The sequence below is a fragment of the Magnolia sinica genome, chromosome 13 (genome assembly GCF_029962835.1).
Source record: "Magnolia sinica isolate HGM2019 chromosome 13, MsV1, whole genome shotgun sequence".
In the NCBI taxonomy this organism is placed as follows: domain Eukaryota; kingdom Viridiplantae; phylum Streptophyta; class Magnoliopsida; order Magnoliales; family Magnoliaceae; genus Magnolia; species Magnolia sinica.
In genome coordinates, this window is record NC_080585.1 from 6,194,848 (window position 1) to 6,266,936 (window position 72,089).

A 72,089-nucleotide genomic window follows, 5' to 3' on the forward strand; every position below is an offset into this window, starting at 1 on the left:
AATACGCTTAGACCCAGAGTCCAGGCCTGACTTTGGCATCGGAGGGTCCCCTGCTTAAGCCAGGGTCTCCTTTGTCCTCTTTTTATGCAGGTACACGAAGGTCTAAGAGAGCGAACCAGATATTCGCATCAACAATAATAATGAATTGACATGCATGAGTAAAATATCTTACAAATAATAGAATAGTAGGCTATTTGTCCAAACATTAACTATGAGAGCCTCATCATTTGTCTACAGATGCGGCAAATGTCATGTGGTTCGAATCATCAATTCTCTATTTTCATTGTTTGACGTGGAGACATCTTACAACGTCACACGTGGCAAATATGTGAGATATTGGCCAGTCATGCGCTAGACTGGGTCTCAAAATTTAAGCAGTTCCACTTATTAAATGGGCCACACATGTGCACTGAATCTAGATCGTCGGTCGTTTTGTTCAACGGTCCATTTTTTTCGTGCAATCTGATTTTTACGTACGGATCCCACGTAATGAATGGCCCAGATCATGAAAGCATGTGCCGCTGCACTGATGAATAATACCATGCCTCAAATCCCTTCAAGCTCGCATGGCAGCTCCTGTAATTCCCACCAAAACCAATGGCAGTTGCCTATTCGCTCCGTAAATGTCTTTTGCCTTTTATCATTGGGCGGAAAAACGGAGGGAAAGAAATTCGTTTTGCCTGTGTCGCGACTAAGAATCTCCCGCATGTGTCGCCCCATTGGGGTACCTGATGAGATGGTCCATTGATTTGGACTGTCCATTTTATCCGTCATCACAGAACCTATCTTCAAATATCCACTTTCTATCGACGATCTTGACCCTTGATCTTTTATCTTAATTAGCGCCATTGAAAGTTTCATTTATCGTTTTAAATTCATCCGATGATAGTGATAGTAAAACCAGATATTTATAACATAGATATTATACTAAATAAACCATAATTTTAACGGATCTGATCACTAGATAATTTCATAGTGTGGGCCCAATGGTGCGACACACGCCGGCTAGTCCGAGTCACGACGTAGGCAAAACGAGCGCGAGAGGACAGAGAGACGAAGGTCTAAAAGGCAGATGAAACAGATAACAGAGAGAGAGAGAGAGAGAGAGAGAGAGAGAGCGCTTTTCGATCGTTGCTATATATAGAATTCTGGGAGAGGGGGAGAGATGTGGGACATCTGGTGCTTTCATTCCTAGCTTGTTCGGGATTTCCAGCCTCCTCGTTTCTCCCTCTCTCTTCAAGGAGACGATTCGAGGTAAGAAAATCCTCAAATCCGTCTCTCAATCTCTTCAATTTCCTTTGAAAATTGGCTCTATCAAATTCTGATTCTCTGTTTTCGCTGATCGTTTTCATGGAATTCTGATCGTATTAATCGAATTAGGGTTCTTCCATCAGGAGATTTAGTTTTTTCCGTTTTTTGGCCTTTGCATTTGTAGGCTGGTCCCGGGATTTGAAATCTACGGTTTGAAGCTGAAATTTCTTTCGGGTTTAGGGAATTGGGTTCGATCAAGGAGAAGAGGGAAGAAACGAGGGAGATCTTTCAATCGTTTATTGCGGTGAGGGAAAATGGGGGTGATGTCAAGGAAGGTCTTGCCCATGTGTGGGAGCATGTGCTTCTTTTGCCCTGCATTGCGAGCCAGGTCAAGGCAGCCAGTGAAGCGGTACAAGAAGATTCTTAGGGATATCTTCCCTCGATCGCAGGTGAGATCCTCTGTTTGTTCTTCTCTGGTTCATTTTGGTGTGTTTGGTTTCTGATTAGAATTTTTGTCTGGTGTTCCCAGTTTGAAATTGAGATTGTTGGCTGTGACTTTTGCATTAATAATTGTTAATGCCTCGTCGCTGATGAAATTTAGCAAAAGGGAGTCCAAATGTGGTTTGCCATTGCTGAGAACAGAAGTATATAACCAAGCATCTGCGTCCTATGTGAAATGTTATGATTTAGCTCGTTATGTGACAGAGCATATAAAACTTACAGAGCTAGTTTCTTGTGAAGAATTGCCATTGAAAGTGGGATCTCATAAAGACATTGGTTTCCTAGTTCCTATAGTCAAGCTTTCATTTGGTGAATAATTTGCTATTCTGATTGCAAGTAACGCCTTGACAACATGAATATTTTCTGTTTGTCCATTAATATGTCAACAAATTGTACATGTCATGAGAAATTTACCATCTCCGAAGGCACATGAATTGCAGCGGTGAGTGGGAATTCACTTTGTTAAATTTTCAGTAAAAGCATGCAGTGAAAACTATTTTAATCATTCAACCATGTTTTCATCGTCTATCTAAATGAATGACCTAATGTGCTGTTGCACATGATGATTAGAGCACGGTGATTGACGAAGGGGGAATCACCCCAAAGAGGCAAAAGGGTAGAAGGAAATGGTAACTTGCTTCAGGATATGCTGCATGGAGATTGGTGAGATTAGGAATATGTCACCTTGTCAAACCAAGCTCTAAGGGATTCATCAGCTTAGGTCAAACCTTAGTTGTAGGTTGTGCCCTTGGGTGAGGTAGCTTTTTGTTTTTAGTGGTGGATGGCCTTTTTATGCTTAGGTGTGAGTTGTTGAAGGTTGCAGAGATCTTGATGATTGGCTAGCTATCTCCCTTGCTATGGTAATTCAGTCTAAAAAAGGCTTAATTCTCCAAAAAAAAAAGAAGCATAAAAAAGAGGAAAACTTAACAAAGGCTCACCTGAAGCTACTCAGCACTAGAGGTTGCTTGCTCTTGAGCAGCCAGTGGCCTTTGACTTGGTACTACTTATCCAGCTATTGGTTGACCTTTAGCTAGTCAACAAATTATGTTTTGGCTACCTTCCTACAATTAACACTCTTGATATTCTAACAACGGATCTTTGCCACATATGCTGCATTCAAATCCACTGATGCTTATGCTTTTCGACTTAAGTTCAAACCCTCCAAATAATTGAATATTGATAGAAGCACATGGATGTGAGTTTCTCACTCATTCGTGCAATAGCATGAGGCTTGCAGCAATGGAAGTGTCATCAAGGCCACCCTATCACTGCAATGAGAAAATACCACAAGTGTAGTGTAAAGTTGCACTACGGCAACAAAGTGGGAAAGCATCAATTGCTACGTCTTACTCAGTTGATCCTTCCAAAGGATTGCTGCTGGAGAGGCCACCGTTGAATGTATATTGGGCCGATAGTTCTCATAATCTAATAAAATCTTCAAGAGTTCTCACATGCCAATGGAACTTATATTTCCTTTGATTGTCCAATATTGGACTTTCATACTTAGTCCATAACTAGTGATTATGTTTCTCGTGAGAAGTCTCCGGTTAACTTTTATGATCCATTTGGAGAGTGAAGCGTGTGTTGCAGTAGGGAAAGTCAAGAATTACTAGTCATTGGTTACTATCTTTAAAGGATGTTAGTTCCTTTGAACAGTCTTTGTGTATGTATTATGGTTGTTAGTCTGATGCAATTCAAGTGAGCCCCTCTGATCTAGAGGGCTGAGATTAAGAGGAAGGGCCAAAATGGGATCATCTCTATTTTGGTGGGATTTTTGGTTCTTTTAATTCCGATACCACTTGATGTAGGAGTGGGCATGCTGAATCCATAGCGCAGCCTCCCATTGTGAGGAATCCAAATTCAATGAGCTTCTCTAGCACGAACTGTCAGAAATCCTCCAAGATCTGGTGATATGCAAGTGTCCTAAGTGTCAATCAAACCCAATCTCAACAAGAGCAAGAGAAGGAGAATCTCCTCTCTCTATTGGGAACAGAATCAATTTTCGTTTCAAAATTCCAGAATTTTCTTACAATCTCTCAAACATAGCATTTATAGAACAACCATAACTAACTTTTAACTAATCTTGGTGATTAGTGCATAAATCACAACTAATCTCAACTTATCAAAACTAACCCTAACAACCTTATCACTTCCTCACCAAAAACTAACATTGAAAAGAAAATGACCAAAATGACCCCGTTAAAGCTTAAAATTACAAAGAACCTGAAATCCCGTTAAAATACTGTGAGGCCATTTCTCTCAATCTTGGCTTTGAGATAAGTGGGGCACACGTTGGATTGCAACATACTCCTTGCTGAAGAGAATGCACCTTTAAACTGTTGTTGTCATCTCCTTTCATAAAGTCACCATTGTATGGGATAAGACCTTTGATGCTGAATACATTTGTATGTTGGATTTGAGTTTTGAAATAAAGGTGATTGATGCAGGACATGAGTTAATGCTAGCATGCAAGGAGGAGATTATGAAAGAGTCCATAAAGTAATTTAATTAACAAAAGATGCTAATCCACCAAGTAATTAAGAGTAAACAATAGGAAATAAAATCTGATTTAACCTAAATCACTTACCCGCATATTAGGAAATCACATAAATCAATTAAAACTAGACCCGATGGAAGGATATAACTTCCAATTTAGCATAGGCATGTTCTACACTCAAGGGACATATTTTAGGCTTTATGATTAGGGTTAGGAAGGGAAAAATATGAAAATTGGAAAATTAGGATTCGTGGAAATTCGAGATTTTGGAATTAGGGTTTTTAGAAATTTAAAAAAGTAGGAATTTGGGAATCTATGGTTTAGGATAGGGTTATGAATGAGAATTCAAGGGGTTTTGATGGGGGAAGTAAGGGGAAATCAAATGATTGAGCAGTTGTCCATACGGTTAGCCTAGGGGTTCGCATGTGTGGGTCATTGGCTAGGGTTTTTGGGTCTTCAATGGTTGATTTCGGTCGGTGTTAAAGTTGGGTGAAGAAAAGTTGAAGAAAAAGATGATTTGGATAGTCTTGGATAGGACGAGAAGAAGAGAGATGAAGTTTTTTTTTTTTTTTGGTGGGAAAATACCTCTTTTGGGTAGAAAGGAAGAGAGAAGGAAGATGATAGATGGAAGACTCTCCCTTGAATGGGAATAGAATCACACCACACGCAAGCTCTAAATCACATGGAGTATTCTTCAAATCACATGAAGAAGAGAAAACATGAAGTTTTTTTTTTTTCAAAATAATGACATTATGGCTTCACACACCCATCTTTCTCTTTTATAGTTTTAAAAAAGGCATTTTACAAAAAGACGCTCTCAGATAAGATTCTCAACATAAAGACGTTTAATAAATTAAAAATTGTTCCTAATTCCCTAATCTCAACACAAATATAAGGTATACCAAAAATAATGAAGCATGTAAACAATCTAAACAACTAAACTATTTCGTGGCCCATGGGGGTCCATGATCAAGATGTCCGATGATGATGATCCAACGAGCCGATCATCGTGTCCACCAAATCCAATAGTCTGATGTGTCCATCAAGCTCCTATATGCAATCCACGTGCATCTTTCCAATGTAGGGTCTTTAAAAATGCATGAACATGCATGTGGGGTCTTCAACGTTGCTAGGAATGTGAATTGGGCCAAGTGGGCTTCTTGTAATGGCCGTCTAACCATAAGCAGTGTTCGAAGTATCGGTATCGCTACAAGTTTTGCTGGCCAGGGATACAGAAACAATATTGATATCGCCGATAATATCGTTGATAATTGGAAATGCAGGGAAACATGAGCAAAACGGTTGAATTTTCAATGAAACTTCAGGAGGTGTTAAAATGGACATATTTGCATATTTAGAAATAAAAAAATTGCAAAAAGAATGCATACATAATATCGAGTCCAACCATCCCATCCGACCTATTTAAAAGCATGTTTTGTTGTAAGAAATTAGTCCAACCGTCCCATCCAACTTATTTAACCATCCAACGTTCCATCCAAACATCCATCGATATTGCAAAATATCAACAACGCATGATATTTCACCATGAAATCATCAACAATTGGAAATGAAATGAAAGATTGTGGTCGCAATATCGCCCATGTTGCGATATCGATAATATCGAGATCTTATCAATGTTATTAATGACAAATTGAACACTACATACAATCATGTGCTCATGATAAAAATTGAAATAAAAATTTACTATTGAAATATCGTCGATACACTTATGATACAAGCATTACCTAGAATTTACATAGTCGAAAATATTGGCGATACATTGACGATATTGATGCATTGTCAATACATGCGACACCTAGAATTTACATAGTTGAAAATATTGGCGATTACAATAGCGATATTGATATGTTGGCAATACTTAGCGATACATTGCTAATACCTGGAATATTTGATACTACCAATGTTATCGGTATCGCTACCAGTGATAGTTGTATCTTTGGGTCTCTGTTGTTTCTGGGTGTCTAGACATATGGTGATGGGCCCCATAACAAAGGCCTCTGCCATTCTCCGGGATATAATACAACATTCTGCCATTGAATCTCCAAAAATCCGTCGCCCATTGGGTCATGAACGGTGAGGTATAGTTGCCACTCGATGACTGCCCCTCCTGGTTGAAAAGAACTTGCCCTTGAGTCTTGGTGGATGGGCAACTTCCAAATGCCTCTAGTGTTATTTAAGCTTCCAACATAATTAGCAATATCATAGTCAACACCAACCCTAGGGAGGCCATATGAAGATTCATCACCAATTACCTTTCGCACTTTTGTATGACATTGATGTTTTTGTGAACAACATCGAGTGGATTGAATATGTGGAGATGACATTCACCTTCCTCTTGTATAGGTTGGGGTGTCGTTTTAACACTCATCAGCATAAATGAATGTCTTACACTGTTATAACACATCGCATCCACATTCTCCCAGCTAATAGAAAATGAAAGAGGGCATATCTTAGTGGGGTTTACTAGCATACGTTAGCCTATGTCACAACTGGTCCACTCTCGATGGTAACCCATCCTTCCTTCATGGGGCCTTGTGGTTGAATCTTACTTGTTGTGGACAAGTGTGCTACGATTACAACTTGAACGTGACCCTTGTCAAAGCATAGGGTTCCCATAGATAAAGGCTCGCGACCAAATCATTTGCAAGGACTATAGCTTCATCGTCTTTAGTTTCTCCTTTGGCATGTCCATCGTCATGCTCTTATTCCTTGTTGAAGATGCCCATCAAAATGGGAAGCTTTTCTAGCTTGGATTGCTCTGGCAATAGAAGGCTCTTGTGACACACCAAAATCTCATAGTTGTTACCATAAACTACCTCATCTTCTACATCATCGTCATAACAATAATAAATTGGATCTCCGAGGACTCTTCGCGACTTGATCAACTCTGCATCAAAGATCGGGTCTCGTATGATGTTTTAAGACTTGATCAAATTCGCTTCATCATAACAATCATACACTGGTTCTAAATTTTGACAATCAAGATCTCCAAATTTAGCTCCACTCACCATCACTTGCTTCCTTTTATCTTGATTTATAGGTTTCTTGTGACAAGCAATGTTCATATGCCCCTACTCAGACCACACTAGAAGCACTTGAGAGAGCAAATTTTGTTGTCGCCTCGTGGTGCTAGAGTTGCTTGCATATCACCTTGTCAACGCCAATCGATCTCGAATATTCTCGAATCATACATGTGTCACCTTCATCAAAAATCGAACCATCCGGGCTACCTTGAGCAACCCTAGAACCCGCTCAACCAAGTTGAGGTTCCACCATAGAGGCTTGGTGAAATGCTTTGATGACCAACCATTAGGGTTGCACATAGTTGAAACAAAAGAAGACATCTATGATAAAATGGTGCATCTTTAGCCACATGGCGATCTTGGGCTGCCCTTGCTCTTTCGCATAGGGTGGATTTGTTTCCACGACGTCAATGCTTGGCCCTTGAATTGGGTTGTCAATAACTTCAGAAGATGTTTTCTCTGGAATTTTCATAGGATTCTATATTGTTCTATCGTATCAAGCCATTCTTCAAAGTCTCCGACATCGATTGTGTTTGAATTTTGGGATGTCATGTCATCCTCTTTGATCTTGATTCCAACCATGCTTTTGTTCTTAAAGCGTGGTGTTAATTACTTTAGTTGTCGTCATCGAGAATCAGAGATTCAATCCGTTGTCTATTGCCTCAGGTTCGGGTCTTCCCTGGCCCGGAACCCAGGAAATCGAAGAACGTATAACCGATAGGTTGGTGAGGAGGGGGTGTGTTGGGAGAGGTTCTTGACAGATTATTGGTTGGAAATTGATTGAATTGGGTTGTAGGGGTTTTGTCGCGGTTGTTGTTATAAGTGTCTCGAATCTTGATATGGTTATTTATTTATTTATTTTGTTAGCTTGTTTGTACACCCACCTTGATATGGTTATGATTAGGTAGAGAATGGCCAAAATAAGGTTGAAATGGATGATGATACCTTGGACCGAGCAAGATATCATTTCAAAGTTTAACAGATTCTTTCGACAAGCAAGACACAAATCCAACAAATTTTCGACACTCGTGGACAAATTTGCATTAGCAATCGATCAAAAACCCGAAGAAAGAATTGGGATCTGATACCACTTGATGCAGGAGGGGTTCTTTAATTTGAATAATAGTTCTTTGTTATAGTTCTACCAAACTTTATGCTGACTTCCACACCAAATCTTCCATATTAGCTAACTTTTGGAACCTATTGTGCCAACACCCACATTACTACAAGTAGATGATAAGAAAAATGCACATTATGATACCCTTGTACCAATGCAAACATTAGCCTTGGCACTTTGGAAGAAGCGGAATGCAAACAAGAATTGGTAGTTGGTTTTTGTCTTGATGTTTCTTATTTAGTTGGAAGATTGGGACTTATGATATGTAAAGCTGCTTTATGTAGAAGGTGTCTATCAGCTGATTTGGTAGGCTGGTCTTCAACTCTAGGTCATGTACAATGTTTATGGAGCTGCATGAGGAATGAATGGATTATTTTGTTGAGTAAACACGATCAAGTGGTGGTCATGATGCAATTTTTTGTGCTCTGAAATTTTTGCTCCTTATTGGTCTTTTTCTGGTTATGTGACTTGTCTCATATTTTGGCAGGATGAAGAACCAAATGATCGTAAGATTGGAAAACTATGTGAATATGCTTCAAGAAATCCTATGCGCGTCCCAAAGGTATCTCTATCTTGTTCTTCTTTCAGTTAAACTATGTGAGTGATCATTTGTTTTGGTTGAGTTTACAAGCCGGTTGAGAGATAATTTTAATTGTGCTTTTGAGTTTTTTTTTAAAAGGTTATTTTGAGTCCTAGTCATGCCCCATTCAAGAACATGCTGTGTTTTTTTTTTTTTCTAATGAATACAATTCCATAACACACATGGTGCATCACTTTTGCTGGGAGAAGCATTTCATGTTAGCAAAAATGCATGTAATTTCACATGATATTAGGGAGTGTTTCAAGAGCATGAATCCAAAATGTGGATATGGAAAACCCCTAGAAATCCGACAATACTGAAAATAGTGGAATTGTTCAAAGGTCAATGGTGAACATACATTATTTTGTCTTGCATGGTTGGTTTCCCTGGGATGTTGAGTGGTCAATGGTCAATGGTGAGAGGCATCTCTCATAATCGTGGAAATGCTCGTGGATTAGCTTTTGAGGAAGAAAATAAATTAACTTATTTTCTGTGGATAAGTGTAAATGTGTAATGGTATCGGTCAATTTTCGTGTTCAAGCTCATAACTCATTGGTGAACAAGGCATGTTTCAACATTGAGGTCTTGGGTAATTTGCATATAAAAAGAAAAGACAATCAATATCCAATAGCTACTTTTTTCAATACAAACAACGAAAAACACCAAACCCATGGAAAGCAATTTTGTTTCCAACCATTTCTAGCATCCCAAACAGCCCCTTAGGATACATGCTTGCATAAGATGATACGAGAGGTTAATGGTCTCTTCCTTTTCTGCTAGCTATTTACTATATGAAGGAACTCATTATGTGCCTGTATTTATTAGTAAGTGTCCCGCTTTCTTGCAAGTTCCTGCTGTTTTGAGTGCAAAAACTGAGATATGCTTCTTTTTCATTCTAAAGAATTTTCTTGTCAATAATTTTGTAGGATGATGGAAACTACCTTATGATGCAAGATGAGAGATCAATTTACACATTAATTTAAGCAATCAACTTGTAAAATCAAACATATCCACATAGTAGATTTGGAAATTCAGATTTATAACACGAAGGTCCTAGGTTATTACGTACGTGGTGCACGAAAATATAAAATAATTCAAGAGTGGCCCACTTGGAAGTAGGGACTTCCAATCTAGCGTGGGTAGTGCAACAACCATGTGGATACACAATGATGCATGCAAAATTCTGGTTTGGGGAAAGATTCACAAAAAAATTCAGATTTTCATTGGGGTTTTGTATTAATGGTTGGAGATTTAGGAATGGGGTTTTTTAGGGATTCAAAGGATCTAGGGTTTAGGGAGTTTTAAAGGGAAATCAAAGAGGGCAAACCCCAAACGGGGGCCTACACATGGCTGCCCATACGGATGCACGTGCGAGTCCACTCATGGCTAGGTAAAGGGGAAGAAAGAGAGGGAGGATCAAGGTGTTCTGTATCCATTACGATACGCTCGTAAAGGCCGATATGTATGGGTAATGGCCATGACCATTACGCGATACGAGAGTAAAATGGGGCAGTTGGTTTTTTGGGATCGTATAGGTCGTTATGGTGGCCATAAAGGCTATTACGGGGCAAACGAGCATTACCCTCTCAATGGTCGAAAAATGGGCAGTTTTTTTTTTTTTTTTTTTTCATTTTACAATAGATTTCGACCACTCTTACTATAGTTTTTAATATTAACATCGTAAATTGAAGTGATTTAATTGAATAGAAGCTCTAATGGCCTTTTTTTTTCCTCAAAAAATTGAAAAAGTATTATTTATGCCTTTTTTCTTATTTCTAGTTTTAATGATTGATTGTGATGTGTAAACATTAGATACATACAACCATGTTCGTAAATTCACTAGACAGCCTGATACAACACTCTCACCAAAGAGTGGACCATTACACTACCATAAACATGTTCAAAAAAAATAAATTGAATACATATTTGGAATATTTACATTATTCTTGATTTTCTAAATATTTTTTCAGAAATTTTCAGGCAAAAGAAAATTTTCAACCATTATGGTGGTTGTAACAATCATTACACCCCCGTGTCGGCCGTTACAGCCGGTACCCATATTGGTAATGGTGGTGACTGTTACGGCCATCGTTACCGATACTGAATACCTTGGGGTGGATCGAGTAGGGTTTTGATGGGTTTAGAAGGTTGTAATGGAAGGGAAAAGAGAAAGAGAAGAGAAGAAGATGAATATCTTTTGAAGAAGAGAAAGATGACGGATGTATCTTGGAGAATCCACCACCAAACAAGTTTTTACTGTTCCACAATTCAATTGGAAGGAAGGGCTTCTCACAAACCTTAATACACAAGGAGGAAAATTCCTTCACACAAGAGAGCTTCTCTCATTTTTCTTCTTCTCAATAACTTCACTAGAGTTGGACGTCCACCCTCCTATGCTTTTATAATTAAAAATTTGATAATTACAACTATGCCACTCACTTAAGTGAAATGGCCTATCATCCAAAATAAGACAACTAAAACACTTATTATCAATCTCATCCGTCAAATAAATCTTAAAAATAACAAAAAACATAAATGAAGAAGACCAGAGTCCAAAGGGCCCAGATCTGGTGGCCCGATGGCCTGATCGACAAGATCCAATGGTCGGATCAACACAAAATAAAAATTCTTTGGCTAAAATGGTCTCCTAAGTAACTCACATGCATCATCCCAAAGTGGGTCTTCCCGATGCACGTCCAATACATGTTGGGCCTTCAAAATGGCCCGTTGTGCCCCATCCGGAACTCGTCTCCCATCCACAAAGAAAGTTGCATTGATGTGGGTGGTCGTCTCTGTGTCTTGTACACCTGAGTAAGTCCTCTAATGTCCCATCAAATTTGGTTTTGTATGTTGATTGCAAAGGTTATTGTGCACCAAAATGAAAGGAAATTTGTAATCACCTCGTTCAAGCTATTGTTGTGTAAAACATTTGACATTGCATTTTTAGTTTGTATCTTCTCTGTGGACATGCATACATTCATACATACATACATACATAGGTTTTGCTAATGTCCCCACACCTTTTAAGTATCACACTCACACGGGATACATACACGCTTAAACTTTTTAAGTGGCACACGGGGTGACCTATCATCAATCTGAACCATTCATTTATTTATTCATACGACTAGGAGCAAGCTATGGTGCAAGAATCACACTCATCGGATGATCCTAACCCTTTGAATAGGGCCAATTTGTTACAACTATTTGTTGTTTATGATCTATAAATCACATGCTTAGAATCATCAAATCAAAGTATTACTTTAGAATCATAAGAAATACAAAATGAGATCTATCTGGTAGATGTTTTGAGATGATGATTGGACCTATTTTGTTTCTCTGGTCAATCTTGACTGTCCATTTTTCATGCCATTGATTGGAAGCTTAGGATCCCTGATTAACATGATTTTGCATCATGGCTTGCTTCTAGTTGTATGAATGAATGAACTGTTTGGATTGACAATAGGTCACCCTGTGTGCCATTTAAAAGGTTTGGGGACGTTGCTAACGTCCCCATGAAGGTGGGGACATTAGCAGTGCACACACACACACACACACACATCTATGTCTCTATATGGATTAATTATGCACTTGGATTAAACTTTGAAAGACCTATGTCACAGGGCTTATGTTCTTGCAGGAAGAGCTCTTTATATTTGGAGCATGGGCTTAGGTTTAGTCATTCAAGACCTATGCCACATTTTTTTCTTTGAACAACCAACTGAAGACTGTTGTGCCGTGTCTATCTACACGTTGTATCTTTATGAGAGTTTTGTAGAGAATATCAATTATTCATTTTATGCAATGAGGTCTATCCAATGAGTTTTTTTAATTTTGATTTTGATTTTTTATGAATGGCAAAATTTTATTGAAGGTAAAAAAACAAAACAAAATTTAGTGAAGCCAACATGGCAACAAAAAATTGATACTTAGATCCTTGAACACCTATCCTCAACCACAATTAGATTTGTATTAAAAAACACCTTTATTCACAAGTCTATTGGCCCGGTCATTTGCTTTTCTTGATGTGTCTGGATGACATTGAGCCAGCTAAGCATATATCCAATCGTCTCATCCAACAAGCTCACACACTTCCAACTCCCATGACTATATACTTGAAGATAACCAACCACAGGCTACTCTTGAATCTCCTTCCACAACAAGGGGGCAATCTGAATGAGCTGTAGGTGTTCCATATTTGTTACGATATGCCCGTAAAGGCCAATACGTATAGGTAACAGCCATGACTGTTACGTGATACGGGGTAGTTGGCTTTTTGGGACCGTATCGGCCGTTACGGGGCATAGCAACCGTTACCCCCTTTTTTCCTTATTTAAATCCATTTTTCTTCTCCTTTTTTTTTTCCTCACTTTTCTCATTCCAAAAACTCTCCTAGATCATTTTATAACAGATTTCGACCACTCTTACTATAATTTTTAAGATTAAAACCATAGATTGAAGAGATTTGAGAGAAAGAAGCTCCAATGGCCTTCTTTTTAAAAGATGGAAAAAGTAGTATTTATACCTCTTTTTTTTTTTTCCTAGTTCTAATGCTTAATTGTGATGTATAAACATTAGATACATATTAATCATATTCACAAATTCAATAGATAGCCTGATACAACACTGTCACCAAAGAGTGGACCGTTACACTACCATAAACATGTTCAAAACAAAAATTGAATATATATTTGAAATATTTACATTATTCTAGATTTTCTAGATATTTTTTTTTCAGGATTTTTTGAGCAAAAGAAAATTTTCAATCATATTGTCTATCACAACCGATACCCGTATTGGTAATGGTGGTGACTGTTACGGCCATCGTTACTGATATGGAATACCTTGCAGCAAGTTTAAGACCACAAGAGAACACTGCAACTTCTGCATAATTAACGTGTGAAATCCTACAGGACAGGACTGGAAAAAAGACAGCAGCGAATCGCCCCTGTTGTTCTTGATCACAACCCTAATTCTAGCTGGTCCAGGATTGCCAAGGAATAACCTTCAAAGTTGAGACATTCTCCAGTCGAGGATTCCAAACAACAACAACCCATCCCAACATCTCAACTCCTTGCTGATTGTGACCTGAATAGCGCCTTGTTATTACTGCTCCATTCATATGCACTAGCTAGCATTGCAGTGTAAAGGGAATAAAGGATTTAGGCTTACCTTTGAAAATACACGCATGATGTTCCAACAGCCACTTGCTCCATATGACTGATTTTGCCATCAACTTCCACAAAGTCCTTGCCTACCCCGATGCTGATATACTCCAACTAGACAGCAGCTTCTCGATTGAGCTCGGTTGCACGCACATCACCCCGAATTTCTTTAGAACCACGATCCAAACTCTTCTTGCCACTGGGCAGTGAATGGAAAATCTCATTCATTTTCTCATTTGTTTCTTAATTTTATTGAATCGCGGATCCCCACTCTATCATTATGGAGTTGGTGTGCACCATTACATGAAGCAGCACACTTGTGTGATGTATAGGAGCATTTGAAGCACCTGCCGGATGAAGTTAACTTTTTTGAAGCATATAGGTAATTTGGATTCTTAATGCGAGGGCATAAATCTATCTCATTATTGTTCAGCATGCTAAAAATGCATGTTGAGCTCCATAGGTTTGAGTTTCGTAGTGGGTTTTTCCCGATCAAATCCATGGAATTCTCAGCATCTTCAATCATGGCTTCACTATAAAAAAGGAGGCTCGAGAAGAATCAGCAAAGCTGGCATTGAACAGCCAACAATGTTGGTACTTTGCTAGTGGACTTTTTTGCCAATATACCATTGAATCTCTCTTTCAGTCCCTTTCTGCTTCTATATATTGATTAGAGCTGTCTTGTTTTGTCAAATGGTAGTTTGTACTCATGGTCAATAAATTGTATTCTTTGAGCTTATCCAGAAATTCACAGACAAGCACTTATGTTGAGTTTTCTTCAGACTGTTTCATTCCATCCTATCTAACGGAAGTTCCTGTCCTGATTAATAGATTACAAACTATCTCGAGCAAAGATGTTACAAAGAGTTGAGAATCGAGCGCTTCGGTTCTGCAAAAGTGGTCATGTGTATTTATAGGAAATTATTGATTTCGTGTAAGGAGCAAATGTAAGTTCTTTCTTCCTGAGGATGTCATTTGTGCCTTTCATTTTGATTTGTTTTCAAGATAGTTTGGAGTTCTGTGCATCTGAGTTCTCTAGTGGCTGAAGGGCATGAGTTAACATTATTGTCTGTTACATTTGCACAATTCTTGAATTTGTTACAGGCCACTATTTGCAAGTAGCTTACTGAGCATCATTTACACTCTGCTGGATCAAACACGGCATGACGAAATCCGCATTATTGGTTGCCAGACTCTTTTTGTCTTTGTAAATAGTCAGGTAGGCACTGTGTCTTATTCTTTGGGGCTTCATGTTTCTTACTCTGGAAGTCAGATCTAATCTCGAAAAATTAGGCACTGGGATCACTTGTGTGTGGTCTGATTGGTCATAGATCGTACACGCATGCTAGTAACTTTCTCTGAGAGAGTTTAGATTCATGTCATTTTTCTTATTGTAACAGATGGATGGTACTTACATGTTCAACTTAGAAGGCTTGATTCCCAAGCTCTGTCAGCTAGCCCAAGAAATGGGAGAGGATGAAAGGGCATGCCAACTGCGTTCAGCAGGGCTACAGGCCCTTTCATCAATGGTATCTTCTCTCTCATGGCCATCTGATTGTATATTCAATATCATTTCCATAGAATGTGTCTTATACTAGCTATATATTTTGTAAAAAATCATTTATTTCTTGTAAATAGATTCTATTCCTTTCCTGAACTAAGTTAGAAAATGTTCTCTTGATGGTTATGGGAAAGAAGTTTGGCAGTGTATGATGCTCTCTTATCGTTCATGTCACCTGAGATAATGAAATTCCTATAAAATGCAATTTCCTTTTAGCCTTTCATTTCACTATTCATTAAATTGCATTCAGGAGTTCACACCACCCAAATGAGAGCACTGAGGTTACTTTAATGTGATTTAGAGGGCCCAAGGGTCATCTTTTCTTTCTTTTTCCTTCTTCCCACATGAACACCAAGCTAGAAAGAGCCCAAAAAGTTCAGTAGAAAAATTCACTTGCAGTCCACAACATATTCCACAACATATTCCACAACATATCTAACTGAGATGGGTTAATTCTTGTGCCAGAACTTTCATTGGTCCTATTCGGAATGTGCTTCAACAATTATTTTTAAAGCTTTTCCTAGTGTATCCCATTATTGTCTTCAATAAAAAGTTATTATTTCAGTTGGGTTATTTTGTTGTTTCTTGGTTTTACAATTTTCATTCTCTATAGTCAGACATTTCTCTAAGCTAAAAATATCTTCATTATCGTTGTCGTCATTGTCATCATCATCATCATATCATTGTCCCTACTATTTGGGTTAGGCTCTTCGAATCTTTTACTCTGGTGGATATGTTGACTTGTAATATATTATCATTGCCGTCATCATCATCATCTTAGCCTTTCTATGAACACATTGGGGTTGGCTTTTAAATGGTAGATTGGCAGAAGTTTTAGGATCGGTTGCCACGTGGCATGAACCTTCCTATTTTACTCGGGTACAAGTATCACACGCACAAACACAATTACAAGTTTAGAACAATATTAAAGTCATGTGTTTCTTACTTTCACACAAAATACATATGATTCATGCATTGACTGATTTACAAACTACCAAGTACCTTGAAACTCTTGAAAAGAAAGTAATATGGTCAATGAATAAATCAAAACTTCACATTAAAGATTGAAAATACTAGCTGTGACAGGCCATGCCACAGTCTAGATCCTTATATGCTTAAAAACACGATGTAATCATGAAATGAGTGTTAAATAAGTATTGTCTAATTTACTTATCTCATATTTTCAGTTTATTTTATTTTATTTTTATTTTTATAACTTGAAAAGGTTCACACGTATTCAGCTGATACAGTCATTGGTACCACCAATATGCACTGATACATATTGTTCTTTGGCTGACTGATATGGCTACAGAGTACAGATACCTATATCTTGAACCTTGTCATTAAGTGAACAAGCCTTCTCATCCTTTTTCTAGGTCCTTTCGACGGTCATCAAAGCTGTCCTCATACTCGGCCTGTCTCCAGTTTTTTAGCACATGACTGAACCATCTCAATATGCTTCCATCATTTATCTCCCATTGGGGCTACTCTTAGTTAGTTAGATTACTTAGGAGGACCTCTTTCTTGATTCTATCCTTCCTAGTCTTCCCACACATCCATGGCAACATCCTTGTGTCTACAGCACTCTCACTCATTTCATGTTGCCTCCCAATTGCACAGCACTTATCCTCGTATGGTATTGTCAGTTGAATAATGGCCTACCTTTAGTTTCATTGGCATGCGGCGATCACACAACAATGTAGAGGCACATCTCCACTTCATCCACCATCTCTAGTTATATTGGAAACATCATTATAAATTTCTGAAAGTTCAAATGCTTACTGATGAATATTCCAACAAATTCATTTCATCGATGAATCCTGAATGCTTTTTATGGTGCTAGTGCCCTGATGATGTAGCACCACTTACATAGGTTTGATGACGTAACACCACTTACATTAGGGCTTTCCTGATATATGTTGCCCTCCCCCCCCCCCCCCCAATGCTTACATTATTACAAAAACCAAAGCTCATTAACTTTATTTAACGCATCACCTTTAAGGACGAGAGAAAATAATAATATGAAAAAATAGAAACCATAATCTCCATTGGAAGTGGGCCACACATGAGATCATTACCGTCCATCATGGTCCTCCAACAAAAGCCAACCCTTAGTTGGTAGGAGAAAGGATAAGATGGTGTTGGTGGTCATTTTGGCTTAAGTTCAGTTTCTCTCTTTTCCATGAAACATGCTGGTCATTTTGGCTTAAGTTCTGCTTCACATGGTTTTGTTTGAGTTAATCTTGAATTTGATTATTTTTGTCTCTTATTCCCTTTTCTGGCTTGGAGATTACGATGCCACTCATCCACTCCATTGATATTGTTTATGCTTCATTTCATGCAGGTCTGGTTCATGGGTGAATACTCCCATGTCTCGACAGAATTTGATAGTGTAAGCCAATTCCTTGATGTTTTGATAACTATTACAAAATGCAATGCAAGAGAACTTAATTTTTCATGTGTTCCCATTTATTTTTAAGATCCCAATGTATTTTCAACTGTTATTGCTCAAACACGCCCCCAAGTCTTCAAGCCTATTTAGAGGGGGGGAGGGAGAGGTTGATTTTTCTTAGGACTGTACTCAACAATTTGTTTCTAGTGATGGTACTGTCAGCTTCTTTCTTAGATATGTCATGCCCCCCTTTTGTCGTATAATCGTTCTCAGAGTTTCACATCTAGCCTTCTTCTCAACCTTTTTTGTTTTTGATAATTGAATCTTTTAGTGAAGACATTAGACATTTAGCCTTCTTCATTGTAATTGCTCAATGTACACCATATGATCTGGAGAAACAAACCCTACAACACTATATTGACTCTGGAAGCTTTACTTTGGGATCTGTTATCTCCTTTTGTTATGGGATTTCTCAAATCAGAAATCCATTCATATTCCTCCTCCAAGATAGTTTTGCTCTATTAAACTGCACTTCATTTTATTACTCCGTAGAGATTTCATGTTCTGTTCGTGACAGATTGTCTCAGTGGTCTTGGAAAATTATGGGAGTCCTCAAAAAAATTCAGAGAATCCTGACCAGGAAGGCCCCCAAAACCATTGGGTACAAGAAGTGCTTAAAGTTGAAGGCCAAATCTCTCTTTCTCCTGGTGTCATCTCCAGGGTTCCTTCTTGGAAGAGCATTGTGAATGACAGAGGCGAAGTAAACCTGACAGCGTAAGACTGCATGCTCTGAGATTCTGTAAATGGGATTTAAATTTTAATTTCCTTTCCTTTTCTTGCAGTCAATCATGCCTTCTCTCAAAATTCTGTTATGTTTCAACAGGGAAGATGCCCAGAGTCCCTACTTTTGGTCTAGGGTTTGTGTGCATAACATGGCTAAGCTAGCCAAGGAGGCTACGACTGTACGACGTGTCTTGGAATCTGTGTTCCGCTACTTCGATAATGAAAATCTCTGGTCGCCTCAACATGGGCTTGCCCTTGCTGTCTTGTTGGATATGCAGATGTTAATGGAAAAAACTGGTAGAACTTTTCTCTACTTTTAGATTATTTTTCTCTTTTCATATTTTATTACAACTCCTTGGCAACGAAAAGATCTCTCAGGAGTGATTGACGCTAACATGATTCTGGCTTTTTATACATTTTATTGATTCTTATTACCATGCAGGTCAAAATACACACTTGTTGCTCTCTATGTTAGTAAAGCATCTTGAGCACAAGAATGTCATTAAACGACCCGACATGCAGCTTGACATTGTTCAAGTTACCACCTCCCTTGCTCAGCAGTCAAAGATTCAGACTTCTGTAGCAATAATTGGTGCAATATTTGAACTAATAAAGCATTTGCGAAAATGCATACATTGCTCACTCGATGATGGGAACCTGGGGGATGACATAATAAAATGGAATGCAAAGTATCAAGCAGCAGTAGATGAGTGCGTTGTGCAGTTATCAAATAAGGTGGCATGGCATTTTCTCTCTAAAATTCTTTGTAGTAAATAATAATTAAGATGACACTTCTCTTTCTAGCAAGGTTTCCAAAGCAGATATCGTTGCTCTTAGAAACCATGTTAGAAACTGATGGTATTAAATATGCTTTCATCGTTGCTATTAGAAAGCATGTTGGAAACTGATTCTGGTATTAAATATGTTTTCGGTTCTTAGTAATAGGTTGTTTCAAGTTACAGAAATAACTACTTTCTGTTTAAACCAGGATCTACAAAGATTTGCTTGGCACATTTTGTCTTTGGACAATGAGTACGGGACTAAGAAAATGCTGGTGTCTTGGTAAACAGGTTGGGGATGCTGGGCCGATTCTTGACATTATGGCTGTTGTGTTGGAGAATATCTCAACCTCTACCATTGTGGCAAAAACAACAATTTCTGCTGTTTATCGTACTGCACAAATAATAGCAGCAATCCCAAATTTATCATATCATAACAAGGCAAGTTGATAGGGTATATATTTTGCTATTTAGTATTTATTCAAACTGTCAATTGGTTTTTGGTTCTATTTTGCCATGGTTGTATCTAATAACTATTTTGACTCACAGGCATTACCTGAAGCATTGTTTCATCAATTACTCCTTGCGATGGCCTACCCAGACCATGAAGCACGGGTGGGGGCACACCGCATCTTTTCTGTTGTTCTTGTGCCATCTTCTGTTTGTCCTCGTCCTTGCCCAGCTAATCCAGACTCATCCAAGGCATATGAGCTTCAGAGGACACTGTCAAGAACTGTATCTGTCTTCTCATCTTCAGCTGCTCTTTTTGCAAAGCTAAGAAGGGGAAAAAGTTCCTTACGACAGAATGTTACTCAAGAAAGTATGGAAAAACTTGTTCTCACTGATGGACCACAAACTGGCAACAGTGATATGAAGCTTCATAAATTGCAGTCATCAACCAGTCGGCTTTATAGCGTGAAAGCTTCTATTTTACCATCAACCACAGATGAGCAATCCACAAGCAATTCAACTAAGGAACTGGTATGTATTAATGAGCTCTTCTTCACCCAAGTGTCAACTTTGTCTTGTTTTAGATCCTAAATTTGGCTTTGGCTTGACTCTTCTCCCATGCACTAAACTTCAGGACCCAATTTCCATTAGGTTGAGCAGTCGTCAGGTTACACTTCTGCTTTCATCCCTATGGGCTCAGGCAATCTCCCCTGAAAATACTCCAGAAAACTATGAAGCGATTGCCCACACCTACAGTCTGGTTTTGTTGTTTTCTCGAGCAAAGGTAAGACACTATTTATTTTGAATATATATGATGAATCATGGATGTGGGTTTTTTTTTTTTTTTGAATAATAACGATGATTGTGATTTTTCCCCCTTCAGCGATTAAGTTTGTTATATGGATTGATGCTATATGACAACTTTTCTTTTACCTGACTATATAGCAAGTTTTGAGCACAACATATTGTTTTTTTCCCCTTAATAATCATCATGTTGAATTCTTTTACAGTTACTCTCAAGATTTTAACTTGCTCATTTTGATTCTTTTGAGCTTCTTTTGCAAAGTGTTAAGGACTATAGCAATTAATTTTATTTTATTTTTGAAGCGATAATCAATTTTATTAAGAAAGGCCGAAGCCAAAGTGATGGGGACATCATGCACACACGCACGCCTCCCACCCTACACACGTACTCGAGGAGGAGGAAGGCCCCACTACCGATCTGGATCGACGGAAACATCTTATGGAGGACCTCTTAACTAGGAGGCTATGCTATGGATCATTGGAGTGGACCCGATCATCATGTGGATCCCACCATTGGATCTCATGATCGGGGCCCACTACCCTAGATGATCTAGGATTTTGAGTTTTGGTTATTATTGCTATTTGAAACATCATGATCGGTTTTGATTGTGTTGATTAGTTGTTATTTTTGTTACTTCGTCTTTTAGTCTTAATGTGCGCACATGGCGTGGCTTTTGGGGTTTAGGGTTTTCTTATAAATAGGCAACCCCATGTAGGTTTTTTTTTAAAATTGAAGTTTATGAATAAAATTCCGTGTTTTCTCTTCTTCTCTATCCCTCTGAGTTCAAGAAGCTAATTGGGTGCGAAACCCTCCCTTTCTCGAAGGGCTAACTTCCGTGGTGCGAAGCCACAACCATCCCAAATCGTCCCACCTCCTACTCTCCACTTCCATCATCTTCCACAGCCCTCCCATCTTCAGATTTACCTTTGTTTTGTGCCCAAGTTCTCTTCCATAGCAGATTTTCAGATTCTGGCCCATTAAAGAGGCTGAAACTTCGGCGGAGCACCACGCACACACCGGGCAGCGGATTGACACGAAAATTGGTGTGAGAGTGGGCCTCACTTGGCCGACCAAACCCTAGGAGTCGTTTTCCGATTCTGTGGGCCCCACACACGTGCAGACAGGGACTCACGCACGTGTGCTTGGGCCAAGTTGCTGTCCACACGCGTGGACCGTCTCGGGTTCTGGATTTCTTCTCTTTTTCTCCTCTCTCGCCTTAAATCCCCAAACCCTAACTCTAGATAATCCCAAATTCCAAGTATTTCCAACTTTTGCAAATCGTAGATTTTCCTCCAAATTGAAACATGGTGAATCTCTTGAATTGGGGAACAATCCTTTGTAAGATTGGATGAGTTTTACACTCCTTTGGGTATTGTTTGGTTTATAATTTTATTTGATCCAGCCCTAACTTGTGTAGGCTTGGACCTCCGTAGATTCCTCTTGTTGAATGTTTGATCGTATGTGGGACGAGGATTTTTTGTGATTGTTTAGAAATCGGTATGATCTAAAGCTTGAAATCTTGCATATCATATTTAATTTCATGTCCTGCATCACAAAGAATACAAAGAAAGGAAAAAAAAAAACTAAAAACCCATTACAACTCTAACCAACTATCCGGAAATTGATAAAAAAGTAAAATATTTGTTGCTTGTGCCAATTCCTTTTCACTTGTTTCAAAACTTTTGAGAGTCAGCCCCTTCAATTTTTGAAACACCTATCGTTTCTTTCCAACCAAATGCACCATAACCCTGTTTTTTTAATTATTATTTTTATTTATTTTTAATAAGATAAGCGGCTTTGTTAAAGGGCAGAAAACCTACCGAAAGGAGCAAAAACCCTACAGAGATTAAAAAAAGAGGGAACACGAGAAAAAAGAAGCAAAACAAACAAACAAACAAACAAACAAAGGTTGCATCCCTGGCCCACCTCAGAAAGGCACCCAACTCACGACACCCAATCCTTGAACAGAACGAGATCCTTAGAAAAGATAGTTGTGGAGGAGAGGCTCCGATTGCTAAAAACATGATTCTTTCTCTCCGCCTAGACTACCCAAAGCACTGCTAACAAGATACATAGCCATTTTCTCTTGCCTAACATTCCATCAGGCTCCACATGCCAAGAGCAGAATAACTTATCGAGGGAGGAAAAATTGGTCCAGGTCACACTCACAAGGCAGAGAACACTCCACCACATGTCAACAATAAAATTGCAATGGACAAAGAGATGATCAACTATTTCTTCCTCGTTTAGGCATAAGAGACAGACATTGGTTAACACCACACCTCTCCTTATGAGATTGTCAACAATAAGGATCCTATTCCTTCTAGCTAGCTAGCCAAAAGCGACCACTTTGGGAGGGGTACCATAGGACGAAATCGCTCCCGTGTGGTAGCTAGAAGTGGAAATACTCGGAGAGGACATGTGATTGTAGAACAACTTGACAGAGAGGGTTCTCGAACTGGATAGCTTCCAAGACATTGAATCTTGAGCCGCAAGATTAGGACTGATACCTTGCAAGAGAGAAAACTATGAAGTAAATTCAAGAATCTCCTCATCATTGAAATTTCTCCTGAAAGGAGGAATCCAAACTCCCCCTTGACCATTATGATAAAAGCAATCCTTAACATCAATATTCTGGTTAGGGCATAAAACAAACAAGGAGGGAAACACATTAACAAGCATAGTGTGGCCACACCATTGGTCCAGCCAAAATCTGATTCTATTGCCATCTCCAAGTGAGAAACAAACATTCAAACGAATGCATGGGGTCAATCTGTCTATATTTTTCCAAAGAGAGGATGATCTGTACATAGACAAATCCTTAGTCCACCACCCTAGGGGTGAGGTCCCATACTTAGCTGCTATGATTTGTCTCCAAAGGCTATTAGATTCAACCTTGAATCTCCAGATCCATTTAGCAAGGAGGGACCTGTTGACAATCTCAAGGTTTTTAATGTTCGCTCCCCCTTCGCAATTGGGAGTACACACTTCCACTTGAGCAAAGGAAACTTGAAGGAGTCGCTACTTGCCAGAGAAATTTCCTGCGGATGCTGTCAATTTTTGAAATAACAGATTTGGGGCAGTGAAACAATGACAAGAAATAAATGGGCATGCTCGAAAGAGAGGCCTTAATCAAGTTGATTCTCCCCCCAAGGGACAAAACATTAAGCATGCAGGAGGAGAGCTTTCTCTCCATCCTTTCCACAATTTTATCCCATAGGAAGAGAGGGGGTTTACCTATACACAAAGGCAAACCGAGATAAAGTGTAGGGAGCTTTCCTTCCTTATAACCAAAAGAGTTAGCACCACTTGAAACCAGCAGATTGTCATACTTAGGAAGGTTATCATCACCTCATTTGCATCACAAAATAGGAGTGTATCATCAACAAATTGCAGATGATTAATACAAATAGGAAAATTCCTAATCGAGAACCTCATATATAATCCCATAGCCTGTCCCCTAGAAAACATTCCACTAAGGGCTTCTGTCACCAAAACAAACATAAAAGGGGGAGAGGGGGTCCCTTGGTGAAGACCTCTAGAAGATTTGAAGTATACATAGGGGAATCCATTAATTATGATCGAGATTTAGGAGAAGAGACAGATTCTCATCTAGGATCTCCGTGTAAAACCAAACCCCAATCTCTACAACATATAATACAAGAAAGACCAATCTACATGATTGCAGGCCTTCTGGAGATCAAACTTGCATAAGATACCTGATTTCTTGTCCCTAGCACATGAATCAATGCATTCATTAGCTATAAGAACCGAATCAAGAATTTGCCTACCCTCTACAAATGCAAATTGGAAAGGGGAGACAACACTGATATCACCTATCTCAAACGTTGAGCCAAAATTTTGGAAAGGATCTTGTAGGGGCTTCTTAAGAGGCTAACCGGGCGGAAGTCTATGATTATTTAGGCACCTTTCATCTTGGAGATCAAGGTCAAGAAAGTACTTCCAAGCTCTTTAGAAAGTCTGTTGCGCTCAAACAACTCTTGGACAAAAGCAAACAGATCTTTCATAATCGTATCCCAGAAGGCTTTAAAGAACACTATAGGGAATCCATCAGGGTGCAGGGCCTTATCACTCCCAAGATCCTAAATTGCTGCTTTCATTTCTTCGAACTTCGTTGGTTTTTCGAGCTGCATTGCTTCATCTTCCGATATGCTTTTTAATTCTAGATTATTGATCCTTTGCCGGTTCACATCCTCTACAACTAAGAATTGAGAGCAAAAGTCAACAATTGAATCACAAATATCAGATTTATCTGTTACCAACCAACCATCAATCTGAAGGGAGACAATAGAGTTAATTCAGGATCGACCAGAAGCATAATTGTGGAAGAATTTTGTATTGCTGTCTCCCTCCTTTAGCCCTAGCGCCTGGGATCGCTGCCTCCATTTAATCTCATATTCCTTGAGTCTTGCACAATAGTCGTGGAGAGCTTGAACCTAAGAGCGTGTTCTTCTTTAGATAGGAGCTCAATCCCTTCCTTCACGTCCAAGTGTTGAATAGCTGAGAGTAGAGAGGGAATTTCTGCTTCTCTGGCCCCAAAGATCTCCTTATGCTAGGACTTGAGCTTCGCTTTCAACATTTGAAGCTTCTTAAAAAGAATAAAGCCTGGGCAACCTTAAGGAGGAAAGAACACCACCATTTGTGAACCATATCCTCGAAACCTTCGACTTCAAGCCACGCTAGTTTGAACCTGAAAGGTTTCGGTCCCCAATTCAATTCACCATTTTCCAGTAGAATAGGACAGTGGTCTGAGACGGGTATGGGAAGCCCTCTTTGCCTAGCAAAAGAGAAGTGGCTTAACCGATTATGGGAAGGGAGGAACTTGTCGAGGAGGGAGAAGAGAGGAGGGGTTCTACCACCAGTCCAAGTGAAATTGACTCCCCCATCGGCAGGTCCATCATCCAATGATTGCCTACCCAATTAGAGAAGCTCCTCATAGAGGGGGTGATTTTAGAGCCATTGGATTTCTCATAAGAGAAACAAATAACATTAAAGTCCCCTCTTACTAGCCAGGGCAGGTTCCACCTATTTCTAACAACATTGAGTTGTAGCCAAAATGAGGGGCGTTGGGCTGCTCTGGGGGGTCCGTGGATACCGGAGAAAACCTAGCGAAAGCCGGAGTGCTTTTCAATAAAGGCAACATTGACTGAAAAAAGACCCTTTCGGCTATCTTCAGCTGTGCGAGTAGAGGTATCCCACATGAGAAGGATTCCTCCCACCACACCAATTGAGTCGAGGGCCAGCCAATCCCTCCTACCACACCAAATAGAGTTAACTAAACCCTTGTTCGTAGAGGGAATGCTGAAGACATCCGAACATTTAGAGTTTACCAAAGGAAGTGGCGGTCGGCCTAGCCTTCACTTTGCTTCGATGACTTGTACATGGGCCCAGGTGGGCCGCGCTAAAGACCTGAAGACCCCACATGCATGATCGTGCATCTTACACTACGAAGATACATGTGAGCTGCTTCTTTGAGAGTTTTGACCATTGGATCGCGAGGACACGGTGATCGACCATTGGATCGTGTGGATCCTTCGATTGGGCGGTTGTATCATTGCGATCCTTGATCACTTTGGTCATTAGTATTAGAATTAGCTGATTTTATGGGGTTCTTTTTTTTTTTTTTTTTTAAAGTTTAGGATGAGTTATTTTCAATTTATTGCATCATGGGACATGTGAGGTATGTTTTTATGAAGTGAGGGTATTTTTGTTAAAACACGCGTTGAGACTGGGGCAGTTGGATGGGCCGAGGGCCAAATTTGACTTTGGAAGTAGGTCGGTTCTTGAGGACACAATCTGCTCTCTCCTCTGAATCTTCTTGCCAAGGAGATAGGCCGGAATCTCTATACTTGTCATTAGCAGTGTTTTTCGCCAAATAGCTTTCACGCTTCTCCGTCTTCTCCTTTACCTTCTTTTTCATCATTCCTAAACTTACACCATAACCCTGCTAGTAAGCACAAATGCCGTACTTGCTTCCCAATCTTTGCCCCTTCCATGCTAAAAGAAGAACTAATTAATCGAGCTTGGAACAACACATGAAACTCTAAACAAATCGAGAAAAAAAACAACCCAAATCTTTGAAGCAAAAGGACAGTGAATAAAGGGATTGTCAACCGATTCCTCATCTTGAAAACATAGTAAACACACATTTGGAATAATCGTATGACACTTGTGCAAATTGTCCACCATGAGAAACTTGTTTCTTCCCACTAACCAAGCAAAAGCCACCAAACGTGGGCTGTATGATAGTTGAGTTGCTCACTATGACCCCCAACAAGCATCTCATAGAAGGATTTTACTGAGAATTTTCCAGACTTTTCTTTTCCCACACCAAAGAATCTGAATTTGTAGAAGACGGACAACAATTAGAGAGTATATCTAACAACTTGAACAAATCATTCACCTCTTCGTCTTTTAAATTTCTTGTACAAGGTGGTGCCCAAATAATATCCTTACCTTGAATGGAAAAGCAACAATCAATTGAGATGTTTGGCTCTAATGCTAGACGAGGGAACCCACATTTAACTTTTGATCCCTGAACTACAAATCCTTCCGAAATCAAATTTCTTTCCATCATCTAAAGAAAAAACCCACTCCCTCCCAAACTCTACTTCTCAACAAATTCACTTGATCAGGGGCTGAACAGAGTAGTAGTCGAATCTGATTCCAAGTTGGCAGTGGACCTGATCAATGGTGAGATTCAGGGGGACTGCTGCTGGGGATACTAGCTGTCTCGTATTCAATTGATTAAACAAAGTGGGCAGTTTTCAGTCCGACACATTCTTAGGGAAGGCAACGCCCCTGTGGACGGCCTCGCAAAGATTGGGAGCAACCGTCAGTCCCTCTCCATGTTTTGCCAAGCAGCTGAACTTCCTGCTCACATTAGGGGCCTAGCCCTGCTAGACAGAGTGGGGCTGGGATCCATACGACAACATATCGTGGGCCAGTAGGGCTGGCTAGGAGTTTGCTTCGCTGTCTCTGTGTTGAGCATCAGCTGGTTTCTTGTTCTTTTGTCTTCTTCTGTTTTGCTTTTCCTTCCTCATGATAGGCAGCCTCTCTGTCCTTTTTTATGAGGGGAGGCCCGAAGTCATATATGGTGTATAGTCAGGTTCATATATGGAATACTTTGAATTTTGAAAAATAAAAATAAAAAATTATATAGATGAAGCCCTATACAAGGAAGAAGATTTAGTTTGTCTACCCCCATCCTCAACCCCATAATTTCTCCCCACAACTCTCTCCAAAGACTACCCTCCTCAACCCCAAAGCTCTAAACCTACTTTCCCAACAACACAAGTTCCTTGACTCCAAACTTCTAAAACCTGCACCCCCTTTGAGACATTAGCCTACACACTTCTTCCTACTTTAATAAATGAAATTTGTGATTATCTTCTAAACCCTGCCATAGAAAGTCTCGCCTAATCTTTTCCTACTTAACCACAACTGATTTAGGGCATTTAAAACTAGGCATAAAATAAATGGGGAGATTAGACGACTAATTTGATTAGCTTTAACCTAGAGATACCTGCCCTTCCAAAAAGCCAATTTTCTTTCAAATCTTTCTATCACTTTTATCCCATAGATGGTTGGTCAATTTGCTTATACATAAGGGGAGATCGAGATATGAAGACGGAAAAGAACTCGCCCTACATGCAAATTGAGTTGCAAAATTTTCGACCTCAATCTTAGAAAGACCCACCCCAATAATTCACGTTTTCCGATGTTGACCTTTAGCTTTGAAACCACCTTGAAACATGTTATAATCAATCGAAGATTATCCACATTTGAAACATTCACCTTACAGAAAGCAGTGTCATCTGCATCCTAAAGATGAGAAATTTGAAAATTAGAATTGTCCACCCGAAATCCATCCACTAAACCTACCTAAACCCCTTGTTCCATCATCCTTCCCAAGGCCTCCGTTACTACCACAAACAAATAAAGAGATAATGGGTCACCTTGTCGCAAACCTCTCATCCTCCAAAATCATTACACGCCTTATGGCTGTGATTGATGCTTTTGGTTTTTTTTTTTTTTTTTTGTTCGGTTTCATGATGAGATAATGAGATCAATGAAAGGTGGAGAAGTTATTTTTAGAACTTGTTAAATGACAACCACTGTGAGAGCATAGGGATAGAAGGAACTATAAACTCAAATGATGTTGGAGACCATAGATACTCTAGAGGATTAGGATATGTAGAGAGAACAAAGTTTTGAGAAAGATGAAAACATGAAAGGCCCTCAGACCGTATGATATACCAATAGGGGTTTGGAAGTGTATGGGAGATACTAGGTTATTTTGGTTCATAAAGTTCAACAAGACTATAAGATCGATGAAGATGCTAGATGAATGGAGGAAACGTAAACTGGTACCTTGTATAAGAATAAAGGAGATGTACAGAGTTCCATTGACTATTTGTGGGATTGAACTTATGAGCCATACTATGAAACTCTGGGAGAGAGTGATTGAGTACAGGCTATGGGCATGAGACGAATATATCAAACAACCGATTTGATCTCATGCCTAGGAGTTCTAACACTGAAGCTATTTTCCTACTTAGACAACTGATGGAGATATATAGGGAGAGGAGGAACGATCTCCACATGGTCTTTATTGACTTAGAGAAAGCATATAATTTGGTCCCTAGAGGGTTAATCTTGTGGGTGTTGGGAACGAAAGGAGTTTCAAGAGGATATGTTTGAGGGAGCGATAACAAATGTGAGGATCACTAGTGAAGAGACAAGTGAATTCCTAATTACTATAGGCTTGCACTGGGGGTTGGCACTAAGCCTATACCTTTTTGCATTGGTTATGGATGAGTTAACAAGGTATTTGATGGAAGAGATCCCTTGGTGTATGTTGTTTCCAAATGACATAGTTTTGATTGACAAGACGAGGAGCGCATAAACACAAAACTAGATTTATGAAGGGATGCTTTAGAATCTAAAGATTAAAAATTAGTCAAACTAGAACAAAGTATGCAGAATGCAATTTTTAGTATTTATTTTATTTTTTGTTGAGAGAAAACAAAAACTTTATTCAACAAGGCCAAAAAGCTAGCCATATACAAAGTCAATTAACTATAAACAAAAGAAAAGAGCAAACTATGTACAAAACCCAAACATCTCAAGCCATTAGAATATGGAGTTAGAGAGCATCCCAAGCCTAACTACCAAGAGAACACTCTTTAATGCGCGGGCATTTTCACGTCGGGCTCGAGTGGGGTGGCCTGTGGGATGCAAGGGCACACTCGGGGTGGGTGGCCTGCAGAACCCATGAATTTGGGGCTCGTGTGAGGCAGAACCCATGGATTTAGGACTCACGAGGGGGCGGAACCTATGGATTTGGGGCCCACGAGGAGAGTTCGGCCAAGGACCTAACCCATGGATTTGGGGCTTGGGTTATGAAATAAAGGGATTAGTTCGCCATGCTCTATCAGTTCTAGCTTTGAGAGCGAGTGGTTAATTGTCCTGCATCACTCTTTCATAGCAAGCCAAGCTTTTACCACTTCTTCTTTTTTTTTTTCTTTTTTTTTTCTTTTTTTTTTTTTGCACACGCACACACACCCCCACACACTCACGCCATAGTGGGATTTCACCACCTATGGGTACTTGAACCCTTGACCAGGTGTTGAAACTCCTGAGAGTCTACCACCGGAGTAAGAGTAAGGACCTAGCCGTTTACCACTCAATAACCAAATTCTTCGCCTTAGAGAAAACTCCCACTAAGCTTCCCGACACGTTATTGAAACAACAATTATTCCTTTCTTGCCAAGTCGCCCATAGCCCCACTAGCAGAGATAGCCTCCAAATCTGCCTCCTAGTTTTACCAACTCCTCACTGCCATGCCCACAATAGATCAGGAATGGATTTTGGCATCACCCATGAAACACCAATTAACAAGAAGAATCTTTCCCAAATCCCCCTCACAAATGGACAAATGCATGAATGGGTAGTCGACCGACTCATTGTCCGTCCAACAAAGGGAGCATAGGTTGACTAGAGTTAAACCTAGCTTGCGAAGATTATCAATAGTGAGGATCTTCCTAAAACTTCACGAGCTTCCCAACCAAATATCTTCCTTAAACTTCACGAGCTTCCCATCCCCCAATGAAAAACCCACTCCATCCTTTCTTCCGATTCCACAATCGCCTTCCATAGATCCGTGGCCTTGTACAACGAGGATTTTCTAGGCCACCAACTTGACTCCTGGGCCCCATAATTTTTTCATGATGACTTCTTTCCAAAGTTGTCATTTTCCTTTCCAAATCTCCAAACACACCTTGAAATTTCGAGATGATCTTCCCAAGCATGGATTTGAGCCTAGACGATAAGATTGTAGCTAGGATTTTGTATGGGGCCCCTATCAAGCTCATCGATCTAAAATCCTTCAAACTGTCGGCTCCCTCTTTCTTTGGAATCAATGCTATAAAAAGAAGCGCCAAATTCCGCCGTTAGCTTGCCTTTCTAGAAAAACTTCTGAACAAATGCCACCACATCCGATCTAAGCAAATTCCAAAAAAATGAAAGAAAGCTAGAGGGAAACCGTCTGGGCCCTATGCTTTATCTCTACCCAATTCATCCACAACTCCCTTGATTTCTTCCTTCGAGACTTGATGCTTAAGAAATGACTCATCTTTCGCCGATAAGGATTGGAAGGATAGACTCATCTTTCCTTCCCCTTGATTTCTTCCTTCGAGACTTGATGCTTAAGAAATGACTCATCTTTTGCCAATAAGGATTGGAAGGATAGGTTATCCAGCTTAGGCCTCAAAACCCCATCCCTAGTCAACAACTTGGAAGGATAGATTATCCGGCTTAGGCCTTAGGAACCTGTCCCCAGTCAACTTCTTATAAAAGTTAATGATGGCCTCTCCCACCTCAACTTTTTCCTCCACTCTAACACCATTTACCACCACATTGTGAATCTTGTTGACCCTTGCCTTTGCGCTAGCTATTCCGTGGAGAAAATTTTGTATTGTTGTCTCCCTCTTTTAACTAGGTAGCCCTTGATTGTTGTCTCCACTTTATCTCGTCTTCCCTCAAGTGGCTCTTATATTCAATCGCGAGCAACTCCCTCCTACCTAGCTCCTCATCTGAAAGAGGTTGCCCCTCCTTTAGTAACAATAGGAGTGAAAACGAGGAATTAGTCAAGATTGCTGACCAAGAAGTTTCCCAAAATGACCATTTTCAATACTTATGGGTTAATAATTCATGAGAGTCGAGAGATTGAGAAGGATGTTGCCCACATAATTCAAGTTGGGTGGAAGAAATGGAGATGTGTCTTTGGAGTTTTATGTAATCGTCGTGTACCACTCAAACTGAAAAGGAAATTTTATAGGATAGCTATAAGACCAGCCTTTCTTTATGGGACAGAATGTTGGGCAATTAAGAAACAAGATCTTCTTAGGATGCGTGTAGCTGAAATGAAGATGTTGAGATGGATGAGTGCCAAGACAAGGATATAATAAGAACTAGCTGAAATGAGGGAACTTGGGAGTTGCGCCAATAGGTAACAAGATGAGGGAAAGTAGACTTGGATGGTTTGGTCATGTGCAATGTAGACCAAGAACTGTGCCAGTTAGGAATTAGTTGGTACTAGATGAAGGCTCTAAAAGGGCAAGGGGAAGGCCCAAAAGGATGTGGGTGGAAGTAGTAAGAAAAGACTTGATGACCTATGGTCTAACTGAAAGTATGCCGTTGATAGAGTGGAATGGCAGAACATGATTCATGTAGTTGACCCCAATTAATTAGGATAAGGCTTAGATGATGATATTTAGCAGCATAATCAATTGCATCTAAAAATCAGTTCATCAACATGAACAAAAGAGGTAATTCATGTGTAATATTGGAATTCATGACTAAGCTGAAACTCTTATTACCCATATGAAATATTATTACTTCATGATGCCCTGGGATAACATCCAGACATTTTCACTTTTGTTTCTCAGTCACGTTCTTTATTGGCATCATCAGAAAGGTTTCTCAACTTGGATCACTATAAATATTGCACAAGATCTAGAAGAAAGAAGTTCAACCTTTAAATCAGCTGCTATATTATATGTATCAAAGGCCTCTTTTTGGGTAGGAAAGGCACAACTCTTTCGAGCCTATTGAGTCTTCAATGACAGACTGATGGTCCAACCTTTACCACTTGGTTGTTTTCGTTGAGGAAACTGCATTTTAGATACTTGTCTATGCCTGAATCACTTATCTTTTCTGCACCAGCTCAACTTCATCAAGAAAATACCATGTTTGCCTTCTGTTGTAATTTGAAATTATGGGCTATAGGAACTGAGCAGACTCTGTGTTTGCATTTTTTTGTTTAATATGTATCACTTATGCCAGATGAATAGTGCATGATCTCTGACCCTGATTGTCCGCGTGCATTATCTTCTCATTTTCTCTCTTATATGGTTTTGCCGATCCTGTTCTCTCTACTACTCTTTGGTTCCCTCTATTGTAACCACTAGTCAAAAAATTAATCTCTTGTAACTGTGGGTTATACAACTTGAGCTATCCTGCATTGTTAAGATTTTACATGATAATAGTATTCGATGAAATGGGAATTAACTCCAGTGTTACCACTCTAATCTGTTAATTTAAGTTCTATCATGTGGCTATATCTTGACAAGTTTCTCCTATCCTTGTTTAGCATCTCTAGCTGATTTTTCACGGCATTTTTCAGGCATCAAGTCATGAGGCCATAATTCGGAGTTTTCAGTTTGCATTTTCTTTAAGGAACATTGCTCTTAATGAAGGAGGTACGCTCCTGCATTTTTGCATTTATTATTGATCCATTAGCTTGTTAAGGACTTAAATTTTATTCATATTTTACTGCCATGGAACTATTTTGAGCAGAGATTTGAGTGTTGCAATGATGGGGATGTTGAGATTTATGTGTGGGGAGACTAGGAAGGGTAGAACTAAGAATGAGGACACCTGAAGCAACCTCGGGGTAGTCCCAATAAGAGAAAGATGGTGGAGAGCAGATTGAGATTGTTCACTCATGTGCAACAAAGACCAGAGACAGCTCGGACATGGAGGGCAACATTGAGTAGGGATGAAGGGCCTACAAGGAGGATGAGAGGAAGACATAAAAGGACTTGGATTGAGGTGGTGAGAAGGGATATGAAGGCTAGTTCACTTACCAAGGATAGAACCTTACGATTTATCTGCAAAACAGGATTTATAAATTCAACCCCAAACAGCTGGGACAAGGCTATGATGATGATGGCCATGGAAACTATTTATTCATTTTGTGGTAGCTAATAACATATCATCATCAATTACCTCTAAGGTTACTTGTTAGAGATAGAACTTTGAAGCACATATAATCTTTGACAAGCCAAAAGTGTCTATGGTAAGAATTAACAATTCAGCAGTTCAATTAATAATTACAGCTCCATAGGTCTGTGAAGTCTGGAGACTTTGAACAAGTAAATTGTAGTTCTATGGACCATAATACCCTAATCTGTACTACCTTTAATTGATATTTCTTATTTTTTCAACATCTTCTTGAATGCTTCCATGTGGCATTTATTGGAGAACACTGATACACAATGACTGACACCACCTCCCTGATTTCTGCAGGTCAGTTGCGGCCATCACATCGTCGATCCCTCTTTACATTGGCCACATCTATGATTGTGTTCTCATCGAAAGCATACAATGTTCTTCCTCTTATCCCTTGTGTGAAGGAATCACTTGCAGACAAGATGGTATGTAGTTCGATACTGGCGACATCTTGTTATTAGCCCATTAGGAGCATTTTCACTTCTTCTATTGTTGCTTCTTAGGTGTCTTTGTGTCCTTGCATCCTATGCTTATGCATGCATGATTGGTACCATCAATACTTTCGGGTTTCTACTGATTAACCATATGCAACATGATGACTGAACACTCAAAACTTGTTCTTGACCTTTATAATCGGCTTGTATCAGGTTGATCCATTTCTTCATTTGGTTGAAGATGGAAGACTACAGGCTGCCGCATTTGACGATTGGATGAAACTTCATGGATCAAAGGAAGATGATGCTGCTGCTTTGAAGTCCCTTTCAACTATCACAATAACAGAGAACCAATCAAATGAAGCCATGGCATCTATGATAGTGAACAGCTTGGGAAACTTATCAGATGTAATGTTTAGATGAATTACTTAAGCATGTTACATAAACCAACCATTTTTATGTTGGTAATTTTTATCATACTTGTGCATCTTTCTGCAGTCAGAGTCATCCAAGATAAGGCAGCAGCTGCTAGATGAATTTTTGCCTGATGATGTGTGTCCACTGGGAGTTCAACTGTTAGGTGATACACAGGGACAAATATCTGACGAGGTGATTATCTAGTACTACTTCCACAATTGTATATTGGAAATTCATGCACGTTATATATGTTATTGTTTTATGTGCAGACTGCACCAACTTTCTCAGTAGAAGATGATGTTTTCCAGGAAGCAAGTCAAGCAGACCCCCCATCCCAAATATCCTTGAATGCTCCTAATCTTCTGAGCGTCAATCAACTTCTGGAATCAGTATGCTAGCCGTTTCACTAATATCTTCTGTACTTATTTATTCAAATGTCACTAAAGCGAGACCAGAGGTTAGGAAAAAATAATTCATTATTCATAGCAAAGTGGCTTCTACTGATTCTGCATTAGAGTACATTTACTCTCTTGGTTTATGGTACATACTAGCAATGAGATCCTTGGGGCTATTACTTTATGGGCTATGCATAAAATCCATCAATCTCACTTCTCCAAATATCATTTTTTGTACAATTAATCTTCTTAAGGGGCATCATCAGAAAATTCATGTCCCATATTAATGCTGCTGACATTATAACTTACACTGATGCATACTCTTTTGATGGTGACCACCTGCTTGGTTCTCTGGCCCCATAGACTTGATCCCTTTTCTTACAGTGTTCTCTACAGCAACTAATGCCATTTTTATTGAAAGGAATAACCAAATCCAATCCTTCCTCTCTTGGCCACCCAAACTCCAACACATGATTTTGGTGGCAGTGGCATCACAGGAACACACACACACACACACACCCACCCCAGTCTAAAATGTGAAGAGAGCTGGTAAACAGAACTAAGCTGTGAGAAGGTTAAGATGACAACAGAACTAAGCTTGCACCTAGCATTTGTTGGCACTGTTTCAGAACATTAAAATTTAGTGGACACTTTTCTGGCCCTCTTCCATGTAGGGCACCCCTCTGCCAATGAGACATGCCCAAAAACATACCCCCTTGATCTATTTTCATTTGTTCATGTAGCATTGTTTTGATAATATTGTTGTTGGCTTTTGACATCCTGTAAGCATGTATCAGGAAGAAGGGCCCTTACAGGCATGTGCCAGGAGTGAATAGGCGACCCTTCAATTCATATACTCCTTCATTGAATTGACAGGTCAATTTGAGGCAACCCCTAATGACATGTGCCTATCACCTACTTATTAGATTGACAGTTGCTGGTGCTTGCGGGACCGGGGGGTTGCCTTGCCAGGGTTCAAGCCCCCAGTCAAGCCCAGCTGTACCAAATTGAACATTGCCTCTATATCGATCATTGATACACAATACTTAGGCCCAGATAAGAACAGTGGCAGGTGGTTGGCCAGTGTGCCCAGTCATTAACAGCATCCAAGCTCTTCTCTGTAGTCTGTACCTGCATGAGCTATTAGCCTTAACCCATCTGCAAGGGTGTTTCATCATGCTTCATCATCATCGTCGCCTTATCCCAACTAGTTAGGATCAGTTATATATCCTGTTCCATCATTCCACTCTATCATGGATCACATCCTCATTTAAACCATAGGCTGTCAAGTTTTTCTTACTACCTCCACTCACATCCTTTTTGGCCTATCCTTTGCCTTGTAGAGCTGCCGACTTGAACCAACTCACTCCTAACTGGTGCAGTTCTTGTTCTCCGTTGCTCATACCCAAACCATCTAAGACTACTTTCCCTCCTCATATTACCTAATATGGTGCTACTCCTAAGTTCCCTCAAACAGATTATTTTCTAAATCTATCCTTCCACATCTTGCCACTCATCCATCTCAACATCCTCATTTCAGCTATGCCCATCCTTTGAACATGTTGTTCCTTAACTTCCCAACATTCTGTTCTGTAAAGCATGGCTGGTCATAAAGCTTTCCTATAAAATTTACCCTTCATTTTGACTAGTCTGCAATGATCATATGAAACTTTAAAGAGCACATCTCCACTTCTTCCACCCAGCTTGAATTCTATGAGCAACATCCTTCTCAATCTCTCCACTCTCATTCCGTATCGACCCAAGATGTCGAAAATGGTCCTTTAGAGGCACTTCTTGGTCGGCAATCTTATCTAATTCCTCATTGTCAATCCTATTATTGCTAAATTGCATTTCATATACTTTGTTTTAGTCTGACTAACTTTAAAACCTTCAGATTTAAAGGCTCGTCTCATCAATCATCATGCTTACATGAGTGAAATCTATGCAGGTTTTGGAGACAGCACGGCAAGTTGGGAGACTTTCAGTTTCGACCTATGATGTACCATACAAAGAAATGGCCAGCCATTGCGAGGCTCTTCTTGTTGGGAAACAGGAGAAAATGTCTGTTTTCATGATCACCCAACAGAAACAGGGGAATTTGCTGAGTGGTCCTCAACAAGAACAGAATGGAGTGGAGATGCCATCACATTTGCATGTGGATCAGGGTGTCCAACTGGTACAGAACCTTCTCCATTTACATACATGCTCTCATGCAAGGATAAACACAAAAATACAGATGAGATCCAGACCTCATATACCATGCACATGGCATGTGTATCATGATCCAAACCATTCATTCATCAGGGGAAACCATGAATACCTTGAAGACCAAACTCACGGAGATTGGACAATCCTAAACATTTAAAAATTGGTACACAAAAATCACTACAAAATCCAGTATGCTATTTTTGTATTTCTTTTTCATGATTAGATTGTCTGATCAGTGTGATTTTTTGGTATTTTTTTCTCAAACACGTGCTGCATATACAGTGCAAACCTGGGAGGTGGAGGGGTCTCCTCCTGTATTGAACAGACATTCATCGTAGTTATTTCTCGACTTGTGCTAACAATCTAAAGATGAAACTGCAGATCAGTAACCCATCCCTGGATAGTTTTGATCTGAACCTGCACAAGCCAGCCAACATCAATGCTTCGATGTTGTGTGCAACTGAATACCAGCATCCAACCCAGTTCAGGCTACCAGCGTCAAGTCCGTTTGATAACTTCTTGAAGGCAGCAGGATGTTGACATGGGAAAGCATTGACAACCTGTCCTTTCAAGGCCAAAATCTTGTAAATTTCATATACCAATGTTCATGATCTCCCACGACCTTTGTTTTTGTCATTTACCATTGCCGAATGCAAGAAGGAAAGAAAAGAAAAGGAGAGAAAAAACATGCTTGTGTTTGTGGCTGAGGCTGAGGACGTGTGGAATTTCAGGTCTTAATTCTTTCATTCTTTGATTTTGTATTTGTTCATCTTGGAAAGTTCCCATAGTAAGAAAGGCCATATATAAGTGCTTCCAAGATAGTGGCCCTTTCTTCATTGGATGAACAAGAAATCACAGATGGTCCAAAAGTGGCCAAAGTTGACCTAATGCATTGGATTTACAACTTTTATTATTTACCATTTTTTCCCACCATCTTAGTGGAAGTGTTTGTAAACTTTCAGCTGTGTCATACATGTAATATTGAAAATTTGGGGAGATGAGACCCTTCAATAAAATTTCAGTTATATTGGTTTTGTACATGATGCTAGTATACTGGAGAGGAACCGAATACAGTCCCATACACCTCTGTTGGGTCTCAGATAATCAAGAGCAGATAGGAATGTCCATTCTGAGGGAACAGCTTGTCCAGATCTCATCCAATATGTGCTGCATTTGCATGTCCTTCAGGAGTTCACCAGGGGATCCTGCGCTGTTAGAAAGACGAGGAATGCTAATAACAAACTTGAGTGTTGTCATGGGCATGGGCTTGGCCATTTTTGGCTCTTCTTGTACATAGACTTATAGAATGGACTAGTCCTCCAAGAGCACCAATGTTTTAAATAGTGTGTAGCGTATAATGTAGTGTTTGTCCCACTATAGCATCTAGCGTAAGCTACATGACATTTAATATCTTTTAATTAAAATAATAGCAAAATTATGATAAATTTTACAATATGCATAATTTCTATGAGTTCTTGACTGTGGATTTAGATCATCAACCACATTTCCATGCAAAATCTCCGTTTCTTTGCTTCAAACAACTCTAAGTGTGATCTCTCTTTATATATATATATATCGAAGCATCACAAATTCGTAATATCGACCATAATTTGGATGGTCTGGATTGATCTAAGTGCGCTATCCACAATATGGACCACGATTTGGATCGTCCGGATTGATATAATGTCATGCCATGTATGATGGGATGAGTCACCACCATTTTAAAATAGGTGTTGAACTAGCATTAGAAGAATTTTTTATTTTTAAAAAAAGGAGATTTCAGGTAGCATACGCTACTTGTGCTACACACTACGCTATGCTACATGTAGCGTATGCTACATGCTCTGTAGCTTATGCTACCAGGGAGTTATGCTACCTACACACGCTACTAGCGTTTTAGCTATGTTACGAGCGCTACCGAAAACACTGCTATAGAGACGTCTAAGAATCTCTAGAATGTTCTTGGATCTCCTAATATTTGTAGCTACATGAGAGTGGAAGAGTCTAGAAATATTGTAGGGTGTTCTTGATCATTGGATGAATCCCACATGATATAACCATAGCCATTGATGTATGCATCTAGAGACTTTCTAGGTCTACATATGGGAGAGCCTCCTTTTACCTTGAGAATCAGTCTTTGAAGTTATAATCTTCTCTCCTTTGTACAATATGAAACCTCTTAAGAGCTTACTTATTAACTCTCGTGTTCTCTTGCATCCCAGCTGGTGTTTTGAATAGCGAATAGCATTCGCTCCTCTGAAGCCTAAGGCACAAGGTATGTAGCATGTACTGCAAGCAACATGATATTTCTAAATTTTTAATTAAGGTTGTGCTTAGTTGCACCAAATATTATAAAATTTCATGATATTTTGCACCACATTAGATTGATTAATAATGAAATTTCATGATATATGGTGCCACCAAACACAACTTAAAGAGATTTAAAAAAAAAAGAGCAAGTATTAACTATAAAGATAAATAAAGGCAACAAAATTGATAATGTTGCTTTTATTATTTTATTAAAATTGCTGAAAAGATTTACTAATTTTTATTGAAAAATAAAAAATATAATAAATTACTAAAAACATTAATTGATGTTTATTTTAGTAAAAAAACAACTTATAGTGTAAGTTACATGACATGTTGCACATAGGCTGCATGCAACTTAAGATGTTTTCATGAGTTACATGGTGTTAAGGATAAACTACGCTATGTAATGTAAGTTACATGCTATGTAGCTTAAGCTAATTAAAACTCTGATCGTAGCTAATCCTTGGTGTTTAGCACTTAGTAGAGCAAGTAGAAGGCGGACTCACCAGCGTTGGGGTGTTGCACTGGCATGTGAGCTAAGAAGTTTGCTAGTCCGTGACAAAGTCACTTCCTAAAATGCAGAAACGTGGCCCACATGTGCAAGATCCAGACGGCTCATCATGTGGATCCCACTGGGCATACTCCTTTTCGCAAATTTTAGGATGATCTGATCCTTCCACGTGGAAATATGGCACAGTTGCTCCAGATCCAAGCCACGTTAGGTGAATCCTTTTCAAAGAGACTCGGATTATCTGACCTGATGATCATCCCTGTGTAAATTGGTTCTAAACATGTGTGGCCCACCTGATGATAAGATCAGCTTGACTTTAAGACAATGCTTCTACCTGGTAGGATCTGCCTAACGAGTAGCTTGGATCTTCTACATGTGTACCATGTGTCGGCGTGTGAGAGGCGAGGCGGTTGCCAAAAGTGCATTCTCTCAGCAAACATTTTTATTTTATTTTTAAAATTCCATATCTTTTGTATTCACAACTTCTCCATTACATGTCTATAAGTAAGAAAAAAGGGGGGAAAACAAACAAAGAAAGATGATAGTACACGGGTAGTTGAAAACCCAACTAAGATTCTTCAATCTCCAACCCCAGAATCAATCAAGCCACTATGGATGTTTGAGCATTGCCATCCAAGCACAATAAGCACACACAATCTTCTGAGATATGTAAACATAAACTGCAAATGATAAGCTCATGAGCATCACATCCTTCCAATCTCCCTTCCGCTTTGGGCTCAGACTCTCCTTCAACCCCTCACCTAATTTCCCAACCTCACCATAAATCCTCAAAACCCAAGGCTTCTTCTTCTTCTCTCCCTTCTCTTCATCTCCTCCTTCCTTTGAATCGGTAGGCCCTGCCGGGCCCCGGCTTTGGCAAGAGACTGAGAGTTGAAGCCTGGAATTGGGTTTGTTGTAGAGAATTGAACTGATGTTTTTGGTGTGGAAGGAATGGCTGATTGAGAGAGCAACAGCCATCGAATTGATTGGATTTTGAGTTGGGTTTTTTATGATTTAGACGAAGAAGACGCTACCATTCATGGATGGATGGTTTGATGAGAGAGATGGAGATTGAGAGAGCTTGTTTTTGACCCATTTCAAAGGAGAAGATAAGAATATACAATACAAGAGGAGAAAAATATCTCATGTAGCCGTCTATCCATCTACCAAAAGAGCTTTTGGAGGTTTTCTATCAGAGCTTTGCTAACCCCACACGCATGTACAAGTTAGCTAATGCCCAGGCCACCCCATATGCCAGCGCGGCACGCGTGCAATATCCGCCATCCATCAGAAGGGTGCCATTGTGTAGATTCCATATCCCAAGAATCATTTCGATTCACTAGTCAGGTGGACTACATTCAACTGAACAAATGTACGGTTGTGAAGAAATTGGCAGAAGTTTTCTAACCCGTCCGGTCATTTCTAATATCATGCACACCTACTGAACGGACCACGTTTATCTTTGGGAAGTAGCATCTGCACGGTGAGTTGGACGTGATGGATGGCTTGGATATTTCACCTGTGTGCAAGTGCCATGCTTGTACACGTGGTTGTGTGTGCATTAGTGGTGTGGAAGGGTTTTTTTTCATGCGCTGGTAGATTATGAGATCTGTACTCATGCACTTGGCCATGCTCAATGTGGCATATATGTGACTCAAATCAAACCGTTCAAATAGTGGGGTCCAGTGTAGATAGCTCTTAACAGGAGATTGGGTCACCGAGGGTAATCTTAACTGTCGATATGATGGGGTGCCGTTTAGGTGAGTCATAAACAAAACTAACGGTGACTGGACAACTCTAGTCATTTGTTTCTCCATTTGAACGTACACCGTTGCTATGGACTTAACCCCTTCATTTTTAAAACATATAACATTTAATCTAATCCCATTGCAGCATCCTTGCTCTTGCTCGGGTGGTAGACTCTCGGGAGCTTACCCGGTCAAGGGTTCGAGTATCCAAAGGTGGTGATAGCGCACTAAAGCCTGAGTGTGTGTGCACGTATGTGATAAAATTATTTTTAAAAAAAAATCCTATTGTAACAGTGTAAGCTGGGCGGTAATGATGTATGCAATAAGTTAAGATACGCTATGCTAAGATTAAATCTACGAAGAGCTTTTATTCATTCATAGTGGCATGCATTTTAAATAAAGATTTCAAATCGATATGAAATTGTTAACTTCTCGGATCTTCTCGTCATAATGATCCTTTGATGGAGATTTTCATAACCCATTAATCAGATTTGTGATCAGTCAGGGGAGTATTATGAAATTGTTAACTTTTCAGTTCTTCTTCTTATAACTGATCCTTTAATGGAGATTTTCATGACCCATTAATCGGATTTGGGATCGGAGTATATGATGCTAGACCTAAAATAATCTAAATGGTCTCTCTGTCTTTTGATTAAAGAGGTGGACGGTCCGATCAAACTACCTCTTGTATTTAACCATTCACTCCATGATTGTTTAGAATGTTGGAGATGATAAATGGACAGGATCCACCTGATATCAATCTGTTATCAGAGATGAGTTGGGTATAATTTTCCCAATCCCATTGATGTATGGCTTAGGCCTGATTTGGTTGATGTCTATTTTCTCCAAATTTGGATTCGAACCATAGCTAGATTTACATGGATATCAATTCAATATTTGGATATTCGGAACCTTCTCGATTTTTATAAATCCTCCTAATGTTTCTGGGAAAATCTTCCACTTTATAAGGTTCATAAAAGACGGCTTCCCTGATTATATTTTAGTCAAACTTATCATACGATTATGTTCTCTCGATATCTCTCTTATAGATGTTGCAAGCACACTAGTTCATTAATTAGCATGTTAACCACGGACACGTGACATCTGTCGTCAGAACCCCGAAAATGGGTGTAAACACAACTAACCCATTTACAGCCCAACTCACTGCCACAAGGGCAGCAGAGCACATGTTGAAGCAACACGATCCAAGTCATATCTGAAGCCGTGTATCAAGAGGGACGACCACCGAAACTCTTTCTGGACCAGCACCAAAAAGCAATCTAAGTGGCAGGCCCCACTTGATACACGATTTGGATATTGTATACAAGAGTAGCTGCGTGCTGACCTGGGAGGATATGTATGTCATCCTCAATTTTCATTTTGTACAAGTGGGCCCATGGTTCGAGATGCAGACGGTTGGCTGGGAGCCACGTTGGACGGACCATGCACCAAAAGTATCTTCGATAAGGTACTGCTAACTCCTGAATTTTAACTTTTGTGGCTTGCAAATAAACGGTCCAGAAGAGATGCATCAGCAATCCGCATTCAACTGAAAAATGGTTGGAGATTGATGGTAGAATCATCCATTCCAGATTACTAGGGCATGGTTCATCCATGATGAAACACAAGAAATGAATGGTCTGGATTAGAAAACCATGGACCCCACTTGTAGAATCTAAAAACTGTGCAAAACCACGGTTGGAAGTCGGTGATTTTTATCATTCCCTGATAATTCTCTAGTGCTGATAGGGGCTTTCTCTGGCTCGATAGTCAAGCTGGTAGAGACAGCATCGTCTCGTCTGTCAGACAAGGGCATTTTTGTCATTTAGTATTGATTCCTCAAAACAGGCCAACGTCTATCGTCTTTGTATTGACCACTTGTAGGCTCATCAATCAGCTGGTGGGGCCTGGCCTGACCCACAATCTTTTTCTTGGCCCAGGGTCTGGGTTGGGCTTGGGTTCAGATCCATTGGTCAGGAGCTGGATTTGGACATGCTTGGACTTTGTCCAGCCATGCTACATGAGTCTAGGGTGTCAACTGGTCGGTGGGCCCAATGGGTACCCAAACCTCACCCCATACAAGCTCTGCATGGGTTTAGTTACACGGGTAACTGTATTTTTTTGAACCCAACTAATAAATGAGCTGGTTGGCTATATAGCCTGTACGTGAACACCACTTATATAAGGTGGACCACGCCATTTGAAACCATGGGAAATTATGCTTAAAATATCTAAAATCAATTGGTGGGGCCGACCTTAGTTTTGGAATAGCTTAAGGGGCCGTTTGGCCGGGCGGATTGGAAGGGATTGGATGGTATTGGAAGGGATTAGAAGTTAACAAAAAAAAATAATTCTGGAATTCCTTTCAGGATCTTAAGACAATCCACTGACATCACCATCATTACCTTTAACTCCCATCCAATCTACCCTAATCCCTTCAAAATTGCGAAGGACGTGTTTGGTTAGAGGGATTGAAAAGGATTGGAAGGTTTAATCCCGGGATTGACCGGGCATGCCAAACAGACGGGATATAGCAATCCCATAGATCTTGCATCAATCCACCAACGCAACTATCATTACCTTGAATTCCCTGCAATCCACTCTAATACCATCCAATCCCATCCAATATGCGCGGCCAAACGGGCCCTAAAATTGGTGCGCTCTACATACAAATACAAGCAAGAAGGTTTCAATCGGCGAGCATACACTCTCAACTATTGTCAATGGTGTGGCCCACCTAAGCTATAGATTGGCCTGATTTTAGGCTTATGGTTCACCTAAGTCATAGAATTATGCCATTTTCCAAGCCATAATTAATACTGTTTAATAAATAGGAGGGAGGCCAATGGTGCTCGCTTGGATGAGTTCCACCATGATATTTACGTGAAATCCACTCCCATGACCATATGATGTATCAACCTATGTTAAGCCTAAGGTAAAAAATTCGGCCCCATACGTATTTCAAGCAGATCACACATTTAGAAACAGTGTAAATAGCAATGTTCAAGTCCCAACTGTTTCTAATCATATGTCCCACAAGAATAACGGATGGAGCTGATGATTGGGTTGGGCTCCAGGACTAAGTGGTTGTGTGGTATCTAATAGATGGAGTAGATTTTATATCATCATCAAAGTAGGCCATATACATATCAAGGGTGGACATCTCTCTCCCGTTTTGTGTTCCCTTGTTGTGGCCCATCCATACCACGAGTCAGCCTGTGTTTCTGGAATAGGCCTACCATGAAATTACACATATAATGGTCTGGATTTCATGTATGCATGAAGGTGGGTTTTTAGGTATACTTGCTCACGCATCACAAGGCAGAAGAAATATTTCACCTTCCTAGGATTGGTGGCTTGGTTGGGCTCCACCTTGATGTTGATGTTAAATCCACCATGTCCATCAAGTGTGTCATACCATGTTTAGTCTATGTCCCAAAAATCAGCTCCATTTCTTATTCAAGTAGGCCACACAACTCAAAATAGTATATATGGCAAGGATCACCCTCCAAATTATTTTTGTTGGTTTGGTCCACCGTAATTAAAGATAGGCCTGATTTCTGTCCTTATCTCCAAAATATTTTGTAGAAGCTAATGGTTGGAGTAGATTTTATACAGTCATTACGGAAGGCCCTATAATAATCAAAAGGGGACATCTCTTTGGCAGCTATTTCCTTTGGTATGACCCACGAATACTAGATAAACCTAAGTTCGATTATACATTTAATGGTTGAATTAGATCTCAGATACACATCACAGTAGGCCCTTTAAACAATCAAGCGTATGCTTCCATTTATTTTTTTTAAATTCCTTTTCTGCTGGGCCCGCCGGGCTTGGTATAAAAATCCCAGGATGACCTCTGGCTAGACTTTTGTGGCCTGTCATTGGCCCGAGCCAGGCGTAAGTGATACAGGACAGGCTTGGACAAAGCCTGGCCGGGCCTAGCTCAGCCCATTGACACCCCTAGCGAGTTGCACAAGTGTACAGTGACTTACATCCATTGTAAATCAGGTCCATTGATTACAATTCTATCTACTTGATAGATTTTTACTTAAGGAAGATTTTGATTGAATGGTCAAAATACCATGGTATTTCCCAACATGCTATAATTGTATAATAGTAATATTAATTTCATTTAAAGCAATTCCATACCATTTAATCCCATGAACTAAATAGGCTTTGCAGAATTGAGTGGATTTTTTCCTCGAAATCCTTCTTCCCAACATGTCACAGTGGTGCAAAAGGTAGGCCATCAGATCCAATAGTGATTATTAATCTAGGTTAAAATTGTCCCTTGGAAATCGTCTGGCATCATTTGTTTCGATGGTGTGGCAATTTCATGCGGGAATGTGCAGTGTATCATACAATGGCCATGTCAATACTCTGTGTTGGAATAGCTTTGTGGGCACTACTATGATGTATGTATTTTATCTGCACCATTCATCCATTTTGCCAGCTCATTTTAAGGCATGAGATGGATTGAAATCTTAGGTTGACTATATATAAGAAATGGTGGTAAGTTTAAAACCTCGTAACAACAATAAAAGTTTTGGATCAAGCTGATACGTGTATTTGCCTCATTTTTTGGATCATACTCGTGGCAAAATAGATGAACGGCACGTATAAAACTAATACATCTTACATCTTGGAGGATGGTGGGGCCCACCGAGATTTTTCAGCAGCATGCGGTACGATTTCGATGATGTGTGATGTACTACGCAGTACGGTCCGCTTATGTCTCTGGTAGCGGTGCCTAACTCGTGCTCTTAGGCTGTTTGGTTGTCCACTCCATTACTTCAATTCAACTTGTTTTTTAGAGCTCTCATCTGGCCACACGCGTGTACAAGTTCGCTAATGCACATGACACAATATATACCAGTGTAGCATAAAGGTGAAATATGGAAGCCATCCATCACGTGGGCCTCACCTTGTAGAAGCTACAATTAAAAAAAAAATTAAGGTGGTCCACTCAGTAGAGGTATCATGATAAAGAAAAAAATAGACGGTTAGAAAACTTCAGCCAATTTTTTCACAACCATGAAATTTTTTTTCAGTTAATTGTGGCCCACCTGACTAGTGGACCAACATTCTTCTTGGAGTAGAAAAAATATACAATGGTAACCTTCGGATGGATGGCCTGGATTTTTCAACTGTATGACATGCTGGCATATGTGGCAGCGTGTGGGCTTAGCAAAGCTCCGATTCGCAGACCTCTGTATTCTAGTTGAAGTGATGAAATGCATGGCTGCTCCAGTCAACGGGGAACGTGCCAACGTGGTCCGCGTGTGAGATCAAGGCATTTCATTAGTTGGGCCCATGATGCATTACATGGACTGATTTTTAAGTTGGCCAGATCGTATATTGGGCAGCATTTGTATGATGAATGTGAACCATTAATCATACATATGGCCCACTTGATGTGCGTGCTGGCTTATTTTTGGCCAAGATAGTATATAGCCGGGCCCACTAAAAAAAGAAAGATGGGTGGTTAGGATTTTTGAAGGTGAGAAATTTTTTTTTTAAAAGGATATATCAGGTAACGTAGCAATGGCCTCGATTACTGACGCATGGGCCCCATTTCGCAGATTCTCTGGCGAAGAAATCTCATGTCTTAAGCGACCAATATTCCTCGAACCTGTAGTTTGACGGGTGACCTACTACCAATTCATTTTTTTTAAGAGACCAAAAATCTCGAATTGTAGTCGGCCAGCGATCGACACATGGCACGATCTAAACCATCAACTTCATTTGATTTATTTATCAGATATTTATATTTATATATTTATTTATTTATTTTGGGACTGATAGACAAGATAGGCATCGGTACCTTTCTTGAAGGAAATAAAGCAAAAAAGGGCATGACAGGATATACTTGTAAAATTTGAAATCCCTGGCCACGCAACGTGGGGCCCATGGTTTTGGGATCCAATTTTTTTTTTTTTTATCCTTCGATCATCAATGTGCGGGGTCCTGAAAATCTTCTAGATTGTATGATATCAGCTATTCATTATGTTGGCCCAAAAATATGAGAAGGAAAAAATGTGTATTGATGGACCACTATCAATGTAGAAAAGGTCAGTATCGAATGTTTAGAATTCAAAGAGGACAATGGATGAACTGCTGAGATCACTAAAGGATGGACCCCACATATTCATATCAAGCTTTAGGAAAATTTAGAAGTTGTCTGGCAATGTGGATTTGAATGCAATTGGATTTTAAAAATTATCCTGCCACCTGAATTCAAAACTATTTGAATTGCATATGTATAACAAAGGTGTTATTATGTTATTAATTTATTGCACATGTGGCATATTGATGATAGCATAAAGTAATCAAATTATCAGCTAAATTACTAAAATTATCTTAAAAATCTTAACATTAGCCATATAAATCAACAATTATCAGCTACATTACTAAAATTACCTAAATAATTCAAACATTCATCATATAAATCAACTGTAAAAAAAATGCTGGCGAGTTGCTTATTTTATGATGGTGTATCAATTGACTTATTATAATAATTTTTTCATATATCACAAAAGTACGTTAATTAAGGATATTAAAGCTTACTTAGTAATCAAATTCAAATTCTTATAAATTTATTATGCATTTTTACTTGAAATTCTTATTATAAGCTACTAAGGATTTTAAATCATCTTAATTTGTGATTTTGGAATCAAGTGTATTCAAAATACAAGCACGGAAAGAAATTCTTACACAAATGTTGCCACAGACTCCTAAGTCAGTCTTCCACTGTTTGCTCTTCAAACATACACATTGCATGGGTGCACGGCCATCTAGACCATCCAAAACACTGATTCAAAAATGGATATACCATAACCGAAAAATTGCATCAATAAAACAATACTAACCATCTGATTTTTATTTTTATTTTTCCTTTGAATATAGACCACCGATTATTTTATTTTAAACCATCCATCTAGTGGTAATTAAGCTGCAGATTGTAATGTTTGGCTCAAATTCAGACCGGGCATTAAGTATTTAAGATTACGTGATCGATGTGATTTTGAATATATGCTCCCCTCCAAAGTGGGACCCACAGTTTAGATTGGTCCAGAATCTAGATATCTGTTACTAATCGTGGAGATGTTACCGAATGTTTGTACGGTAACATTTACGCTTAAGTTTGTAGTTTTCTAGAGGTTGGGCCATGGTTCAGTGATCCAGACCGTTGACCTGATCAGGCCCACTACTGATAGCGCATGTACCAAAAATCTCTCAATAAAAACCCACAACCCTCCAATAGGTGGTCCCACAAATAGATAGTGAGGAATGGCTAGGATCTTCCAATCAATGAAATTTTATGTGCATGGACAAATCAAAAATAACGCCCATGGTATCAACGGTTTGGATCATTTAACTATGGATCTAAAAAAAGAACTCTGTATCCAATCTGTACAAATTTAAAATAGTAGCTTTTGAATTATGTTAAAAGGACAATGATTCATAGCTGACTCAGGACGGAAAGATGGTCCGACAAAAATAAAAATAAAAAATGGTCCGAAATCACCGTCAATGAGAAAAACCTGTCCCATAATAAAATAAAATAAAATGTGTAACCCCACCAACTCATCTTTTGACTTTTCCACCATTTTCTTGGTGCCTGAGTCAAAAGCAATGTTTAAGTCTCGCTATCAGAGGGAATTACCAAGAATAAAAACTTTGAAATTCTGGAAGAATGTGATGGGTGACACCTTTGCCCTCATATAATATTATAAAACTCTATACCTTACTTGTCATGTAAGTAATTTAAATTAAAACACAAGTTTAAAACCTAAACCGTTTGATTTTCTATTTCTTTTGTAAATACCTAGGAAATAATTCATTGATTTCCTTGGGTATTTCTGCCTGAAGAACCGGTTCAATGAATTAAATTTGTAGACCCCCAATGTAAGTATATGAGATATATCCATGTGGTTCATCTATCTTAAAAGTATATTTTAGGGCATGAGCCCAAAAAATGAGATAGATTCAAAGCTCAAGTAGCTCACACCACAGAAAATAATAGCCTTAAAACATCAACTGTTGAAAGTTATATCTTTCTTAGAACTCATAATGATGCTTATTTGTCATCTAACCTATTCATAAGGTTTCACATAATGGATAAGGGGAAAACAAGAATATCATATTGATTTGAAACTTTTAGGTTTTTAAGAAGTTTCTAACGACAGACATTGAGTTCCTACTATTTCCTACATTGTGGCATACTTAAACTTTGATATGCCTAATTTTTGGGCTCATGTACTGAAATTAGTTGGGATAATAAATATGAACAATGTGGATAAACCACATACGTCATAGTGCCCCTAATTTATCTTGCACCTCTCCTCAATTTTAGCGTTAAAAAAGTAGGCTGTAAGGACTGTTAATTGGATAAATAATTATTACTTATTTATAAGGATTTACATATATGAATTAAAAAAACAAACAATCGTTTTAAGTGTACCATATATTTAAAAAATTATTTAAGTGTGCTATAAAAAAATTATGCTTATTTAATTTTCTCACTACTAGATTTGTATATATCTATTAAAATGTTTTAAAATGAAAAATATCTTATGATCCTATTTCAATAAATGTCTTAGAATTGACGAGTTGGAATGCATGACTGATCTTATTATTATTATTATTATTATTATTATAACTATTACTGTAACTTCGCCATAGCTAGGGTTGTCAATGGGTTGAGTCCTATAGTACCTGTTGTTGGGCTAAGTACTGGGTTCAGGTCTTGTAAGTCCAGGTCTAATTGTGGAATATCCGAGCTTGAGTTGAATTGGTATTGGTTATGTGATAAATATCCAATGGGTCTTAGAATCTAGGTTTCAGGTTTAGGTTTGGGGCAAATAAAAGCATTTAGATGGCTGTGCTCAACGAAGGATGGATAAAATTGTATAGATATATGCTATATTGACATGTGACTGGTGTGTGGAAGGGCTCTTTTGCAATTGTGTGGCTCAGGACACATTGTTCTTTTGTTAGAATAATCAATATAATTTCAAACAGATGCTCAGTTCTTAAGAAGAGAACTTCCCTGTTCAAACTTAGCTTGTAGACTGAGGCCTGTGGTTAGTTTATCCCAGGCTAATTATCTGCCTGTCTCTATTATAGATGGGATTGTTCCTCCAAAATCTCTCAAATTGTAAGATCCTAGCATTTTTTTTTTTTCTTTTCTATTCTTTTCTTTCTATCCCCTGTTGAACGTGGGTCCTTCGTGCATTTCTTTTTCACAATCGTATCTGCATGTTACCATGTGACCCTTGTGTTCAACGCAGACCTTCAAGTCTATGATTTTGATAAACTGACCATGTGACCCATGTGTACAAATTTATTTCTGAGTAAAAAAGAAAAAGAAAAAGAAAATCTACTCAACTTCACATTAAAAATACATAATTTTAGTATTAAATTAAATGGACATACCTTAGAACTGATCAGCAAAACTCGGATACTTGAACAAGTCCAAAAGGCCATACAGGGCCAGACCCGACCTCTCAATGGATTCCATAACTAAGACTCATAGGGATGCTGTTTTGGTGGTTGGATCCCTCACCATGGGCCCACCATTATGCATGTGCCTTACATCTATGCCACCCATCTATTCTGATGGCTTATTTTAAGACATGAAAAAAAAAATAAAATGAAATGGATCCAAATCTCAAGTAGACTACACCACAAAAAACAGTAGTTATTGAATACCTACTATTAAAAGCTTCTTGGGAGACACCTGAATGTTCATTTGCCATCCAACCTATTAATAAGGGGTTACCATTATTTCCTGTGATGTAGCCTACTTGAGATTTGGATCTGCTTCACTTTTGGTAACATGCCCTAAAATGAAGGGTCAAAACATATAGATGTAAGGCACATACACCGCGATGGACTCACAATAAAGGATCCACCCACCTCCATTAAAATTGGATCAGATTCATCAGTAACCCACAAGTCAAGTTACCACATTGACAGCCCTAGCTATGGTAATCTCCGCAATGTAGTCAATTTAATATGCATTAATGCATCACACGTATGCACATTTATTAAAGAACTACATAGCCTGTATGGTACAAAAATACGTGAGCACCCAAGGTGGGTGAGATTGTGGGCTGCTGGCGAAGGAAATGAATCCTGGCCGTCAATGTCACTCAAAGGAGTCAAAAGAAAATGCGCCGGGAGAAGAAGAGAGAGAAATAAAAAATAACTCCACCATCAACCCTTGAAATCTAAGGTACTCATGTTACAGCCTTGTCAACGACCGGTGTACAGCCCCCCTCACGTGCGCGCACGAATCAAGTATGCGTATCACGCTTGCCTGCGTAATTTAGAATCCTCGACTTTAAATGTGGTGAGGTGATTCGCGTGAAGAGAGATCCTACCAATTGTGGCGCGTGCAGGAGATCCGGACCGAGTGGGGCCCTCTTTGGAATTTCATTTCCCAGCCCGAGCGTCAGCCCTGTTCTGGTGGGCGAGGACTGGAAAAGAGTCAAAAGATAACCAATGGTGCATGTTCAACGTACAGGCTGTCCCCATCTGATTGATGTCTGTACCAGATAGGTTTTTGCTTCTGGGCGTGCCAGGTTGGGCCTGCCTGACAGACAATACGCTGCGGTGGCGGATTGGGTGCTACCCTAGGAGGACTCAACTACGGCCGGTCGGTCCAGTCAGGGGCTATGTGGGGATATATATCTATATGTGTGTGTGTGTGTGTGTTTTTTTTTGTTTTATACGAGTCTTTCATTCATTTTGAAATTTTATTCTTAGACACTGGTCTTAAAAAATTTTAAATATGAATTGTTAGGGTAAACCACATTGCATGAAGCAGTGGCGACATAAACCCAACTGTTGAAACCTTTTTCAAAGTCTGCCATGATGTTTATCTGCCCTTTGAGCTGTTCATGAGGGCATGTAGATTGGATAAAGAGAAAGCGAATGTAAGCTTGATCCAAAACTACTGCCACCCCAAGCGGTTGTCCACAATATGCATTCAATCCCTGTTATTTCATGTGGTGTTGGTCTACTTGAAAATTCAATCTGCTTCAACTTTTTGGCTAATCAGTTAAACTGATTTATTAACATGGTCGGACAACGTAAATAAAAGACATGCAACGTTACTGTGGGACCTATAAAGCCCTTTAATGCCTGTTTGGCCGGGCGAATCCCATGGGATTAGGAGGGATGGGATGGATTTTAAGGTAATGATGGTGGTGTTAGTGGATTGGTTTAAGATCCATGGGATTGCTATATCTCTGGACAAGTTCACTGGTTTGTTTGGCACGACAGCATATCTCGGAATGTTACCTTCCAATACCAGGATAATACCATTCAATCCCTTCCAATCGGCCCGGCCAAACGGGCCCTTAGTGTACTCATGGAAGTTTTCAAGGATGAGTGTTCCATTACCATTGTTTCTGTAACTTAAAATTCGAATCCGCCTCATTTTTGGGTGGCAAAATGGGAACGGATTGGCTACTCCCCCTGACATCAGCCATTGGCTGGTGGTCGGTGCTCTGTGGGCCCCATCATGATGTATGTGTGTCATCCATGCCGTCCATCTATTTTTATATATCATTTTATGATATGAGAAAAAAAATGAAATATATCTCAATCTCAACTGGACCACATTATAGGAAACAGTGTTGAATGAATTTTGACCATTAAAAACGTTTTGGGGGCCATAAAAGTTTTGGATCAAGTTGATATTTATTTTTTTCCTTCATCTGGGTCTTTATGACCAAATCAACAGATTGGATGTCAAATAAACAGTACATCGGGCCTTAGGAATATTTTAATGGTGAATATCCATTCATTATTTTTGTCCTGTGGTGTGGCCCACATAAGATTTATATCCCTATTATTTTTTGTATCAAGTCCTAAAATGGTCTGTAAAAATGGATGAACGGAATGGATGAAACACGTACATCATGGTGGGGCCCACAGATCACCGACCACCACCACGGGGCTGGTGTCAGGGGGAGTAGCCAATCCGTCTCCGGCAAAATGGAGGAGCCGCGTGAATAAAATAGTAATGTTGGCCGACAAAGCTTTTGCAACATCAACGAGGTTAGCTATTGAATCGGATCTCACTCCATCCATCCATTGATGAGAAATCAGGTTTGACATTCCACGGGAGTGGAGATGGAACATCTAACGATGGAAACCTTCCCGTTAGTGAGGAGATCCTCAGCTGGACCAAGCTGCATCTAAAAGTTGAACCTGTTATAAAACTCATGTGGGCTATCCCGAGTGAATTTAAGACGTTTTATCCTATATTAGTTTCATATCAATCTGATTTTCGTTGTATGCGGTGAAAATGGGTTTTTAAAACTGATGGACTGAATGGATTTTACAAAAACATAAATATGGGCTTAAAGGAGATCGGGTGTTGTACGCAATTTCTACAACAGGTGTTGTAGAGGATTCCGGTCCAATCAATCTTTCCACGCGCGCGTCTCCACAGCCTTTCTGTAGGTGCATTAACTGCGTTGACTGAATAAGTAGCCTGCCTGCCTTCCAGAAAAGAAAATCCAGGCTGGAGTTTTCCCTTCGTCTCACGTTCAAAACCTGCAACTGCCCCTTCTCTGGCCGGAAAAATCCGAACGGAATCCCCTCTCCCCCTCCCTCTCCCCCTTTTTTTTTTTTCGGTGCTCTTTTCCGGTGATCTTCCCCCGAAATCTCCCCATGCAATCAGGTATTCTCTCTTCCTTCCCTCTAGGGTTTGAAACTCTACTTCTTGGGGTTAAGGTTTTCAAAATCTAGGGCTTACGGGGGGAAAAAAAGGAAAAGGCTAGGGTTTGGAAGCTTTAATCCTTTATATTTCCGTTTTCTTTAAATTTCGATGAAGCGACAGAGATCGTACGGCGAAGATCTCGCCGCCGTCGGTGACAAGGGTGTTCTTAAGGATTGGGGACGGAGGGGCCAAGATCCGGACCGTTCGTTCGCTCACCGTCGATTCTGTCCGAAAGCTGATGGTGGACGGAGGGGATCTTATGATCGGTCTCTTGACGATGATCGAGAGCTCGGGAGGCCCTCCTGGAAGCGGTTCGACCATGAATCCGATGGTTTTGATCGGAGGAAGGGGTTTGATCGGTACGATCGGATGATGCCAGCTTCTTCCCCGCGGAACGTCTACTGTGGGCCTGAGAAGATTCACCGATCTGAAAGCTTTTCCAGGCGAGACTTTCCGAAAGGGTTTCGGTCATGGAGGGAACCCACGTTGCGGAAGGAGAACGTCTCGTCGTGGCGGAGATCAGTTGGGAATGGCGGGAAAGATGTCGATGAGGATCCGAGGAGTGGGAATCGGGTCGGGTCTGAGGATAGAGGGAGTTCAAGGTCGTCTGCTGGGTCTAGAGATGTTGGGAAGTCGCCGCCATGGTCTAAGGACTCCAGTGTTGAGCAGTCGAAGAGCATCGAGTTGGAGAAGATGGAAGAAGCCAATGGGGAGAGCAATAGGGGCAGTGAAATGGAAGAAGGGGAGCTTGAACCCGATCCTGAACTGAAGCCTGAGCAAGAGCCACAGAAGGAGGCAGGGTCCACGAAATGTCAGACAAGGTCAGGAATGAAAATGGAGGACGCGGAATCATCCGATGGTGAGAAATTGGAGATTGAGGGAAAACAGGAAGACGAAATGTTTGAGGCAGTGACAGGAACAAGTAGGGCTGAGGAAGTCAATGAGGTGCCAGATTGTGAGGTTGACACTGCAGTTGAATTGCTTGAGAGGGACGAAGATGTTGAAGCTAAGGGAAGCAGAGAAAAGGATGAAAATGCCGAGGAAGAATGCACCGGTTTACCTTCCCCTTACCATGAACCTGAAAGCAGGAGGAAAGAGGAAATCAATGAGGAAATAAGTATTGAGAAACCCTTGCCTTTGGAGGAGGAACAGAAACAAGGAAGAAGCACAGACCTCGGAATCAAAGCAGGGGGTGCTAATTTGCCCAATCCAAATAAGGAAGCTACAGAAGAGAATGACACACCCAAGTTACCTTTGAGGTTGATGACAGATGAGCTGACTGATAAAGGAAAGGACAAAGGTAAAGGACTGGCCGTTTCAACCCCCGATGAAGGGAATTCTATGGAAGTTGGTGGGTGGATGACAAGAGATTTGATGGTGGGCAGAGATGATGTTATGGCAGGACCGAGCACTGGGAGCCTTGAGTTATTTTTATTCTCCGATGTTACAAGACAGGAGAGTAAAAACCATTCAGGTGACAGTCAGAACAAGGATGAGAGGTTGAGAATGGAGCCACTCGAATTGTCTCTTGGTTTGCCAGGTATTTCAATAGCTCCTGCTTCCCACAATCCAGTCGAAGCTCCCAAATTGCCAAGCCATGCTCCAAATTCCCCTACTCATGGGAGAAGTGTGCACTCTTTGCCTACCACATTCCGTACAAGCTCGGATGGGTTTACTGCATCAATTTCTTGTTCAGGTTCGCAGACATTGTTCCACAACCCAAGCTGCTCTCTCACACACAACTCATTTGAAAACTATGAACAGTCTGTTGGCAGCCATCCTATATTTCAAGGAGTTGATCAAGTTCCGCACATCACTCGGCATGGTCAGTCCTCCAATGAGCCAAAATGCAAAGAAATTTCGTTGTGTCCAAGGATGCTACAGAATGGGAACGGGGCTCGTCATGCTTCTCAAGCAACACGGGGCAGGTTAAATTCTCAAGCTGTGCAAGGGCAGTATGTGAAGGTGTCAGAAGGAAGTACTGGAATACCTAATGGCATGGATCAGCGGTTGATTCTTTCAAGGCAATTGTCTGGACAATTGAGGCAAGATGATGTCAAGTCCCCCCCACACAGTGTTGGTTCCCATGAAACTAGATCAGAGCATACGAAGGATAGGAAGCAGGTGATGAGAGAGAGTAACAGTGGTAGTCTATTGACGATTGGTCAGAGGGAAACGGGACAGCTTGTTCTGAATGGCACTAATGTTTTTGAGAGAATAATTGCTGGCATTGTATCAGAACCAATACAAATAATGGCTGGGAGAATCGAAAAAATGACAGATCAGTCCATATCATCTCTAAAGGAGAGCGTTAATGAGATAATACATAATAGAGATAAGCACAAGCAATTACGGGCATTGCAGGAAGCACTTCAAAGGAGGTCCGACCTTACACTGGGGGCATTAATGAATTGTCATCGGGTGCAGGTGGAGATCCTTGTGGCTCTTAAGACTGGCCTTCGGGATTTCCTTCGGCCAGACTATAATATTCCATCTTCTGTTTTAGTCGAGATTTTTCTGAATTTGAAGTGTAGAAATCTTGCGTGTCAGAGTATGTTGTCCATGGATGAATGCGATTGCAAGTTCTGTGTGCAAAAGAACGGATTCTGCCGAGATTGCATGTGTCTTGTTTGCTCAAAGTTTGACATGGCATCCAATACTTGTAGTTGGGTTGGCTGTGATGTGTGTTATCATTGGTGCCATACGGATTGTGGGTTACGGGATTCTCATATCAGAAATGGGCTCAGTGTCATGGGGGCTCAAGGAACGACTGAGATGCAGTTTCACTGTATTGCCTGCGATCATCCTTCTGAGATGTTTGGCTTTGTGAAGGAAGTCTTCAAAACTTGTGCACAGGATTGGAAGGCTGAAACGCTTTCCAAGGAACTTGAATATGTGAGGAGGATCTTTCATGCCAGTGAGGATGCAAGAGGAAAGCAACTGCATGACGTTGCTGTTCAGATGTTGGTGAAACTGGAAAATAAATCCAATCTTACTGAGGTCTACAGCAGTATCATATCGTTCTTAACTGGTAAGTTTTCTAGTTTCTTTGTGAAGAACTTCATGGGCTTGTTGGAGTCCAACTCATGATTATAACCATAGTTTGAAGTCCTGTGCACATATTGATGATGTTTTGTTTCCATGTTTATTCTATTTGTCACCATATTTTCTGATATCTTAAAAATTATATGGTAAGGTGCATCCACACCCTAAATGTCTTGTTTGTAATTATTTCTATATTCCATACTGAATCCATGTTTTAATAATAATAATAATAATAATGATAATGATAATGATATGATAACGATAATAATAGGATCTGATCTATTACATATTTTACATCACAAAACATGCTGAATAGTTTTCTGACTTCTAAACTATGTCCTTCCACATCCAATGAGGCTTGCAAATTGTCGTAATTCTAGTGAATTAATTGATGGTGGCTCCATGCCCATAAAGAGGCTTTCAATATGGCTTAGTTATGGTCTCATGGTTTTTCTAGTGGAAAGGTCATGGAATTGATATGCAAGCCTACTCCATAGCCACTTTCTTTCCTTTTAATACACTATGAGCTTTGGTTTTCAAACAAATTGCTCCTGGCAATTTTTGGACCTAAAAATGATATCTAATGTGCAATTTTGCAGTCTCATTGATATATGGATTTATAGATGTTCTTTTCTTTTGGTATTTCATCATCTGCAATTGTAGGCTTTGACTTTTGATCGTGAATATTTTCTTGTATATTATCGAAATATGTTCTTCTTTCATGCACATGCACATGCACATGCATGTGTGTGTTAGCTTAGCACATGTAGCTATTTTCTTTGGCCTTTCCATGTGTCTGATTCTTTTTCATCTCTTATTTTTGGTACTTGATTTGGTAGTGATTGTCAAAGTGCTAGAATTGAGCCACTTTGTCCTTTTTTCTTTATTCATGTATGTCTAGATATAGTTTGAATTGTAATGCTGGCTGGTTCTGGAACCTAACCATGACTTGTTGTCCTCTCTATTTTGAAAACTTCAGAAAGTGATTCCAAGTTTGGCAACAGTCCTTCCACCATTTCGGTAAAGGAGCTATACCAGACGAACCCAGGAGAAGGAAGCAATGGCATAGTTGGTCCAAGCCAGGAAGCTGCAAGGCTGAGGTATGCCTCAACAGAGAAAGCTCGTGCGGGGGAAAATTCAGGTAGCATTCTTCCCAGGTTTGATTGGGATCGGATGGGTAATCAAACTGGGGTCCCAGAGTTGCAACCAAAGGTCGAAAAGAGGCCTGTTGTGGATGAACTAGAGAGCATTGTGAGGATCAAACAGGCAGAGGCTGAAATGTTCCAGGCACGAGCTGATAATGCAAGAAGAGAAGCTGAAGGCCTGAAACGTATTGCAAATGCAAAAAATGAGAAGTTTGAACGAGAGCATGCGATCAGAATAAGCAAGTTATGCTTGGTTGAGGCTGAGGAAAGACGCAAACAAAAGCTGGAAGAACTTCAAGTTTTAGAAAAGGCACACCTCGAGTACTTTAATATGAAGATGAGGATGGAAACCGATATTAAAGATCTGTTGTTGAAAATGGAAGCTACAAAGCGCAACCTTCATACATGATGACACAGCAGTAGACATTATAGATCCGAGGCAACTGTACCTTTGTAGGGTAACCTCTTGGCCTGAAAGTTTAGATGCAGATTGTAAGTTTTGGTCTTGGTGGTTTAGGGTTTATATTGGGTACAATGAGGCTGTCAGATTAGTTTCTTTATTATTTTCTTTTCGTCCCACTAACTAAAGTCTGTACAGAGAATACTCCATCTATTTTGAAATGGTTGGTTCCCACATGATGCAAATTGAAAGAGGAATATTGGTTCACTAATCTACTACGGGTTTAAGGCTTCAAGTGCTCTCACATTTTTGCACATAACATGATTTTCATTGTCTTTATGGTACTGTCTTTATCGGTAATAAGATCCCATTCCTTTTGTTTTCCTTATATGCATACAGGTTTTTTTTTTTTTTTGAAATCTTTAAAAAAACTACAGTTTTCTTTCAGTATGTTTCTCCAAGCACTTCTAAGCTTTGTTTGCATTCTTTTCCTGATGAATTTGTGGCTCTTTTTGTGGCAAATTTTACTTTTCCCTTAAATAAACATGTAATGGTGTCATTGGTCAATTGTATCAACGCATGCCTGCATGCATGTGTGTTACTGCCCGTCTATCATTGTCATCATTACCATCATTGTCTTCATAGATGTTGCTGTCATCAACATCTAAGCCTTTTTTCCGGTAAATTGGTGTTTGGCTTTTAAATTGCAGACTGGCAAATGTTTTATGATCAGTTCCCACCAGACATCAACCTTCCTCTTTTACGTGGGCTTTGGAGTTGGCCATGACAGAGGCTCTAATCAACAACACTCGCATGCCAACATCTTCTCACCTAATTCTAACCCCACAGTTCAACTAATATGAGTACAGCCCAAAGGGCACGCAAGCAAAGGGGGTCATGGAGGTACATATTGTTGAGCATGAGGGATGCTATTCCTCTCTTGGCTGAAGCCCCTCCCTCTCCTGATGAAGAGTGGAATACAAACAAGAAAAATCACAGGCACGGGAACTGTGGGAATCAAACTTGCAATGAAATTAGCGCTATTTCCCCAGCCCCTGAACTTGTATAGAGAAGAATTTCCCGTGGCACAGTGGTTCTTCCACACCAACTTAGCTGCCTGGCGCTGCTATTGGCACAACAACTGGTACAGGTACACCATAGGTTGGCCCTGCTCCGGGCAAGCATTGAAGGAATTAATCCAATTTAGTAGTTAGGGTAGGAATCAAGGAATTGAACCCTGGTCATTGAAGGTCCCAATAAGCAAGCAACGGCTAAAAGGCCTATCAGTAAAACGGCTAGTGCGCTTTAGTTTTCAAGCAAGCAAGCAACAGCTGAAAAGCCGTTGCACGCTAGTGCACTCATATGCTTTTCAGCTGTCTTCAAAGCTAGCAGCGGGCTGGGCGTAGAAGCAAGTCACCAGAAGCTTTCGGTAGCCTGCTTCCGATCCGGCCCAGCTGTGAGGAATCAATAGATCTTTGCATACATATCAGTTCATATGTTTGTCGGCTTCTATGGATCCTGATCTTCAAATCTTCATCTGATTGGAGGTTACTCTGATATTGACCACCTTCATCTGATCACAAATGTAGCAGTGGATGGCATCAGCCATCCAGTGGGTTATTGGATGTGAGGTGTGGGACATCCCGTCTCGTTCCCTTTCATTTCGGCAGCCTAACCTCTCGCAGCTCATGAAAGGGAACACGTTTAGAACAGAACCGAGTGGGATCTGTAGCTCAGAGGATTAACAGACATAGCTACAAACCCCTGCAAGGCCCTAGGGGGTTTGAATCCCTAGCTTACAACCAGCCCAAAAGGGAAAGACCTGTCCTTTACCTTTGGGGATAGCAAATGCAAAGCTATGGAATTTGGGTGTGGGTCTTTTGTCGAATGGGAGCAGCACATTTTTCAATAGTCACATAGCCTGAGATTTCTCCTCCCACTGCTTGGGAGCTCACAGTTTACTGTCTTATTTCACTCCCCAATGGGGGCTCACAACAGATTCAGACTAAGACTAATATAGTATAGTAGTTCTTCCAGCCTGTCTGGTCTTTCAGAGATGAGGCTTGTAGCCTGATCAGTATGCTACTTGAATGCCAACCTTCGTGCAACCAACACTACTGGTATGGATACTACTAGAGGGAGGGAGGGTCATATCTGCAAATGGTTTATGGCTGGAGCCATTTATAGGAAGTTCCTTCATGCCTGATATTTGTGATCAGGTCATGTCTGCAAATGGTTTTTATGGCTGGAGCCATTTATAGGAAACTTCCCCATGACATTCATTTGGGTCATTTGGTGCTGATGCCTGCCTGTTTCTTGTAGTATGCTGCAGCAGGTGAGAGTGATCGACAGTGATTTTTTCACACGTCATACTTAATTTTTTCTACTACAGGATGATATCAACCCTGCCTAGCCATGGTAAAAGAGCTTCCTCTCTGTTCTCTCTCTTTCTCCAATGGATTCAGGTAATCAATTCCTGTTACTTCTCTGAAGGATTCAGGTTAACAATGCGATTTGAATCATTAACTCAAGATAATGCATTCTGTGGTGCAGCTTGTTCAGAGAGTTGGGATGCTGAGGGTAGCATATCCCATCAACAGGTAAAATATCAGAGCAAGTGGGTTTTGGGTCCACAAACCATCACAATCCTCATGGGTTGTTGGATCCAGAAATCATCACCATCCAATTAGGATTGGGCGACGACAAGATCCTCCCATCCAAATGATCCAGTCCAGGTGGCAAACGGGTTCTTTATTCATCAGGAAGCAACATGGTACATTCGGTCCCTTTTCTTTTGCCTGTTTGGATTTGAACGTTGGATAATTGGAAAAGTGGTATATCTATCAGAGGCAAGCCTGACTAGTTCAAAATCGGAGCCTGAACCACCCCCTGCTCATTGCCAGGCCTACTGGTATATCTCTACTGTATGTAACATGAATGGCTATGGACAATTTTACCCATGTAATTTGTTCTTCGGAGAGTCCCAACTTTGAAGGGATTCAGAATATAGAGAAGGGTATTTATGTCAATTTTAAAAAATTTGATGCCATTAGTTTTGTAATGAGAAATCACACCATTCATGTAACCTGTGGGCCACCCATTTAATGATGGGGTTGGATATGGTGTGAGATTTGAGCCTCCCATTTTAAAGGATGAGATCGGATAGGTTTTGAGAGAAAAGGAAAGAAGTGTCCGCATGCCTCTAGATGTGGATGTGTCAACCTGGCACCGTGTAGATCATCAGGCCAAGACTTTATTCTTGTTTACTGTGAGACACGCCGTACGCCCGACAAGACGATTGGAAGATACTAATGGATACTCTTATACTATCCATTGTTTCGTACTATATGTAGCTGGAGTATGCATGAAATCTAAACTATGGGTCGCACCTGATAGAAGACTTCGATGCCAATTTAGAAATGTGTCTGTAGGGCCTTAGATTGGGTGTTGTCCCTTCCAGTACCCACAATTTGATTGTATGGTAGACTTCTGTCAAAGATGGATTCATGCAAAACATATTTGAAAGGAACTCTAATTGCGTGGCGACATCAACACCATGACCATGTAGCTTGGTGGTGTTAGGATGTGGCAGGATTTGATTGGGCCACCATGATGCTGTCAGAGGTGGGTGCAGTCAAGTACCTTCTTGACCTAACAACTTTTCAACATGCTCTTCGATCATGGCTCCATCGATATGGTAGCACGTGGCTTAATCAAATCCTGCCACACCCCAACACCAACTAGCTATGTGATTCGTTTGGAAGTCGTTGGTCTGACTACTTCGTTGAGCTTAATATCTTATAGTAGTCTGCCATCCAATCAAATCTTGTCATATTGTGCTTTACTGATGTGGGTATAAGCAGGGGCGGTACCCAATCTACATCTCACATGAAGAGGTGCCTGTTGGTTCATGAGCAGGGGAAGTGTCTGTGTTTGAAAGAATGAGAGAGGCCAAGACGTATAGTTACTCTTACAATCAGCTGATTATCAGCTTTACATATCAGTTGTTGCAAAGAAAGAAAATAGTATTACAGAACAGGTCTTAATGAAACTAGTCCTCATCCACCCAGCCCATAATTTACAATTTTTCATGCATGGATGACATCCAACCCATCCAAAAGGTTAGCCTCACCATGAAAATCACCAAGCACAAAAATAGGCTGCTATACTCAGGAAGTGGGCCACACAAGTACTTTGGATCAAATTAAATTCTCCACATGCTTTTCTTATGGTGTAGCCCACATGATGAACTTGACCTGATTTTTGCATGATGTGTTCTTCATGGTGGGGCCAACCTTTTGGATGGGTTGGATGTTACATGTACTTGGTACATTGAGAGTTATGAGCTAGTTGGACAAAAGACTTATCTCCTCTCCCCTGACAAGAAAATCAATAACTAGAATCGATGGAGATGAAAACCAAGCATTTCATGCTCATTCCTATGACCTGGGCTCCATGGCTCTGGGCCTTGCAACACGCCTTCTTGCCTTCCATGGTTGGAACAGAAATCAGAAGACCCACCATCTTTCATGGTCTCTTGAAATTGGGCCCCCTTGATTTCTGTTTGGATTGAGAAACCCTTCTTCTCGTTGTGTGTCTTGACCGCAGTCGAGTCCCTTCCTTTCGGCTGCTTATCGTCTTCCATCTTCTTTTGGCTGCAGGTTTTTTCCTTAGGGGCTGTTTGGGTGTGAGGTGGGACATGGTTTTTAATAGAACTCTTATTCTTTTTGTGTGGATGAGAGAGCCAGTATTTTTTATGCCATTCCTTCAATGGGGTTATCTACAAAAATGGTTTTGTCACATCAGCTTTCAATATCATCAGCTTGTATGGGAAATGGATAAGAATCTGGAGAATCCTATGTTCTACAAAGGGTGGCTTGGATGTGTGGACACAGGTTTGCAAGGATCCATGGGTCTATCTATTTGAATGGATGTTAGGGATTTTGGAGGTTTTGAGTCCAAGGTTGTCCAGAGTTTTGTGATTGGATGACACTTGGTAGTCTTTTCATATGAGAATATAACATCATAGCAAATGAGGAAGAGGCTGTCAACATGGCAGATGTATGTAAGATCAGGGTCATGTAATAAGTGGGTCCTAGAACATGCTCTGCTCCACTATCCAAGCCATGTTACATTGGTTTGCAGCTGTTCAGAGTACGAGCTTTAGAAACCTTTGTATATGAATGATTACGTTCTAAAATTTTCAACCTTGGACATTTGACTAGAATGGATGTTGAGAATTTGTGAATTTCAGTCCATGGATGTCTAGGTTTTGTGTTTGGATGACACCTAGTAGTTTGTTGTGCCATGTACCAACATGGCAGATGTGGGCAAGATCAAGGTCATGTAATAAGTGGGTCCTACAACTACAAAGAGTGGATTAGCTGTCACCCCTGACCATGTGGGGCTCACCTTGATGCGTTTGTTGTATATCCATGCCGTCCATCTGTTTTTCCATCTCATTTTAGGATGGTATGCCAAACCTTTAGAAGATCCAAATCTCAGATGGACCACACCACCAAAAATAGTTAGGAATGACCATTAAAAAACTTATGTGGGCCGCAAAAGTTTTGGATCAAGCTAATCTTTGTATTTTTCCCTGCATCCAGGTCTTCTTGACATTATCAACAGGTTGGATGGAAAATAAACATTACGAAAACCTTATGATGGGCCCTTCAGAATTTTTAATGGTGAGGCATTCAAACACCACTGTCTCCTGTGGTGTGGTCCACCTGAGACATGGATGTGCTTAATTTTTGGGACCACATCCTAAAATCACGTATGATGGGTTCTCAAAGAAGTTCGCACGAGTTCCATGCGAATTGGTGCGCAGGTGAGCATTCGGCTATATATATATATATATATATATATATATATATATATATATATATATATATATATATATATATATATATTCATGAAGACCTTTGTCTTTGGTTGTATTCTAACTTAACATGTGAACACCAAAATATTAATTTTTTGTGGACAACCTGTCTTAGGTTCAAGTTGCATTAAAATCATGAAAACATCTCCTTGATGTAGACATCTTTGTTTTTAATTGGAGCTTTCCATGGATCCAAGGACCTTACCTTAATACCATTTGTTTAAATGGTTGGACTAGATTTTTACACGCTCTCTGTAATGGCACCCATGCCTTCCCAATACAAGGTGATTAAAAACAAAAGTTGTATTATATTTTTCTAAAATAATGTGGTTCCCAAAATTGAGAAAACATACGGTAAATGTGGTTTACAAGTAACTAAAATTAAGCCGTCCAAATCATGGGCCCTAATTTAGATGGATCCAAGACTGAAAATTGCACTGATTCCATTTCTTAACTGGCAGATTGCTGAAAGTTTAATGGATGGTTGAAATGTAATATAGCCAACACACAGTCCTAAGAAACAAATGTCCACCACAAAGCTTTGTAGGTTAGGATTTATCCTACAATGTGATGTGTGCATGAATTTAATCCATCTGTTACATTCGCCTCATCATTTTCTACTTGTTGCGAAAAAAATAGGGCCGATCCAAACACTCTAAAATCAAGCCTAAAACTCTAAAATCACCTGGTCTGGCCTACCAGAGTTTTCGATGGCCTGATTTCTTGGGTGTCCTTTCATCATGGTGGGGTGCATCTATTGGATGGATTGGATGACAGATACAAAACACTGTGGGCCTTGCACAATCTGAAAGGTTTTTAATGACAGGTGGCCCATTCCAACTATTCCCTGTGGAGTGGCCCACCTAAGTTAATCAGCCTAATTTTTTAGAACCAAGGAGAACATGATAGGGAATCCAAAATGGATAGATTGGCTGTCATCAATTATCATGGTGGGCCCAGACATCATGTTGGAGGACAAGCCTCACCCACAGCTTTGTAGTGAATCCATTGTGAAGACTTACCTAATCATTGTGGGTGAAGGAGAAATTTTTGGCAGTGGATTGGGTTTGATAGGCACGGTTGAGGATTGAAGAAATGCAGAGTATTTGAGTGGCTCTCTTTAGAGGATCATTCAATGGACTTGTAATTTTGTAACATTTGGACTGGAAATTATGTAATTCTAGTGATTTCTTTAATTTCATATATCATAGCTCACAGGAAATATTGGTCCTGTGATTGAGATCATTGTTCAATGCCATCAGGACCCAATTTCAGGATTTTTTAAATAGTACATGATGGAGCTCGAGGACTGGGCCAGCCGACATGAAAAACTTCTCCCATTGCATTATTAGCGGGTGCAGGATTAAAGATTAGGTCTAGGATTTAAGTAGAAAATCAACCTTCCGTCTCATCGCATCATCTCGATACAGGATTTGTATATCTTGGTTGCTCAAGAAGTTGAATTAGCTGCCCTGTCTATTACCTAAGGGCTTAATTGTCTTCTAATGGAAGGGCATAGCCTCACCTACTTTAGGAAGGTGTTCGATGCTGGGACAAGTTAAAAAGTATCTGGACCAAATGGGAGTGAACTCCAGGCTAATATGAAGCACATGAATAGAAGTTATGCATTGGAATGAAAGACAATTCCTTAATTTAGAAATTCATCAAAGCCATGGACAGTAAAAAAATAGTGGGAAGTTGTATTTTTTAGATTGGATTTCAGATTTAAATAAACCTCATAATTGAGAGAAAGTAGAATTTTCAACTTCAACCAAACGCAATGGTAAGCTTCGGGTCAACTAATCCATTGTTTGATATAGAGGCACATTGGTGACCTCCAATTTGATATTCAGGGCACCATCTTTACCTTCACGGAGATGGACTTCACCCTGATTATAGGCATGAGGTGTGGACCCTATAACCCACAGGACTGATGAGGATAGTGAAAAAAAAGGGAATTAGGAAGAAGTACTTGTGCGAAGCAGCCATCATGAAGAAGAATTTGCTAGAGGCTTTTCATTCACTTACTGGGTTAGTCCGACATACAGATGCAGCAAAGCTAGCATTTATCATGTGGGTAGAAATGGTAGTAATAACATCTCTAAAAAGCATGATTGTGTAGATGAATATATAGAGGCGGTGAATAATTTAGAAGAGTTTGGTTTGGTATAATAAAATTTGGGATAGGTTTCAATAAAGTGTTGAGAGATGACACTTGCTTTCTTGGTTTCCAACTTCTTTGATGAGACTACTTTTGGGAAGGTCTAATTTGAGGATGGGGATTAGTAGACCCACCCGTGTTTTAGGGATAAATAGGAAAAATTTTCTTGGAAACATTCTAATAAAATATATTTATTGTTTTTTTTTTTTTTCTATATACTTTTGAATTATTGCATTGCATGAAGTACTTCTAGCTCCTAGATCTAGCTTTCTTTGACTTCTAGGAACAATACTCATTAAATGAGGGAAGGTTACAAATCCCTTTTTCTACTAATTAGATTCTTGATTGATTGATATTTGGTTTGCTTGTTGAACTATGAACTAATGCTTGTAGCTTTTTTGGCTAATCTGTAATCAAAAGTTTCTCTAAAGGTACACTCAGTTGAGCTTTTAAGGCATATCTCTTTGCTTATATTAAATGTTTCGCTTCCTCTATCTTTTCCATTATGTTCCCGAATCAAAGTAGTGGTGGTGGTTGATCGATTCACTTGATTAGAATTCCATCCCTAACCCTTAACTACCTATATTTGGTCACAAAAGTGAGTTCGGTCCTCCAAGGCCTGTTAGAGCTCTCTTCATCCTGCTCATGGCTAGATCGATCCATTTTAGTCTCCCAATAAAATAGGAGGAACTAGAAGATTCCACCTCTGGAGAGCATCTTGAGGAGAACGTCTCGCACGCTATTTGAGCTGAAAGTTCATGCGCTAGTCACATGTGGGACAGCCATGGCATCCTCAACCTGTCTAGACAGGTCGCCGAGCAATGAAAATGGGATGCTCCAGAACATCAGGTTGATCCACAGATCTAAAAATCATGTAGGCCATTAAAAAAAAAAAAAAAAGGACTAGCACCTAAAAATCTCCAAATTTGCATGGGGCTAACTTAGGGCTGGACTGGCCTTATTTCTAGGGCCATCCAATTTTCATGGTGAGGGAGACCTTGTTGAATGGGTTGGGTGGCATCCACTTGTGGGTGAAGTTCACTTGACAAGACTGGTGAGCATGCAAGCCCATCTAAGCCGTTGCGACACTCCTTGAAAGCTATTAGATCAAATGACAGAGGCATTATTGAGAAAGAGACGACTTTTCCAGGATGAAATGAAACATTTGATTCACGAGAAATATGTGGCTACGAATTGACTGGATTATTTGTAGCTCAAAGATCTCACTGAATAGATAATGCTATTGAACATGGAACATCCAATCAATAGGCCTAACTTTTCAATGCTTATCAAGGGGCCCACAGAAAGTCAGGGTTTGTAATTGGTGTGAATTTTGGACCAGCTCTTACCACATCGGACAGAGCATGGGGGCATAGTTATTGGTCACAGGTTGGCATGTCATGTCAACTAGGGGTGTCAATGGATTACTAAATAGGCTAAAGTTTTGGCCAAACACTCAGGATCTTTCTACTCTTTTTTTTTCTCTTTTTCCTTCAGTTGATTGTGGCCCATTGCAGTATTTTGCTTCTTGACCATCTACCGTCAAAATTGAGATATTTGATTATGGTCCATCCTTGGTGGGACACAACAGACTAGTGGTCTAGACTACTGAAGCATGCGCCTCGCCAGAATTGAAAACCCATATTTTGGAATGTCCAACTTCATTAAATGGTATTTCCGATTAACATTTCTTTGCAAAATTCAAATGCATGAGATCCTAACTTTCCAATTGGAGGACATCAAATGGAAGGTTAAAAGGAAAGTAAAATTCAACGGCTGAAATCAGACATCGAGGTTCTAGCTCCCCGACATGCCACCACACACTGACATGGCACAGATGCAAGACCCAAGCTATCCATCAGGCGTGCCCGGCAGAGATTTTGCCATGGTGCAAGAATCACACAAGTCAGCTCATTAGATCAGCAAGAATATGTAAGAAATGGACAGTTGAAAACTGTTGGCTTAGAGTCTACATCAATGTACTTGTGTGGTCCACCTAATGCATTGAGCAGCCTGATTCTTCCACCAGGGACACATACTGCCAGCATCATAGACAGCTTTGATCTGAACTCAAGGAAATGATTCAGTTGAGTTGTCAACTCGGCATAGGTGGATCGTTACCATCCATCTCATGGACCTAAGGTTGGATGGCCCGCATTTCACCTAGATGGAAGCACAGACCAGATTCTTCTACATGTGGCCGTACATGCATACATGTTTGAGATACAAACCGTCCATCTGGTGGATGCATTGGCACAAAAATAGGCCGTCCACTCCTCAGGCGGGCCCTAGCGTACTAAAAGTCTAAAACAAATGGACAGTTAAAAGACAGTTGGTTGAGTTTTTTTAACTGTCTAGTTCTTTAATATAGACTCCCTGATGAGTAGACCAGTCTGAATTTTGGGCCAGGAATCCACATGGTGGGGCACATCTGAGGAGTCAGGATCTACACACGAATGGAATTAGCTCTATTATCTGTCCATAAATGATTGTGCAATCACATGTGCAAGTAATTGGAATATGTGAGCAGATTAAAAGGCCAAGATTTATTCAGATCATGATAAGTGTATGCTGCGAACATCTTATTCAGAAACAGAAAGTCTTCCTCTCTGCATATCAATCAACTCAATTGAAGGAAAAGAAGTTCCATCCTCGAAGAACATCAAAGAACTCAAAAAGAATATCAGATGACTTAAAAGAGCTAAAGCTAATCAAGGTCACTAAATCGAAACTCATAGGTGAATGCAACCACACCTTCAAGATTCAGAACGGGACTTGAGTATAAAATTCTGGCGGCTGATGGGGTTCATCACGACTGGAGGGCCCGCCGTGCGGGGCCACGCCTGAAACTTCTTATCTGTCTCTTCCCACCACTCCTTGGAGGCCACAGTGTTTGGGGTGGTACCTGGGGTTCCAACTCCCACAAAGTGAGATAACCGCGAAAGCTAACAGTTGTCAGTAAAAAAGAAGAAGCTTCAAATAGAGATTGCTTTAGGCTGCGTTTGGCAGCACAAATGAATTGAATTGAGAATAATTCAGTTCAAACAAGAGGAAGTGGCACTAACTATAAGTAGCTCTCAGATTGCAGTTGCATTACTTTGAAGTTCAACTTGGAAACAATGTAACTGCAATTTGGGGCAGTCCCTTGAATCGAACACCAAGGAAGGTCATACCAACTTGGTCATTCCCACTTTCTTGAGCTAATTTTTACAATTCAATTCAATAGTGCATCCAAACACACCTTTAACTGACCTCCAAACAACTTCTTGTCAGAGATCAATGCATCCAACGAAAATCCAATGGCAGTGGCTACCATCATGGATCCAATGACGTATTTTCCTGCCATAACTCTCAAACTGCACAAGTTCGAAAATCCCAACTTAATTGATTTTGATACATCACATTTAACTTTCGTATCACATAAGGAATGGTGGACACTCATGGATAACAAAAAGACTCCTGTCATTAGATTTTAGTTAAGGGGCTGTTTGGGTGAGGGATTTGGGCAGGGAATTTGTGAAACCCATGAATATTACAAACCTTCCCTCTTTTTTCTCTCTTTTTCTTTTTCTTTATCTTTTTTTGTTAGGGGTTTTCCAAATCCATGGACTTCCAAAATCCACACCTACATGAATCCATGGATTTGTGGCAAATTCAACCTCCAAAACTGAAAGACACTGCAAATCCTCAAAATGAGAGACTCTTTTAATACTATTAAAAAAAAAAAAAAAAGATATTCCCTTAAATAAATGTTCTAACATTGCAATAAATGCCCCCTTGGATCCATGGATTTGTTATTTATTCTCGAACAGTGGACTCTGGAATTTTCCAAATCCGAATCCAATGCAAATCCATGAATTTAACATGTTGATGGATTTACCAATTTCGCATTCTCATTTCGCTGATCCCAAACAGGGCGTAAATTTATGTAATCATGTGAAGCACTAAAAACTGTTTCTTCAACTTCCGAAACTCCTTCCTCTACCAACTTACAGGAAGAAGAGGGTCCCTACTCATGACTCAGTCGTAGACTCTGTGAGTTTCAACACTGAGGTCATAGGTTCGAGTGCCCATTGTGGTGTGTGTGGGTGTGAGTGTCTGTGAAAAAAAAGTTTCCAGGAAGAAGATGACAAGAAAATACACGATCTTTCCATAATGGTCTATAAAAAGGTTTCTTACCAACAAAATTGAAGACATTGTCTTACCAACTTTTTTCTCGTTATGATTGAGATCTCTAACCATTATAAATTCAATGATGACATAACAAGACACAAGTATCATGCAACCAAATCATATCCGCAAATATGTAACATGACATCCTGTGGCAACCGCATAGCACTCTGTTGCAGCCCAAATGGGATTCCACTAGCAACAAGAAAGTGGGCCATGTGAAAGATATCTTGGAAATAACTGAATTATGCATCAGGTAAGAGTCACGGTTTGGCGA

General features: G+C 40.0%; 3 protein-coding genes and 1 long non-coding RNA gene across 6 annotated transcripts in view; 2 read left to right on the forward strand and 2 right to left on the reverse strand.

Moving 5' to 3' along the window:
- The first annotated feature begins 1,098 nt into the window (after positions 1 to 1,098).
- On the forward strand, positions 1,099 to 38,734 carry LOC131222572 (protein SEMI-ROLLED LEAF 2-like). Of its 2 annotated transcripts, XM_058217702.1 has the most exons (20): positions 1,099 to 1,254; positions 1,436 to 1,700; positions 8,898 to 8,972; positions 14,987 to 15,102; positions 15,260 to 15,374; positions 15,556 to 15,684; positions 18,061 to 18,108; positions 18,686 to 18,882; positions 18,992 to 19,188; positions 19,334 to 19,626; positions 19,962 to 20,111; positions 20,220 to 20,651; positions 20,755 to 20,904; positions 33,635 to 33,710; positions 34,540 to 34,667; positions 34,890 to 35,084; positions 35,175 to 35,285; positions 35,363 to 35,482; positions 37,437 to 37,664; positions 38,078 to 38,734. In XM_058217702.1, the coding sequence occupies exons 2-20, from the start codon at positions 1,566 to 1,568 to the stop codon at positions 38,234 to 38,236; spliced, it is 3,054 nt and encodes a 1,017-aa protein (XP_058073685.1). In that variant the 5' UTR covers positions 1,099 to 1,254; positions 1,436 to 1,565; the 3' UTR covers positions 38,237 to 38,734. The 2 variants fall into 2 exon arrangements, 1 of the variants encoding a protein (XP_058073685.1); XR_009160111.1 differs by lacking the exon at positions 38,078 to 38,734 and having other exon boundaries at positions 35,363 to 35,550; positions 37,437 to 37,576.
- A 2,193-nt stretch (positions 38,735 to 40,927) lies between these two features.
- LOC131222574 (uncharacterized) lies at positions 40,928 to 41,681 on the reverse strand. Its single transcript, XM_058217703.1, has one exon. The coding sequence runs from the start codon at positions 41,493 to 41,495 to the stop codon at positions 41,127 to 41,129; it is 369 nt and encodes a 122-aa protein (XP_058073686.1). The 5' UTR covers positions 41,496 to 41,681; the 3' UTR covers positions 40,928 to 41,126.
- Positions 41,682 to 54,807: 13,126 nt separating this feature from the next.
- On the forward strand, positions 54,808 to 59,868 carry LOC131222575 (protein OBERON 4-like). The gene is made up of 2 exons (XM_058217704.1): positions 54,808 to 58,038; positions 59,032 to 59,868. The coding sequence occupies exons 1-2, from the start codon at positions 55,116 to 55,118 to the stop codon at positions 59,604 to 59,606; spliced, it is 3,498 nt and encodes a 1,165-aa protein (XP_058073687.1). The 5' UTR covers positions 54,808 to 55,115; the 3' UTR covers positions 59,607 to 59,868.
- Positions 59,869 to 70,165: 10,297 nt separating this feature from the next.
- The window catches only part of LOC131222576 (uncharacterized), a 4,391-nt gene continuing 2,467 nt past the window's right edge, over positions 70,166 to 72,089 (reverse strand). The window contains exons 2-4 of one of the 2 annotated variants that reach the window (XR_009160113.1): positions 70,895 to 70,998; positions 70,397 to 70,547; positions 70,166 to 70,312 (exon numbers count right to left, since the gene is read on the reverse strand). This is a non-coding gene — a long non-coding RNA (uncharacterized LOC131222576). Of the gene's footprint in view, positions 70,548 to 70,894; positions 70,999 to 72,089 lie in introns of both variants that reach the window. The other variant, XR_009160112.1, reaches the window with a different exon arrangement.

Coding starts and splice junctions, on each gene's coding strand:
- LOC131222572 (XM_058217702.1), top strand. CDS start 1,566: ATGGGGGTGATGTCAAGGAAGGTCTTGCCCATGTGTGGGAGCATGTGC. Junction 19,627..19,961: donor TTGTGCAGTTATCAAATAAG/GTGGCATGGCAT, acceptor CTTGGTAAACAG/GTTGGGGATGCTGGGCCGAT. Junction 20,112..20,219: donor ATTTATCATATCATAACAAG/GCAAGTTGATAG, acceptor TTTGACTCACAG/GCATTACCTGAAGCATTGTT.
- LOC131222575 (XM_058217704.1), top strand. CDS start 55,116: ATGAAGCGACAGAGATCGTACGGCGAAGATCTCGCCGCCGTCGGTGAC. Junction 58,039..59,031: donor TATCATATCGTTCTTAACTG/GTAAGTTTTCTA, acceptor TGAAAACTTCAG/AAAGTGATTCCAAGTTTGGC.
- LOC131222574 (XM_058217703.1), bottom strand. CDS start 41,495: ATGGCTGTTGCTCTCTCAATCAGCCATTCCTTCCACACCAAAAACATC.